Genomic DNA, 72089 nt, shown 5'->3' with positions numbered 1-72089 from the left:
TTCATACCAGGGGTGCAAAAATGAAACTTCCAGACTTTTTTTTTAAATTTATTTTTTCCTTTAAATTCTGATGCACAGCAAGCTCCTTATTCTATCCATTTTTAATTTGTTCCCATTTCACATATGGCTGTTCTCTGCTGTACTGTATATGGGATTTTTCTCAGCGACGAGTTTCATTTCTGTGCCCAGAACTCTCCAAGGAGTTTTCTAGTGAATGTTGTTTCTTTCCAGGCTTTTGAAGAGTCTTCCAGAACCAAGTTTTTGCTCTTGAGGGATAAGACTTGGGAAAGGCTAGCCCATCTGAAGCATTTGGTTAACCACCAGAAGAGTATGGTCCAACAATGTACGCTGGAACCCTGAAGGCTTTCTTTGGTATCTAAACCTGAGATTACAATTCAGATAAACCTGCCTCAGGTAAAGGATGCCCAGAGAGCATGAAGATGACCTGGTTAAGAGATCCTAAACATCTACCAGAAGCATTGCTGCTGGAAATGCAAGCAGGAAGATTTTTGTACAGCATTTCATGATACTCAATATGAACAAATTTTGGCTCTAGGACATGGAGTGTCACAATGACCTAGCCAACAGGAGTTCAGGTTTCAGGTCTGAGGTAATGTGATGCCTATTGTCCTTTACATGTAGGAGAAGAGAGATTAGGTGTGGTTTGATTAGACTTCCCTTTCACTAAATTGTCCTGGGAAAGTGTATCCACCTTACAGAGTCAAAATACTTTCTCTTCTTAATCATTCACAGAGCCAACCTGGACCCGAAATCATTGCTGGGACCTTTGGCCTCACTTGATAATAGGATGAAGACAACTGATAAAAAGGAACATAATTTCCCTCAAGAAACCAAACATTGTACGAAGTTCCTCTTTTCTTTAGCCTCTCCAGGGGCCTTTTCCTGTTTCATTTCCATCTCTGGTTTATTAATGAATCACACCTTCCAGAGATGGGTATCATTCCTTCAGAATGATGAGAATTTGAATTTAACCTCTTAAACCTATTCAATATGTCCTTCACCCAATGGAAGGATGGAAAAAAATTAAAGGAGGCATGGAGCCAGTTTGCTCTTGGTGATGAGACAAAGTGTTTTACAGACAAAGTACAGGAGTATATTGCTTTTTACTGGCCTCTGAAGAATAGTGGAGATTTTGAAGCTGAATGGGTTTAAGGAACACTTAATGATGAAATACCATTGGCTAAAGAGACAAACCAACCAAAATGTAGGTGGTTTTCAAATGACACTTTTAACTATTTAGATAAACACAACATAAATTTGGGTAGACCTTCCATCAAGAAAGAAAAAAAATCATGGCCATTTGTAATCTGGTAGTACACACATTTTTGGTCTCTTTTTCATGAATTGGTAACATGCCATGCTTAATGGAAATAGTGAAAAAAGGGGCAGGACCTTTTAGGAGTACAAAAAGATCAGTATTTATTGCAGGCAGATTTACAGCTAATTTTTGTAGTACTACTGACACATCCTATCAAATTCAGAGGTTTTCAAATATTATATTACTAGATTTTTGAATCTTATTAGAGGGTTTGCATGCATTGCGATATTAAATTTTTTGTTTTCTAATATGATATGAGAAATTGTTATTATATCAATCCTTCCAATAATATCTGCAATTTTAAATCCTTATATCATGCTCCTATTGTATCACAACCAGTAATAAGATATATGTATTATTTTTAGTATTGATTTCTCACTGCAAAATTATCAGGTTCCCACTGTATTTATTCATTTTAATTGTCCCTAAGACTGCACTAAGTTAGTAGGATGTTTATTTTGAAATGCAGAGGGAAGGGGAGGAATATTTTATCAATTTACAGAGAGCTTATAAGACTGGAAATTCTGGAGTCTTCACAACAGCTTAGGGCAAAACCCCACTGTTATGCAATATGGTTGTTGAGGAGGGGGAGTGGAGGGCTGCTGGCAGGAGAACCAGTCCACTTGTGCAGAACTGGGTGGAGAAAACGTTCAGGGAAGGTCCCCAGGGTACGCGCTCTGCGTGCTGCCCAGTGCCCAAGCTGTAGCTGCCGCTGGTCTCAGGGGTGCTGGGTGGAAGGGCTGCAGCTCCCAAAGGAGGCAGCAGCCTGTGGGTTGGATGGAAGGCCCTGCTACATCCCTGCTCTGTGTCCAGCACCCAGATGTACATAGGCTAAGGTATACTAGTGAGAATAGCTTAAGAGACATTTCTTAGTGATTTTATACTATCTTGAACATCTTCTGACCCTGCTGTGTATTTGCTTAGTGCAAATATCCATGGATGGAGATAAATCAATGTTTTAGAAATGAGTTTACGCATTGTCTTTAAATCACATTCAGCTGACTATCCATTTTCTCAGGAGGTACTGTTTATTCCTACAGAAATTTTCTAACTTCCACTTATTTCTATTTTTAATGATCTCATACTACTGTTGCAGTGGGCTGGCCCTGGCTGGATGCCAGACACCCACGAAAGCCTCTCTGTCATTCCCCTGTGCAGCTGGACAGGGGAGACAAAATATAAGAAGTAGATGAGTTGAGATAAGAAGATCACTCCCAAATACTGTCATGGGCAAAATAATGCAAATTAGAGGAATTAATTTAATTTATTACAAACAAAATCAAAGCAGGATAATGAGAAGTAATGTAAGACCTTAAAAACACTTTCTCCCCACCCCTCCCTCCTTCCCTGCTCCCCTCTGGCAGCTCAGGAACTGAGGAATGGGGATTGTGGTCAGTCCAAGATGCATGGTTTCTGCTGCTGCTCAGGGAGAAGAGTCCTTCCCCTGCTCCAACATGGGGTTTCTCCCACAGGAGACAGCTCTCCACAAACTGCTGCAACATGGATCACTCTTCAACAGGGAGCAGTCCTTCAAGCACAGGCTGCTCCAGTGCGGGTCCTCACAGGAAATCTTACCAGGAAACCTGCAGTAATTATGTTGAGACAGACATGACTGGTACCAGCACTAGTCCTTTATTAAAAGTTTCTCGTGCCTTCTCTCAGTGGACCTCTCAGGTAGCGCCACACAGCTCCTTCTCGCTGCAAGTTTCCTTCCTCATGACTGGCTAACCCCAAGCTGTTCCTTACCCAGCCACCTGACCTTGTCTGTCCCTCACACAGCATCTCCTCACCTTATCTGTCCCTTGCACACCCACATGTCCCTTCCTCCTCACAGCACAGCCAGCAGACTCTAGATCTCCAACTCCATTTACAACTATAACTTGCAGCCAGCTAGCCCACTCTTTTATAACACCCAACCTCATTGGGTAGGCACAGATGTTTCCTCAGCAATCAGTACAACTGTAATTCATTGGGAAAGATTGCCTCCTGCACTGTCCTTACAAACCATTCTCCTACACTCACAAACTATTGTCCTACAGAAACCTTCTCCAGTGCAGGCTCCTATCTCCACAAGTCTGCAGGTCAGGCTCAGGAGCCTGCTCCAGCACAGGGCTCCCAGGGGTCACTGCCTGCTCTCAGGCATCCAGCTGCTCCACCATGGGGCTCCTGCAGGGGCTGCTCCAGGATCTTTGCATCCCCACGGACCCCCATGGGCTGCAGGGCACAGCTGGGCTGCACCATGGGCTGCAGGGGAAGCACACTCCAGCACCTACAGCCCTGCCTCCCACCCCTTCTCCGCCGACCTTGGTGTCTGCAGAGCTGTTTCTCTTACATACTCGCACTCTGGTATTGTCTGGCCACAATTACATTTGCTCAATAACTTTTTTAAATTTCTTAAATATGTTATCACAGAGGTGTTAGCACCATTCCTGATGGAACCAGCCCTGGCCAGCAGCACATCTATCCTGGACCCAGCTGGCGTTCGCTCTGCTGAGCATGGGGGATTCTCACAAAAGCCGCTCTTGTAGCCCCCTTGCTTCCAAAAACTTGGCCATGCAAACCCAGTTGTACTAAATGTTTATGTTCTGGGGACTTTAGGTGAGTTTTGACAAATAGCTTTGGACAGTTTCTTTCCTTTCTGCATGACTCTGAGAATATACACTACTGTTCTGATCTAAAAGCACACTGAGAGTAGAACCTGGTGAAGAATCCTGCAGTCTGCAAGGTGAGAGAACTCAAAGTAAATGACGTCCTTATGGGAAGATAGCACTTTACAGAAATTCATCCTTTAAATTACTAAATCGCTTCAAACAGTTTCAAAATGTATGGAAACAATATGATGTGACTCTTGATGTTGGCTTCTACAATTAGTGTGTTATTAATTAAACTCTCAACTAATATAATAACTTGACTGTTGGAACCTCTCTTTGTATTTAAAATAAATGAAGACTGGCTCCAATTATAAATAGACCATGACTCTAAAGGCCTAAAACTAAAAAATAAATTATTCAGAAACAAATTGTTAAATTTAGGCTATATTTCTGAGAAATTATCTTTGTGCATTTTAATTGTATTGCATATACTATATCCAATCATCCTTTTTCACCAGCAGATTTTTTTTGCAGTGTCACATTCATCTCTTGTGTTAACACATGCATGCGCACAGACACATGCTTGCACACTCTTACAATTAAATAAAATTTTCTGAGTAATGATCTCTGTACATGTCTAAGCAGAGGTAGAACTATCTCCTTTTTGAAGAGTTGTTGCACAGAACTCTGATTAGCCACATGACACTGCAGTGGAGATCCAATGCTTCTGCTTTCATTGAATCACCAATAAAATTTCTAAACTCCCAATGGACTTCGCAGAAGGTTGATAGTTTGACAATAAGAAATGCTTTTTAACTCTCAAAAATCAGGTTTTTTTCTTGTATGCATTACATTATGGGAGCCACTGCTCCTTTATCCACGTCCAGTAAAATCAATTTAAGAAAGTGTTTTGCCATACTTACCCTCCACTAATGACCAGACAACATCTGTTATGATCAGCAACAAGATTCCCAGGGACTGAAAAAATGTTTTGTTTAAGACCTCTGTTTAAAGACTTTACATTGTAAAGTAATTTTTCAGTGATCTGGAATCTCTGAAATAAAAGTGACCAAAGAGATTGGTGCTGTCCAGAAACAAGTGATACCGGATTAAAAACTTGGCAGTCTTTTTTGAGAACATTTGTTCAATCAGTTATGAAGTTATGCCAACCAGATCTATATAGAAAAATTTAATACAGAACATTTTGTTAGAAAAAGAGGTTTCAAGGCAAGTGACTTTTTTTTCCCCTCAAAGTGACATGAACATGATTAGGTTTCCTGTAAAATGAGAAAATGTTTAAATAAATTATTTTTAGACTTTAAGGCAGATGCTACTTAGTACTGATTGAAACATTCTGCATCATCCCAAATTTACAAGTTTGCATTTTGGTACAAAAACAATGAACAAATAAAAAGCAATAGAACATTTTAAACAATGCAATATTATAATCTGTCAGCAGATTATGCATGACTATTTTTGGCATGTGTTGATATAATATAAGAAACTACAAAATTAAAATATTATCTTTACAAAAGTAAAAAAAACCAAGCATTTTTTCAAATTTTATTTTTAAGAATAAGAAAAAAATTGAAATATTGTTATTTTCCCATAGGTCAGAAATTTATTATTTTGGCCAAATTAGACATTCTTCCATTTTAATTTTGGATTTTATCTAGTGGAATATTTTCATGCTTGATATTAGAAGCTGCCAGAGAAGAGTTATGAATAAGACTATCCCAATTTACTACTGGTGTCTTATTTCTGTGTCTTCAGTGGGAAAAAAGAAAAAAACAATTCAAAACATATTTTAGAACTGAGGAAATTTTAAAACCCCTCCCTCACTTGAAGGAAAAGAATAAACTAACAGCAAATCTTTATCAAGGTAAGGAACAAGTTTACTGCTAGGAGTTCAAGTGCTGAAACCACTGAAGGAGAGTGTGTTAGCATGTGTGGATATTATTTTTGTGTCTCCACTATCAACAAGATATCTAGTTAACTGGGTTGCCAATACAGAGCCAAGCAGCTATAAACCAGCTGTACACAGCTGTATGCATTCCTCCAGCAGAGCCATCTGCAGATTTTGCCACAAATCCCATGCTGGCTCCAAAGGTTTTGGTGCCCTTGGGGAACTGGGGAATTTCTGTGCCTCCAAGCACAAGTTTACTTATTCAGGCACAAAACACTGTTCTGTCACCAAAATATTTCTGCCCTCCATGACATCCTGTCTTCCAAACATTAACTGATTTTCTTCAGCACCTCACATGTGTTGTTTTGGGCTTTTTTGGCTTTTTTTTGGGTATTATTTGGTTGTGGTTTTTTCGTTTTTTTTTTTTTTGGGGTGGGGGTTGTGGGGGTTGTGGGGTTTTTTTTTTTTTGTTTTGTTTTTTTTTTTTTTTTATGTTTTTTTTTTTTTTCTTGGGTTTTTTGGGTTTTTTTGGTTGAAAAATCCCAAGCCATTAAGTATGCACAACTTCTCCCATTTTTCACCTTTCCAATGCTGCTTATATTTTGGAGAACATGTGTTGTCAGATATAAGAGTTCTGGGTCAAAAACTTTCCACTTCTCATTTCCTTGGAAACGAGCCTGAGGGTCTTACCCATTCATGTTGCTTTTATAATTTTAGACAGACTTTTCAAAAGTGCCCTCTCCTCCAACTTCTTTTGCAGGAGATGCTAATGTGGCTCCTTAAATGTAATAGTTCTGCCTCCTAGGATGACAAATCTTCATCCACCATGAGACATGTTGATAACAATAGCACCCCATTATTTGTATCATATATGTGTACCCTCTCCTGTAAATTGGCCATGGACTTGTCATCTAAGATAGAAGAATCTACTCAACTTCCTTTTGCTATAAGAGCAGCGTCTATGAATTGTATCATCTTATCTCGGAATGGAAGTATGGGAAGGACTTCCAAAGATCACATAGCCTTTCCTCATGTCTCCAGGCAGGATCAGTATTTTGTATGTTATGGATAAAACAGAGATAGGCTCATTAACTTCCATTATTCTTAAACATCTTAAAGGTCTTTTTGTGAACTGCACTGTAGACAGGCAAACCTGCTAAGAATGCTTATAACTCTTAGTTTCAAAAAAAGTTAAAAATTGGATGTAATATTGTTCCATGCTTGTACACAATAAGTTTTACACAAAGAATAACAGAAAATTTAAAGTGTTTTCTCCATGCTTCAGAACTTTTCATTCTAAGCGTTTATAAGGATTAGGCGGTTTTGAGTGCATAGCCTACAAATAATTTTCTGAAGTACATTTAAAAATATTCATAATGATTAGGCCATAAATAGATGTATTACTAACACTCATTGGTCCCTGGATCAACAACTCACCAGGGAAAAGAGCAGAGAAACATGAAAGCTGATTCAAGAAAGTTGCAGGGAGAGAGAAAAAAACCCTTAATGAATATCTAGTGCAGTTGAAGATGTAACAAGGATAAAAATCACCTAATTAAAAGATAATCTCTCTTACTTTGTAGTATTGGAGCAATAAATGACTGCAGAGATTGAGTAATCAACAAAGCTAAAATGGTTTCTTTAAACAATCTTCAAACTTGTTTAGCATGCTTGTGACAGTGCTAGGATGATTACTCCAAACTCTCTGGTGATGTAAATAAAAACAACTCCATTGATCTTGTTTGGAATGGCACCCTGTATGTCAGCACATATTTTAACCTAGTTTTCTTTACTCCCTTGTGAGGGAACTGACTTATTTTGCAATTCCATCTTGGTGATTGCATGCTGGATATTCAAGAGGCAGAGGAGGAACTCAAGTGGTGCAGTTATCAGGTATTGAATGAAATCCTGGCCCCACAACTCCACAGAGAAACTTCAGAGACCAGATTCCTCGCATCAGATGCACAGGATTCATTGGCTTTTTTCTGAGGGGATTGAGTTTGTACCTAAGTGCTTATAGGTACACTTCTAAATTAATAATAAAGGCTTGATACTCCAGCAGGGAGTGTTCACACATCCAATTAAAATCCAAAATATCTATGAAAATTTGAAAAGCATTTATGTCTTTATTTTAAGAAATGTCTTCAAGGAATCCAGAAATCAAAATGTTGACCTCTGCCTTCCTGAGCCAAATGGTAGTTACATACTGGTGGGAAATAATGGGATTATACAGAAAATACCTTCTCTTCTGTGGTAAAAAAGCCCAGAAACCAGTGAGTTTCCATCTTTCATTTCTTAATCGAAGTGAGCATATGCTAAAACATTAAATATCCCTTAAACCAGCCCTCTGAATTCAAAGTTTACAGGTTCAATCTGCCTCTAGTTACCATAGAATTCAGCATTTTTTTTTCTTTTTCTTTCTTTTCCTATTAATCTAGACTTCTTTACTCATCAAGGACTTGAAATCACTTAATGATTCTGTATCTTACTCTGGGTGAAGTCTTATTGTCATTTTACCTGGCATAAGTAGTGCTTCCATTTTTGTTCTATAGATGATTAGAGATTATTCTATCAGATTGCCATATCCTATTTTTAAAAAGGGTCATTTTTAAAGTAATTTGCACTACATAAGGATATAGTCTTTGATTTAAATGCTAAAAAAAATACATTGTTTAAACAAACAAAAAACTGTTGTTGTAAAAAGTTCATAAAGATGAAAGTTCAGAGACTAAAACTCTGTTTGTGAGCCAGAGAGTGGGAAGGAAAAGCTTGTATTCTGTCTCCTGCTCAGTGTGTATTTACTTTAAACCTAACTTCAAGGTAGAAACTAAAGTCTCCTGGAAAGAGTAAAGAAAGTATCTCTGTGTACTGCTTTCAAATTAGGTTTCCTTTAAGCAGGCACTGCTACAGGTGCCAACAGTATGTGTAACTCATGTTGAATAAAGTCTATGTGAGCCTTAGCTGCAATCAGCAAATTCATTGAAGCACTCAGGTTAATATTAAGCTCAGGCATTAATAGAGGGAAATGTACTCCCAGAGACTCATTTCTTTGAACAAACGAGTTATACAAGTAAATAGCATTTCAGCTATTTATATTATTCTATAAATGTCATTTTGGCTACACCTTTTGCATGGAAATGGGAGTACATAAGGAAAGATTTTCCACTGTGTTTTATATTAATTGAACCCTTTCTGGTAATTATAGACATCAGGATGTTCCCATGGAAACAATGGAAGAATCAATATGTTGAAACATGCCATAATAGGGATGTGGAACCATAAATAGGGTAAAAATCACAACCAAGCCCCTTACTTGGTGTCCCTTTATACCAAGTACAGTCTTCAACTTTGTTTGGAGTATTATTTTCACCTGAGATATCTCAGGTTTAATGAGAAGACAGTGTGTTGGAGATAAGCGCTATGAAAAAAGTAAGTTATGCCTTTAAGTTACTTTTGAATTACAGTTTTTCAGAGATACCTTGGTTTGGATTTACTGATCAATACAAATCATTCCTTTGAGGTTCCTAGCACTCATGCTGACTTCTTAAAACATATTCCAAATTCTGAGCACTCTCACAGTAAAAAAAAAAATTACTTGTGCGCATTACTTAAATTTTCTACCGTGATATTCTTAAAGTTCACCCCAAAGAAGCAAGCAGGAAAAAACAAGAGAAAGCACAAGTTCCTGTTGCTTATACTTGCAGGTGAAAAAGGAACAAGAATTCATGGAATTCTTATGCAAATTTTCAATGCAATTCTTATGGAATTCTTATTCTCAGGTGAAAAAGAGGTGACCAGGACACTGAGATTTCCCAAGAAAAATCATTCCAAGAAACTTTAAGTACCCCCACCAGACTTTAAGTTATTTTTGTTATATTTTGGTGGAGGTTCCTATTTATGAGGAAGTTGAAACACCTGATGTTTACACTTATGATTTTTAATTTTTTTTTTTGCTTAAGTTCCCTCAGGTATTAAGAAAATATTAGGCAAGCACAGAATTTTTTTTTGTTTTCCCCTCTAACTTAATGGAGCTGCAACCTAGCTCATTTGAGTTAGATAATCTGAAGAAAAGCCCTGAGATAAGAAACTGAGGCACAGTCAAACCCTAGGAAAAATCTTGAGTTAAACCATATGCTTTCCTTACATTTAAAGTCTCAGTGCAAAAGGGAAGTTCCCATATATAAACACATGGCTTTTAAGCAAGTAAAGAATGGGAGAGCATGTGCACCAAACATCAATTTAATTAAAATTATTCTCTTTAGCATTTTAAAATACAGAAGCAAATTTTTGTAGGGGTACAACTGCCAAAACAAACAAATAAAAGGAACCATAAACCTGGCAATGAATCAATAAAGTATTTCCTGCAAAAATGTGATAATTCTTTTGTTGTGTGCAGAGTTATCTTTAAGGATCAACAACAGTGAATGTTATTACAGATGCAAAAGCTATGCATGGTGGGCTGTCTATGGGAATATGCTCAGATCACAAGGTTGAAGCTAGTCCATACTAATGACATTTATTTAAACTATCTTATGTGAGTTTATTCTTTTAAATTGGCTTTTGAACACAGTCAGATGAAGACTAAAGTTTCTGGTAGAGCCTAATTTTGTTAAGATGAACAGACAAAAAAAAAAGAAAAAACCCAAAAAACCAAAAAAACCAAACCAAAACAAAATTTAAAAAAAATAAAGAAAGACAAAAGGCAAGAAGACTAACCGTTTCCTTTGGAAATTGTGAAATCTGCAAAGCATATGACTGAGAAGCCCAGAAGAATAACTCAGGTATACCTGGCCTTGTGGTCAAGTCGACAAAATGGCCCTGGACATAATCATGTCCCTGTTGGATTCTGTCTCAATATTCCTACTGAGGATAAAAAAGTTATGATTTCACCTTACTTGTAAATGTTAGCTGTCTGGAAATAAACAGCTTTCTGGTATAAGTTTGATGGTTGTTTTTCTTTGAAAGAAACACTATTATTTTTGAATAGCATTAACAAGCACAAGGGCAGTAAGTTTCAGTAGTTTGAAAACTTTGGCTCTTGCTACATATTTTACTTAGAAACACAAACTCCTGCAGACCTTTCCAACAAGTCCTCTAATCCCTCTGCTCCCTCCACTGGCTTCCCACAGAACTCTGTGTTCGTCTGAAGGCCTTTATCCACAAAGCCTCGGATCATATTATTAAAAGATCAGTGAAATAGCAGCCCCTAGACTGCCCTTGGCAACTTGATGCCCCTGGCTGACTGAGTTTCTCCATGAGGTGAATGTGCAGTTGTCATTTGTATAGAGAAGGGAACTTCATACAAAACTAGTGCAAACAGACCCAAATGAGCCTCAATTCATCATCTCCTCTTCCTCATTAACCTCTCCATTTGTAACTCTTGCAGGAACACACACGTACATAGAAATCTTTTCGTGGTTGAAGTGTAGCAAATATAAAACAATGCACTCAACTTTACAAACTCATCTGTCCAGAAGAAGACAGGTAAACAGTGGTACAGGGTAGAGTATTTTCCATTTATACACTTTTGTAAAACACACAGTGGGTATGATGCAAGTTGGTAATAAATATGACATGAGTGCCTGCACAGAAGAAAGTAAAGGAAGACCAGGTGGAAAGAGATCAGTCAGCTGGTCTGTCCTTCTGCTCCAGTGGAAAGTCCAAATAAAGATGAACAAATATTTTTACAGTAGGCCCAATCCTGACCACAGTGAAGCAATTATCTCCAACTCAGCATCCTTCCTGAAAAAATACAGGATGCCTTCATCTTGCAAGATCGTGTACAACAGTCAGTAATGAAGAAAATTCTGTCTGTTATAGAAAAGAGGCTTTAGCAGACAACTCCATACCGAAAAGATTCAGCTTTGTGGGTAAAGATCAGGTTTGCTGTACCAAACAGTAGGCTCATACCCTGGTCAAAAAGAGCATTCAAAGTGTTGACCAGGGTAGATATTCTGCTTTGTCTCAATGAAAACTGGCAGTGCTGTGAGCTTCAGATGCCACTGGTTCCAATCAAGCTTATCTCAACAGTTTCCTTCTCCTTTTCAACATCTGGAAAAAAACAGAATTAATGCCTGAACCCATCTGTACTAGCTCAGTACTGGGAAGAGCAGCTTCCATGAAGCCATGGGATAGACCTTTGGGAGTCTATAACAGACAGTGTGCTGAAGGCAAGACACAGAGACCTGGGGTCAGAAAAGGAGTTGGTTTTGTGGCTACAGGCCTGAATGAAGTCATGTCTTAGCTGAACAGTTTATGTGCAGCCTTGCTGGTTTTGCCATCTCTACTGAAAGTGAAAAGAATTGGTATACTTAATGTATTTTAATAATAGTCATTCTTCACCCTTGGTCCATGCATATATGGCCCAAATCCCATGTAGATTTTGTCATATGCTTGGTTTGGCATGTGTGAAATATCTCATTCAGTTCAAGGGTTTGATTGACAGTGCCTGGAGTTAACAGCATCCGTGCGTCCGTAAGGACTCGGTGTAACACATTCTCAGGACAAGAGCTGCCCCTCCCACCATGCTTGAAATGGAATAAAGGCAATGATGTGAAAGACCAGGAATTGCTCTGAGTTTGCCTTCCAGTAAGAAACTGACCCCATCTCAAGTTCCCAGCATTATCATAGAGCAATGGAATGAGATTATTGTTTCCTCTAATTTGAAAATTGATGGCAAGGCCCAAATGCCCCTACTCAAATTCATTTTGATAGGTACTGCATAGCAAAGAATAATTTTCATTTCTTCTCCAAAGAATTAATCATCACTGTTGGTGGCATAGGCACTAACCACTACCATCAGCTGAAAAGTTTATTATGGATTGCTTCTTGAAATAAAACATAACTTTTATTGGAAGTTTAAAGATAAATAAAAACAGTTGGAGGGAAAATACTATTAAATACTCTGATGAGCCCCATGATGTTCCACTTAAATAAAAAATTCCTCTTGCCTCATTTTAAGGGCTCTTGTCTGCTGTGTTAAAGTTAGCATTTCTTTCATGTGGGACAAGTGAAGCTGAAAAGGGAATTTACTTAAAACTGTGTCTGAAATTGCAGCTTACAGGAGCTTATGGTCAGTGCAGTTCCAAGAATCCTTCAGTCTCTCTGTAATGGATGGTCCTTCAACTTATGCTTCCTCTATTACTTTTATGTAGCTTTCTAATTAGACATTTTAGCTGTTTGCTTTCTGTGGACAGACAGAAAGCCAAATATTCATAGTCCTCTTGTCTTTGAAAGTGACACTGCTCCATTGTGAGGACTAGGTTTAAATTATTAACAGAAGATAAGCTCACATACTCAAATAAAGGTTGGCTGAGACCAGCCATGGGATAAGAGCACAAGAAACAGCTCATGCCAGAATACCCCACATTTTCTGCACCCTGCAATGGGGTCACATTTCTGTCTGCAAGAACAGTTGCTTGGAACTGAGGAATCACCCGGAGAGACCAGAAACAAAGAAACTCGAATATGAAGTTATTTGGCAGGAATACACAGATAGGGAAAGGATTTACAGGGTACAGAGCATATCTCATCACTTTCACGTAACGCATCCAGTGTTACAAAAGGTTCAGTTTTTCTGTTTCTTGAAGTTTCCCTGAAGACCAGTCTTGCCTCTTTATGCAGAGAGCAAGCCCAAGAGATCAGCTTCTGGTGTGGCCAAAGTGCACAGACTGGAGCATCTGTGACCCTGCAGGCTGAATCATCAGCTGTGTCCAAACTGCTGGGGGGTCAGCAGAGGGTGGGATGCAGAGCATGCCACGCTTACAGCTCGCTTGATGTGTCCCTCCAGGAAAAATGTGAACCACCTCTTAGGAAGGGCAACTATACCTCACAGAGAAATGCATTAGAAGCCCAAAGAGTAATGAAGTTGTGCCTCTCCTCACTTCCCACTTAAGGGAAAAGCCCCACCCTGACCCTTGGAAGATGTTCAAATTTCAGAAGCTGCCCTGAATCTCAGAGTAATTAATAGCTTCAACTGGAAGAAAATTGTTTTTATCTCAGAACATTGCCGCTATGCATTTCCTCTATAAAGACAAAATTGAAGTTAGTTTGTTAAAACCAGCATTTCATCTTTTTTTCGATGATGGTGTGTTTAAAAGAACTCAGGTAAATTTCATGTCTGTATGGAACATTTACTGCTTCACAAAGGACTGATTACACTTGTCAATGAGGAGCTAAGGCTCCTTCAGGCTGTCTGGAATTCCCTGGTGAGTAAGTACACTGAAGTTTACACCGATGTCCTGATGAGTGGAAAACACAGCCTGAATCCATGCTGTTTAAGAGGGTTTCCCAGACTAGGGTTGTATTCTTCTCAAAGTAGCTATGCTAATTTTTCACATCTCCTTGATCTCTTTTGGTTCAGGCTGCAGACACTGGGGACTATTGAAGTATCTGACCATAGATTCAGAAATTTAGGTGACAGCTGAGAAACGGGATGGCTGGCTGAAATGCAACTTTCCACCCCAAGCTTTGTGTATTTTGCTGTATTTCTCCAATTTCTATTAGTCTTCTTCTGGGGAGTCCAGCTACATTACCATCCCAGGCAGCATTAACTTGATTTCTTGGGCAGAAATAAGTAGAGAGAACAGAGAGCAAACACTTAAAAAAAACCCCCAACACACAAACACTTCTCCCCCCAAGAAACCAAACAAAAATTAAAAACAAACAAACAAAAAAATCAACCCCAAAATTCCTCCAAAACACACCAATGTTTTTTTTAAATCATTATTACATTGTCAATAATTATTCTGAATTATTCTCTTTATGTTTCCCTTTTTGGATATCAAGGATTTACTGGAAAATTTCTATGAGCTTGTTTATTGTTACTGTAATACCTTGGTTACTGTAAATAATAAGAGATTAAATAATTTTATGCTGAATCCTTTCACCAACTTTTGTTACTCAAAATTCCCTTTTAGGGGAATTCTAAGTTACCACTTTAGCATTTTTTAAAAGAATAAATAAATAAGTGAGTAAAATAGAAAAGAAACAAAACTGTATTAGACAAAACATCAAAATAAAACCAAACAATTCAGGGTTGGATTTTTCTTTAATTTATAGCTCCCATCATGCTGCCAAACAATCTTGTGTCTTTTCTCCTGAACTTTCAGAAAACATATATTTTTCTTATAAACGAAAATTTTTTTTTTATTTCCTGTAAAGTCACTGCAAAATTGAAACATTCAAGTTTTACAAATCTTCACCATTATTCCCCCAAAGCAATAATTTTTACAAATATTTTATGGATCTTACATTACAAGCCTCGGTTTCTTTTTTTTTTTTTTAATGCAGTTTCTTGAAGCTCAGATTTTTAATTTTTTTTAAGGAGCTTCTATCTGTGAATAATAGCAGCAATTTGAAAATTCTTCTGTAGGGATTAAATTTCAAAGCCACTGAAATCATATAGGAAATGCCAATACATTTTGTAGGGAAGTGGGGAGGGGGTTACAATAAAGCTGCTAAGGAACTTGAGTGGAATCCCAGCTTTTTTGTAAAGGATGCAGGCTTTCCTCTGACATTCTAGATTCCAGAATTCTAATCCGCTATCATTGTGCTTTATGTACAAGGAGATGAGTTTAACTGTCTGATAACATTCTCATAATATAAAGGGTTATTTTAAAAGCATATTTGCAAACAGATGTACCTAGGGAGAGTTTGCAAGTTGCCTCTCCTTCTAACTGGGACACCAAGGAACAATAACACTCTCCTCAAAACCCACAAAGATAGTAAGGGAAAGAACAGCATCATGGCAAAAAAAACCTCAAAAAATAAAAATCCAAACTCCCAAAAAATCCAAAACCAAAAAAACCCAAACAACAACAAAAAAACCCAAAAAACCCCACCAAAAAACAAAAAAAACCCCCCCAAAACAGGAAAGAAGAAATGTAAAATGTCTCTGACTAGAATTGAAGATATACTTTTGTTATGCATTGAGAAAGACAGGAGTGAGGCTCCTGGAGGACATTGGCCTCAGACTTTAGTGAGAGTGTGAAGAGCTTGAATAAAGAGTTCAAGACTGGGTGTTGTTCTCTGAAGGGAGAGAGCAGTATAAATGTGTGTCCCCCTTAGATGCACTGTACACAAAGAGAGGAGTAAGAGTTATAAGGGTAGCATGCTCTCCTCCTCTCTCAGCTGTGTGATCAGAGAGGTCAGAGCCTCCCCGTTCGTTGTGAACAATGCCTTGGAGCAGCAGTCAGGAATCTGTCACTCCAGAGCCACATGCTGCTCTTTGGAAGCAAAATCTTTCCAGCCTCTGGCATCAGAGCACTTGGGAAAGAACTGGGGTGGGGGTGGGAGTGGGTGAGCAGGAAAAAAAGAAAAAAAAGAAAAAAAAACAACAAACCCCAACAAACTAAAAAGAAATAAAAAGGCAGAAAGTAAGGGAGAGGAGCAGTCACCATCTTTGGTAGTGATTCATTCCATCTCTTCTTTGGTCCTATCTTCTATAGAAACTGTGAAGTTCTTCAGAACAGAGCTAATAACCAAGTGGAACTGATCACAAACAACATTTTGTTCCTCTGCCTGAAGTGCACATGTTTTCAATTCACTTGATAGCTGTGATTGATGCCACTAAAGAAACATGCTCAGAATACTGTCCTTAAAAAAATAATCACTTGGTAGCAAAACGCATTTTCATAGCTGGTTCTTCAGAACAAGTCAAGTAAATGGTAAGTTTCAACACTGTTTTTAGCTGTGAATCCCTTAAGATCACTGAGACACTCTCAGAAGTTGAGAGAAGAGAATGGACATGAAAAAGGCCAGAGAAAAGGCCAGAGTGAAGTAGCTTTAAGACACCTGAATACCCCTTCATGCCATTCATCACACTGTGACAGAGAGATCCCAGCCAGGTGCTCTTACAACAAGCCCAGTTCTTGCCTTTAGTTCTGAGGGTGTATGGCCTTATTCAATGGATTTATGCAGTTTAAAGAAGAGAGAAATTGCCCCCAAGAGACTGAACAGACCTTTTTGCTAGTGGCAGAGAGCCAGTCCAGTGCACAGAGAGAGGTGTTATTTACCATATTTGAATCCTGACTTGGTTTCCGGCACTCACTTCATCCAAAGTTTGGGGGGTGGTCGGGTGCTAATTGTTGGTGCCAACTGATTTCAAAGAAATTTTCAAAAATGGCTAGACAGACATTTGGCAACAAAGGTCGTTGACTTTCGGCTGCCTTAAAGAATGATGCATCTGCTTTGTTTGACTGCCAATAGATAAGGTGCATATGAAATTCCCCTTGTAAATTAGCAACATAAAAGTGATTCTTGTCTCCTTGGATTGATCCTTTTTCCAGTGTTTTAATCATGTTGAAGGCACACCCCTATTTTGAAGTTGGTGGAGAGCTTATGCTGCCCAGGGGAAAGCCCCAGGAGTAATTCCTACCTCTTCCTTCCTGGGCGAGAGTCCAGGCTGCTCTCTTCTATCTGCTTCCTGCAGTTCTGTCCGTGGAGTATCCGGTAGTCCAAGCAGACAGATAGAAGTTGTTTTTGCATGGCTGGAAATGCAGGGATTTTCATCCTCATCAGGATTCACTTTTTATCATCTTTTACCCCACTAAGACCACTCTCTGCCCCATATCCTAGCGACATGTCAGAACACATTCTGCTCGTAAGACAGCTGAAAGTGTCATTTGTTCAACTAATGTGAGGACTGGAAAGAGAAAATACAATTAATAGTTTCTCTAAGCTGTCAGGAAAAGGAGCATTGCAAAGTGCAGTCTAAAGTGGACAGAGATCTATACACACCATATAAAGCCAAATTTCTCTGAAGATGTCCTTAATTTGCCAACACTATTCATCTTACTTGATTCCAAGCTAAGATGACTACAACTCCCAGTTAAAAAAATTTACTTGCAATTGAAATATGATAAAATATTTTGTTAATGGCAAAGAAAATGGCCTGATAACATTATTTGTTTCAGGTCTGAAGTTTCTCAGAAAAGCAAGAGAGAGAGAGAGAGAGACAAAGAGAGAGAGACAAAGAGAGAAGGAATGAAGGAGGGAAGGAGGGAAAGAGGGAGAGAGAAAGAGTGAGAGAAAGAGGAAAGGAAAGAGAGAAAAACAGAGAAAGAGAGAATGAGAGAAAGAGAGAAAGGAAAAGAGAGGAGGGAAAGAAAGAGAAAGAAAGAAAGAAAGAAAGAAAGAGAAAGAGAGAAAGAAAAGAAGAAAGAAAGAAAAGAAAGAAAGAAAGAAAGAAAGAAAGAAAGAAAGAAGAAAGAAAGAAAGAAAGAAAGAAAGAAAAAAGAAAGAAAGAAAGAAAGAGGAGAGGAGGCGCTTTTTTTTTATGTGTTTGCCTTCACGGCTTTGGAGTGCTCACTAATTCCATCTGTCCACAACAGAGCCATCGGAACGGCGAGAAAAAGCATTTCCATATGTGCAAATTAGCATCCAGCCTCTCTTAATCTGTGCAGTGCTCCTCTGAAGTAGATGGCGCGGATGGCTGCCAAACCCACTAATGGCATTCAAATAAAGGACTTTATTGGCTTTAGCTGCCACTTTTCTTTTTCTTTTCTTTTCTTTTTTTTTCTTTTTTTTTCTTTTTTTTTTTTAAGATAGAGAATGCGTTCCCCCTCTTATTTTATTTTTTTTTCTGATATTATCACTTTGTACTTCAACCATGAAATAAAAAGAAGGCTCTGCTCTCTAATAGGATCCATTTTCTCCTACAGATGCATTCTTTTACTTTCTAATGAAATCTCACCATTATTTATTACACTATAATCAACACCTAAAGTATATTATTCCCACTCTCAGCCAGCTTGTCTTTCCCAAAGAAGTTCTTCCTCTTTTCTCTGCTTTTCACCAGCAGAGACAGGGCTGAGATGAGAGACATTTTGCTTGGGATCCTGCCCGCACTGTGAGTTCATATGAAAAGGAATCTGTTTGTTTGCTTGTTTGCTTGCTCCTCAGATTGTTTTTCAAGGTCTGGCACACACACAGCTGCAGCCACGGACAAGGAGAGGTTCCAGCCGTATCCTATTCAGGGTCACTGTCCCGACGGTTGCCTCTGCACCCTGCGAGGGCTACTATTTGGAGCATGTTTTGAATTTTGAACCTCTTGATTAAGTTAATGGAAAACAAAGGAAATTATTTAATCCTAAGAAAAATGTAGCCCTTATAGCAAAAGTATCCCTCTGAATATACTAAATCTGTCTTTCCTTTCACCCGTCAATATTTGTCCTACTTCTGGCAAGGGTTAGGTAACCACACCTGAGGCCTTGTGATCTCAAATCTTGCTGAAAATACTGTGGTTGCTAATCCTGACTTGACTAGTGGTGCCAGCAATAAAACCACAGTCTCTAGTGTGTAGCAGACTCCATATGTTAGCCCCCTAGTCTGCTAAGTCACCACGCCAGCCTAAATTTGAAACATTTCTAAAGTGTTATACAATGTTGTAATAATGTTTTTACAAAACAAAGACTGAGTTACTGGAAGCCATATTCATCCAATCAGCATCTTATTGAAAGGGGAATCTTGATGGTAGCAGTGGTGACACAAGCTATATAAAATTAAAAAATTAAAAATAAAAAATAAAAAAAAAGAAATTGAGTTGAAGTCTTTAAAAGGGGGCATTGATCTGTTATTGAATGGAAGAAGTACTGCAGAAAAAGAAAGTCTCAGTTGAATGTTATCTCACTTTCCTGAGGAAGAGTGCACCCAAAAAGCCTCAAGCTGAGAACACAGTTGACTTAATTAAAAAGTTCCTAATTGCTAAAATGCTGTTTATAAAAACAGGAATGGACACTGCTAATTGCATACTGAGCAGTGTCTGCCCAAACAGAGAACCTTCATATAAGCAGAACTCTCTCAAAATACTATTGCTGCTGCATGTTGCAGTGTTTCCCATACAGGGGAGAGACAAAAAACAAAACCCACAAACCAATCTGATTACAGATTGACTCTGCACCCTGCAACTTATGTCTACATTATGAATGATAATCAGCGAACAAGAATCTAACTTGTTACAAGGTTTCTGTATGATTGCAAGCCTACAAATATTTCAGTATATATTCAAAACTGGTGATATTTATTCCTTTTAATGATGCTAGTTATGTACTTACATGAGAAGGTGATTGAAAAACAACTCATGTCTTTTATAACTCCTTATATGTTACCTTTTTTTTTAATGTATCCAAATCTTTGGAGCACAAAAATCTTAAGAGTCACAATGCCAGCCATGAGATGAAAAGATTACCATTCTAAGTGCCAAGAAGCTAAATAGAGAATAAAATTTTTAAAGTTCTATATAAATTTTATATACAATACAAATTCTTCTATTAATGAAAGACAAGAATTTTTAACCATGTTTAATATTATTTTGCTGTTTTTCTCCCTGTTTACTCCAAGAATAGGTACTTTGTTCGATAGTCACAGCACTTATTTACAAAAATTGGTGTTCTAGAGGTTTTCTCAAGTACTTCTAGAACACATTCCTTTATATTTATTTTTCAGAAATGTTTGCACCCAAAATTTGATTTTTGTTACTGACTAAAAGAATAATCATTATTTTAAAGAGCCCAGGGCACCATTTCTTTTGGGCATTATGCAGAGATTGGCTAGAACTGAGTTCTTGATTTAGAGGGATTACAGTCTTAAATTTAAAGACAAAGAGCTAACAAGCATCATATAAGGTATGTTCCAGTAATCCGGACAAAGAAAAAAATTCCTTGTGATTTCAGTAGTGATTTCACTACTGAGCAGTTGAGCACACAATGAAAATACTGAGGATCACTTGAAGTAAATGATGCTTAATTGCAGGGGAAAAATTATCAAATTATCTTACTTGTTATGAATCACTCATTAATCTTTATTTGCATTTCTTATGGAAAAGAACCTAAACTACCTGATCTGCATGTGCAAATAATAATTATTATTAAATAGTCAAAGTAGTGCAATTATTAAATAATGCAACAATATCAATCATTATTCTTATTAATAATAAATTATAATAAGTCTCTTAGAACTGTGCATGGTCCCAAGCTGCAATATGCAAACACAGATTTGAAACATCTGCTTAGACTTGGAGTTGGGGTTCATACCATATCAGTCACTGAGTCATACTTCAAAATACAAATTCTTTGGCATTTTGGACTTTAAGCCCTCCTTTGCACTTGTTCTGCCCCTAATCCATTACTAGCTCTGAAATCAAAAACGAGAAACTATTCAGAAATCACAGAGACTCAAATTCACTCTGAGTATTTTTTAATCAGTTTAGCAATGAGTAATTTAGGTGTAATGACCTTCATTTTACAGGATTTTACATTTTTCCTGTAACCTAAGGAAAAGGAGGCTGGGAGAAAAAGCAACAGAAAGTCAGTGACAGAACTGTACTGAGTCTCAGAATCTCTTACTTCTTTCCGTGGTCTTTTTTCTGATGTGTTTCGCTGACAACATAAACCAGCAGAAAAACTTTATCTTTAGAATAGTTACAAGAAAAGTATTTTGTTTCCAGGAAATAAAGAGCATTCTCATGGCAACAAGATATAAATTCTGACATACTTAATCATATATGCTTTGTATGTTATCTTTCTGAAGGATCACAAGATGACATAAAAATTTGGTGTAGCTAGATAATGTCATTAACAAGTTTGACTAAGTCTGTTCTAAAAGCAAAGATCTACACAGGTTTCAAGACTGTAAAAGGACTTTAAAACTATAGGAAATGTACTTGATTTAAACTACTTGAAAATATTTTGAAATTTCCGTCTGGTTTTTAGCTGATTTTGCAAAAACTTATCACATTTGCCTAACTTATCACATAAAGTTGAAGGTTAAGTAGTCTTGTTTGATAGTCTTGTAAGGATTGTGACTATTCAGGGCAAGAGTCAATGAAGGTGAGGATTAGTAAGTTGCAGTACATAACTTCTAATTTTACACATTTAAACATATGTTCTCATGGTACCTTTTCTGCTTTACCAAAACATCCTCTGTTTGACATAACACCCACAAAGTCTGATACAGAGACATTTTCTACAGAGCGCAAGTCAGATGAAAACAAAACTCTTTCAGAATGTCACCTGTGCATGGGTGGAAACACAAGTGGCTTATCCTGTTTGAAATTAAACTTATTTGTCATAACTTTAGCCTTTCTCCCAAGTGAAACTGATGCAAATTTTGTTAGCAATGGTGTTTCTGCAGCATGCACATCCAACTGCACACACATTGACACACTTGGATGGTCATGCACAGATGAACAATGGCAACAAGAGAAGAAAAAGGGGAAAAAAAATTAAAATGCAACTCTCATTTTAAATCCAAGTCTTGGACTCCAGTGGAGCTGGGCTAATTTACACCAGCTGAGAATGCTCTTGTATTTATTTTAGAAAAGATGCAATTTTGTCCTAACAAGCAGTTTGCAAGGCCTACTTGATTGATTTAGTTGACTCTGGCTTTATTACAGCTTAATGTGTTCACATCACTATTGTTAAAGTTGTTTCAGCACTTCTATTATTACTGCCTAGTTTTTGGCATTTGAAAGTTTATAATAATAATAACAACAGTATTTTGTATTTTTATAGCATCTTTCTTCTGAGGAACTCGAAGAGCTTTGCAAACAATAATTACTCCTTACAACCCCATGGTATAACAGATTATATTGTAGCACGTTTTACTGGCAGTTCAGAATCTGATCTTAGTTCACATCAGTGTACATGCAAACTATCTACACTACAAATGTGGTTTAGATTCCTTATAAAATAAAAACAAAAGCAGAAATGCCTTCTTCAAGAGCTACTGCTACCCCAGAACAAAACTTTTCAGTCCTTATGCCTTCTCCCCAGTACTAATTTTTAAAACTCTGGGTTTTCTACAGAGTCCGTGCTCCTCTCTGGCCACTGTAGCAGCAAAGGCTTGAGAAAACTGCCTTAAGCAGGTGACAAGACACCCCTTTTACAAAGAAAATTTATCGTGGCTCTACAGAATCATCTCTTCCTATTTCTACTGGGGTCTGTACTGTAAGCAAAAAAATGCTGTTGAGCAATCTGGAGCAAGATGCTTGTTATTTTTAGCAGAAATAAGAGAGATTCTGAAGCTACTCTTTTACACTAGTGAACAAGCTCGTCCCTATATTTAGTGTTTGGGACCAAGGAATAGACAGTTGAGCAGGCTCCACTTCGGAACAGTCACACAAGAAAATCGGAACCCCCTCTAGTAATACATGAACTGGTAAAAAAATCTGGATTTGGGCTAAATATCTGCATTCCACTTCTTCGAAGACATTTTTAAAAATGAAACAAAGGGAAAAAAAGGGTTTTTTAAAAAGGGCATGCAGAAAGTGCTTAGCACGGATGTTTTTTCATTCACTGATGCAAACCACAACAACCAAATAACAAAAAAAAAATTGAAGCACGGTAAAAGCTTTGAATTTAGCTACCCTGAATGAGAACTGTGAATAAATTAATTTCTTTGAGTTAAGCTGTGAAAATGAACTAGCTAGAAATTATTCTAATTTCAGATCAACCTGAATTTTTAAAAAAAAAATACTGAAACATATGATTCAACTTTGAAAGCTTTTTTTTTGTTTAAAGGTTTTTTTAAATTTTTTTTAATTACTTATTTAGATTCAACTAATGCCAAGTAACATTTTTGGAACAAAAAATGCAAATTTCAAGGAAGAATACTCTTCATTTTGGGAATAGTTCAGGTCCACTGAAAAGTGCATTTTTCTGTTAAGAGTTAATAAAAAATAAGCCTTCTGTTCTGATTAGATTGAGATCTTATCACTTTCATCATTGTAAGAAACATATACACAATTCAAGATGAACTTTCTACTGTTTCACCCCTTATAATAAAAGTATTTACAGAAAGGAAAAAGATTCATTAGATAATTTGTCAGAGCACAGATTTGCCCTGCATGGCCTTGACCAAGCTGTGATAATTGCTGTGGACTCCTCTGCTATTAAAACTGGTACTAGACAAGAACTTCAAGTGCATCAACAATTTTCAATGGCAAGCAAAAAAAAAAGGAAAAAAATGCAAATACTGTCCTGCCCTTTTTTCAGCAATTTGACAGCAGACAATAATTCAATTAACTGTCTTACCACCCCCACTGCCACTGGAAAGAAAACATCTTTGTCAGGCTGGTAAAAAAAAAATGAGGTTTCATGGAGTAAAAGCCACAGCTTTAACACAAGGGAAAGCTTCAGTGCTGAAACCAATGGATATTCTGTCCTTGATTTCAAGAGCTCCTGAATCAGCCATCTTAGAACACAGAACAAAATGTTGGCTCTCGGAAAAGCAAGAAAAAATTTTTCATTTCCATCCAAGAAGTTGCTTCATCTTAGAGAGAAGCACAAGGATGATTCTGTGGTTCTACAGAATTTTGAAGACATATCAAAGCAATCAACATTTGAAAAATCAATCAATATAACGATCTAGGTATTAGACATTGCAAGAACATTTTCTGATCTAGGAAACTGAAATGGACAGTTGATTAGAAACATTGAGGAACATTTGCTAAAACCTGATGACATAGAGCCCTATGAGCAGTGCTGATACCATAATTATAATTCCTTGCAATTTAGTTAAAATTACCTCCTCTGGATATGGCCCACAGAAAAAGACCTGAAACCAGTACTAAAGAAAGTCTTTGGCAATCAATTACTCTTTGGAGTTAAACTTCACAGACAAGTATGTTAAGAAAAGAGAACAAACACAAAACAAAAAGACAAATGGAAAATCCACAAACAAAGAAAAAAATGCAGAGTAAATCTTTTAGATTGATCTATTTTGTACTGCAAGTTCTGATTTAAGTGTTAATATTATCATAATCTGGTAGAAAAAATAATGTAATTGAGGATTCAAAATGTTTGTGTTTACACACTCAAAGAGAGTTGCAGTGCATTCAATTCAGAAAAAACACAGAGCAATCTTAACTCTATCACTTCTGACTGGAGTGCAAAACTCAAATCAATTACTCATAAACATTTGTGATAAGATTAATTTAAATTTTTTTTCTTAAACAAAGAGGATAAATTAAAAGAATCAGCTTATTCCTTCCTACTCTGTAGTGACAAGATTAAAAATTAAATTTATACATATTTCATTTCTACATAATAAAGCCTTTTGCAAAAAGAAAAAAATACCACAGTTCATCTAATTAAATCAAAGAAAATTGCCTGCAGCGATGCTACAGTATTACAATTAGATGTCTGCCAAAACCAGCCGTTTGAATTCTTAAACACCACTCCAGTCTTAAATACAAGACACAGTTTTCATCATTTTCAGTGATATCACCAAAATGAGGGGTTTTTCATCACTATTACGTCAGCCTGGAATGCCTTGCCAGACTCATTACATATTTTCTTCTGCCTCACAGAAATGTTGTGTGAAATAAATGCAGAATACTTTTGCTTTGTTCGCTGTAAGTCTACACATGAATTTTGGTAATAATGTTATGGAAGTGAAATAACATAGTTGAAAAAAAATTCTGCATTAAAAATTCAAGTTTTCTGTAATTAGTGTAATTTATTAATGCTTAAATAGTCTTTGTAACTAGATATGAAAAGAATTAAAACTCCAAACACAACCCCTACAAGTAGTTGAAGATGATTTACAAAAAACTGAGGCTATCGACATGTATTATGCTTGCACAGCCTGATTATTAACTCTAATTAAGTATATATTTCGATACCTCCAGATCCCGAAGGCCCACACACCCAGTGCTCAGCTCATGCCCAAACTTTGTCTATGACCTTGAATAAGTCCCGATATTTTCCCGTTTGTAAAATGGGAGAATAATACTTCCTACCTGACAGGGGTGTTGTCAGGTTAAAATCCACAGAAGAGTATCAGACACTGAGATACTGGATGTAATAAGGGACAGAGAAAGAGACAGGCTGAAAACAGTGAAGACTAGATAAATAAGTTGCTACGCTACAGTAAAGGCAATTCATTTAAGCATCGTTCAGGGAAAGTAGAGTGGAGTTACAAGCTACTGCTGACTGGCAGATGCAAAAATGTACTCCAAAAGCACTAAGCTAAGTTTCAGCAAAATTATTAACCTCCCATTTTTAAAAACACTCACATTTGCAAAGCTTTGTGAAGTATAGGCAGTAAAAATAATGAAGAAAATACATTACTGATTACTAAGTTTGCATGCCTCTAGGACCTTCCCATGCGATGACATTTTACATGTACCTAGGAAAACTACAGCACTGTTTGCCTTGTCATCTTCTGTCTCCCTTGTGTTTTCCAGATTCTTATGCTCCATGAAGTATGTCTGTAATCTCTGCTGAACTCTCCCAGGTCACATACAGGCCTACTCCCTTAGATTCTTCAGTTGACTCAACTGAGCCTCAACCTTTGCATGCTGAAATAAATTGTATCCAGCCCTCCAGGGAAAGTTCCCATTGACCATCTGATGATACCACTTCCACTGGTCTGTGTAGGAGGAAAATGCTCATACTCCAGTTTCATGCTTGCCTGAACAAAAATTGGTGCCATGTACAGGCTCTGAATAATGAGGGTTTTGCAAACCACTTTGTAACAACACACATGTTTCTGAAGTATTTCTCCAGATATGAGACAGATGTTCTGTACTCTGTGTCTTTACCTTCCACTATCTGCCCTATGATCAAGGTGCTTGAGCTGAAAATATCTAAAAAAAAAAAAAAAAACCAAAAAAAAGAGCCCAAAACCAAAACAAAAACCCCCACAAAAACCCAACAAAAACCTAACCAACTAACTGAAATAGTACCCAAATCTCTGGAGAAATTGATTTTATTTTATTTTTTTTCTGAACTAGATGCCACAGGCAAGTGACCAGTAGTACTCTGGTCAAGTGAGTAACTCCTCTTAAATGACTCATCAGTAGAATCCTCTTGCTTCATTTTGTCCCCTGCTGCTACTGTCTCACATGGGATTACATGCACTACAAATGACTGGGTGATCTATACTCAAGCTTAAGAACAGACAGGATGTGCAGGCAGAATGCACAACATTGGGCACACTGTAATAGCATGTTTTAATGAGACCTAGATGCAGATACATGACCTCACAAGTTGTCTCAGGTTGGACAATTAGAGACTAATAATAAGTGATAATATTAAGGTTCCATTATTTAACTCATATTTTTAATGTTTTTTGTTAATATATTTATATTCACATATAATGCAAACACGTGAATTCTTTGACTGTACTAGTGAGAATGTTAGGATTAACTAAAATTCATTATGAATAATTGGATAAATGTTGCCAAATAGCTGAAGACCAATCCTGAGCCTTAGCATGGGATACTAATTGCAGAAAATGTTGATAGCACAAGGAAGAATGGGAGTTGTAGGATGCAGTCCATAATAAAAGTGGACACCTGCATTTCAATTAGTAATCAATAGGACACTTTCAGAAATCCATTACTCTTGACATTGTCATGAAAGCTCATTATCTAATTCACCACCTAAGCCACTCAACCTCTACAAGAGGTGTTTTCCCAGAGGGATTCATCCAGTGGTTTGCTTACAATACAGCCCACAGATCTGACTCTGACCAAAACGTGACTGGAAGGCAATAAAGCTTCCTATTACAATCCCAAAGGACAAATGTTTCAAAGTCAGGTTGAATTCCTTTCTCCGATTCCTGTCTGAGAGTCAATTCCTGACTGCAGTATTTGTACATTTCTGTAGGGCCTCAGATTTCCTCATTCCTGTTGCAATAAACCTTCGCAGTACAAGCTTTCAGCAGTACACCAATATCCAGGAAGGTCAGCTGAACATGCTCAACTTGGACTAAAGGTCCATGTCCCATTTGGTAGGCTGTTTCCTCACACTGTCCTGTTCATCAAATTCCACTCAACAAACAGCAAAAAATTTATACAATACACTTGTGGAGAATTCCGCTGTCTTTTTCACCTAATTATTTTCTGTGCTGCTCCAGTTTTGAGAGAAGCTACCATATAGTACTATTATTCACATCCTCTTTATAATTTATGTAAAAAATGTGAAAGCAAGATTTTACTGTTAGAACAAATATTTTGTAGCTGGCATTTTACTATTACATCGTGCTTGTGGGAAAGTTTGCGAGATTACAGATTTTGAACCATATTATATTTACCAAATTTTGTACTAATTACTGAAACTCAGTAGCTTTTTGAGAACTTAGAGTAGCTTATAGGAGTTTCTAAAAACAGAAAGTGTCTCTGAGTTAGCTGATGGCAATCATTGTGGCTGTCTATTCAGGACCAGAGAATACTTTTTTGCAAATGACATATTTAGAATACACAATGTCATTATGTCACTGAATTCTTCTATTACCTGGAGTGTGGTCAAGGCTGGTCTTGGAATGGGTATCAAAAGAAAGGTCTATTGCCAGAACTTTTGGCACCGGCACAGAAACTTCTCTCTTCTTTTCTGGGCTTCAAATACTTGTTTTTTAGTACAAAAACTCAGATATTACACTAGCAGCCTGTTAGGTCACTAACAAAAATTTTCTAAACTAAATGATGACACATAACAAAAAAACCATTTCCAATGTTTATAAATGAGCTGCATTTCCTTTACCATCTGCGTTACTCTTAAAAGGGTGCCTACTCATGCTGGAGTTCTCTATGCTCATAGAAGAACATTTTATGGAATGAGCAAGTCTTTTCTGATCAATCTTTGTCTTTCAAAGAATTGCCAGTCAAACTGTCAAAAATCTGTTGTATACATTTCTTCTTCTTGTATTTCTGTGCCCTTCCCAGCTTTGTGTGCATAGTTGGAGAGCCCTACCATCCATTGTAGTATACAGTTCCCAGTGGAAAGTCTCTCTTTACCATTCTGACAGAAGGCTGTGTGCTGGTTTTGGCTGGGGTAGAGATAATCTCTGCAGTTGCCAGCTTCAGTTAAACCGCGACAGGTTGTTCAAGAGCAGTACAAGACACGAACAAGATGCACGCTGCAACTTACAAAAGCAGAGCATTTGGGGGTAAGTATAATACTTGGAGAGACTGAACAATAACAAAAGTAAAAGTGAACCATATTGTTATGTAATAAAGCTTAGCCCTTTTCATGAGTTAAGGATTACTACTTACACATTAAAAATAGAGAAGACCACAGAGACCACTAAAGCTGGGATTAGAACGTGTAAAGCCCTGAATCCCAGATCTCGCCTTCAACCACTAAACCACATCTTCTATAGTTAGACCTTTTTTTGAGTCATGGAGCTTCTTATTACTCAACATTCTGCATGAACTCAAGCACCCTGCTGAATCAAGACCACCTCCTGGAGACTAGAGCCTGCAGTTCTTACTTAGGTATTTAGTTTCTGTAATCACACAACTGGAAACTACAGCAAAGCACACCCTTTTTCTGTCCTAGAAAAATAAAGTCATTAGTTCCTCCAGAGTTTATTGCTCTATTTTGTTGTGCATCTCTCCAGTCTTAAGCCCTAATAACTCCACTGCACTCATAATGATTGCATTGAAGAGGTCACAATGTAACAGAATTGGGCCAGTCCAATGGCTCTGCAGCCTTGATGAGAATATCATGCTTTCCTATCATAATCAGCTGTGTTTGTTGTTGCTGTCACCACTCTGCTGCTAACAGAGATCTGTATTGGTACATTTCAGACGTGCAGAATCTTACTGAAAACCTGGCCATGCAGTTCTTTTTTATATGACTCTATTTGATTTGCAAGAAATAATATATTAACTTGCCTTAAATAATTATCCACAAGCTGGTACCTGGTCCTGAGACTTTGATATATGGGTTTCTAGTCATGCTTAGCTGACTATAATTTTTCATCTGGAGAGTATCTTCACTATGCCAGCTTGATGAACAGGTTATTTTATGTTAGATCTCCAATGAATACCCATCACTGGCTTTAAAGCAAAAAAATGAAGAAAATGTATTGGCACATGTAGTCTCTGTCTTCCACACTTCCATTTACTCAAGAGCCATTTGAAGTTCTCTTTGTGTCTTCTGAGGCAAATGCTTGCATTGGGGCAAGACGAGGGATATTTGGTAACCACATGTGTGATGACTTTTGTGAGATCCAGTCACCTGCATGTTCACCTGCATCAGTTTTCTAGCCTTCAGATCTCCTGAGTACTGTCCACAGTATGTATCACACTAAGGCCAGAGTGGTTGTACAGACAATTTTGAACTCTTCTGTCTCTTGATGGTGCAATGGTAGGCAAGTTTAAATTGCATGTTTTTTTCTAGGGTATCCTAGTGTGGGTGAGAGACAGATAAAATTTAATATTAATAGCTGCAGAGACAGTATTTTTCCATTTAATAATTTAACTTGTTCAATGTATTGTCCCAGTATTCAAGGCCAAAATGTGATTGCCAGGTAGCCCATTCTTGTATCATAGACAGAGTTGGACTGAAGCCTATAAGAGAAAAGATGATAGAAAACTTTTATATATTAAGGTTCTTCCAGTTAACTTCCCCCTTACTCTCCCTCTAAGATGCTGTTCTGCCACCTCCTCACTAACCCATTGCAGGTGAAATTTACAGGTAAGCTCAAAATATATACTTCTGAGGACTGTGTAGAAGACCAAAAAGTGTTTGATGAAAAGGTGAAAAGCTTGGAAAAGAGTCAGCATAGATGAAGAGCAATCACTCTAGTATATTCTGTTTTTTCTTAGTTTTGAGCAAGTCTTTCTTTGTTCAGCATCTTTGTTCAAGTTGTTGAGGGAAAGGTAAGCAGCAGACCTCTGAGATAAGTAGATGGATGGAAGGGATATACTTGCTCCAGGTCAATGGCAGATTCACAGTTCTCTGATGTGTGGGACCTTGTCCACTGGCCCCTCATTTGGCCTCCCGTGCCCTAAATCTGGTCTGGCTCTCAGTTACTTTTGAAAGCACAACTATCATGATTAACACTATACTTTGCCATGCAAACTCTTCAGGGAAGGAAATGAGAGGAAAAAAAGGGAAATGCCTCCATCAGGTCTACCTCTTTGGCTACAGCATCCCTGGCTGTAGCTGCCCCTGCAGCCACCATGGCAAGGAGGTGACTGTATGCTACTATGGCCTTGTTTTTAAGCCAGGAAGCTCCCAGTCCCCGCCCCTGCCCTGAGGCAGTATCAGGGTGGTTTCACACTTAGCGCTGTCCATCTGGGGCAAATAAAATCAGAGATAAACACAACAAAAAGTCTAAAAGTCTGGATGAGCTATTGCTTCATTCTCTGCTGAACTTTGAGCTCACAGAAGATTTGCCATTGAATTTTGTGCTTCTAAAGGGAAACAGTCTTGTGCATCCTTGGGCCTGGTAAGTTCTCTCAAGTATCAAAGAAGAAAATCAAGCCCAGGAAGAGAACATCTGAATTTGTCATTTGCCTCACAAAATAAAATGAGGCAGCAGCTGAACTCTTGTAAGATTCTAAACAGGGTGTCATCCTTTTCTAAACACACAATAAATACATGGCACCAACCCCACCCACACAGACAGACACACACTTGATCCGTGAGCAGTTTTTAAAATTTGGGTGGTAAAAACGTTTGTCACACCCACAAGCTATCTCTGAAAGAGGGGAATAGGAGAAAAGCCATCCATTTTGGCTTCATGCAAAATTATCTGCTTCTTGGATTTGTGCCAGCTCAGTCAGCTTATAATAATAACTGGCTCCAGGCCAAGGTTTTTTGAGAGAGAGAGAGAGAGCAAGAGAGAGCACACTGCTTTCTCTTTCCTCAAAAATATTTGTTAATAATCTCTATATTACTCATAATCTGTGTAGCTTAATTAAATAAAAATGCCTATTTTAACTTCTGAAAACTGGAGGAGAGATTGAATTATTGGGAGACTGGAATTGGTCTGGATTTCAAACACAAGACATCATGGGAACATTTTGTACCTGGCTGTCTGGTTAAGGGCCCTGCTACCCCAAGACCTGAACACAAACACTCTCTGATTGTGAATGGTATGAAAACAAGAAAAAGGATGATAATCCACAATGAAAGTCTACTGTTATATTGAGCCATATATTGAACCTTGACCTGTTATTTCTGAAGAGATACCACAGTGTCTCTACATGGCATAGTAAACTTCAAGAGGACTGACTTCATCTGAAGGGCAGAGCTGTGATGATGCCTGATGTGATATCTTCCTAATTTTAGAATGAATCCAGTCAAACTGCATTTTAAATGGTAAAGACTGAAGGAGAAGCAAAAACTCCTCTAATTCAAAGGAGTGTGTAAGAACTGTCAGGTCTCACTTATCTAAATTCCATTTCTTTTGGTCTCTTTGTTGGTTTTATTATTATTAGTATTAAAACTCCTAGAGATGACTTCTATGATTGTATAAAAAGCCCCTCATTCATCTGAGGTGTAACCACAAATAACAGTAGTAAGCACAAAAAAGCAGAAAGCGCATTTCATGCCTTTTGAACATAAGATACAGCAGAAAGGAAAAGAACATAAAATGAAGAGGATTCCCTTAAGTTACAGGAAGAACTCCCAGTGTTAATGCAATGGTAAATAAGCTTGCTCAATATTTTTATTAATGTCTTACAATTTGTTCCTTTTTCAGCTTAGCTAATACTTTGTCTTCCTCCTGCAATGCAAATGATCCTAATAATTGTCCATGTACAAAAGTTCCTCTCCTGGGTTATCGTTACCTATGGTTACAATTTACATTAGATATTAAAGATATTACTGCCCTTTGCTGACCTGCAGTAAACATGAAGAAGTGTGCAGGACATACATCAAGAAGTGGTTGAAGTTGAGTTCATGCTGGACGTGTCCCCAGATCCCTGGATGTTGAACCTTATCAACACTGACCTTTAAACTTTTTTTGTAGCCAAAAGCTGCCTGACTGAGCTACAAACCCTTCAAGAGCAATTTTTTATTTTCAAATTCTAGAATCTCTTTTTTTCTTTCTTTTTTTTACAGTATTTTTAGTCCTTCTACTTTGGGGGCTGTCACTAAGGGGATGATGATATCACAGGAGACATTCAGCACTTCACAAGATTAGGTCTCTGGTCCTTGCCAAAAATTATAAGGAGTTGAAGACTCAGAAAAAGAAAACAAAACTTCCTTCTCTGAAACTCAGATACAGGGGTCAAATACAGAGCAAGCTGAGGTGCAGATGCCATAACACCTTCTTTTATTGTCATTTCATTCTCTTAATTTATTGCTTAAATATTATGGATTCTATCAGACAGTTGTCAAGATCACTGGAATGGAGACTATTTCCTTTGTTATTTGTACAGTGCCTTGCAGACTCAAATTCTGATACCTGGTTAGCATGTAAAAAGCAGTGCACTATAATAATAAAAATATTTTATCATTAATAAAAATAACTTAGAAGCATGAATTGTTTTCCCTTTCAGAAAAGGTCGTGTTCTATTATTGGTCAAATTTATAGAAAGACCTTATTTTAACTGGAGAAAATTAATTCATTTCCAGTGGAGAAATTGAACAAGAGTGTTTGTATTCTTCATATGTAAGAACCAAAAATCATGATGATAATCTTTTAAGATACGACTTGACAAATTTCATTCTGTGTATTTTCTCTGGAAGTCTCAATTATTTTAATCTCTTCTGTCAAAATTTCATCTGAAAGTTAGCCTGAACCACAGAGGATGTGCACTAAGAACTTTCATGCCCAGATGAAACTGGATGCTTCGCTCTGGTGGAAACCTCTCTGATTTAAAGACTGCAGGAGACATCGAAATCTACTTTGTGCAAAAGTTGGAGGATTGATAGGTTCAAATACAAGAACACTTTAGAGACTGGACTGCTGATTTTACAATGCAGTTGATTAGGAGTAGCAAAGAGCAGATTTCTGGTATTCTGAGGTAAAGGTGCACCCAGGGTAGAAAGGCAGAGCCTGTGTGTCAGGCCCTAGCAGCATGAAGTGCAAAGGGTGCCCTGCAGCAACGTGCCTGCCTTAGCAAAAGGCTTGTGCAGGGAGCTTCAGAAAACCTGAGGTACTCCTTGGGATGCTTTCTGGGGGACAGGGACCTTGCCCAGGCCTCCTGGCACAGCTCCCACTGTGGCAAAAGTTAAGAGAACCAGTTCTGAGAGGGAATGAGTGCGCAGGGCTCTCCATGCAGAAACTGAGATTCCAGTGGTGGCTTGTGCTCATTATATAGTGTGAGATCACAATAGAAGTTTTCACACTTGCCCATCTGCCACCAACTGACTCTAAAGAAGCTGGTGAAGCATACACTTAAAAGAGGGCGAATTTTTCCCTGCTGCCATTGGAATGTGTTTTGAAATTAAATATGCACAGTACAAATAGCTGAATAACAAGGTTGGGCTGATCACACCAGTACACTGTGTATAATGCTACAGACATGAGGGTCAGGGTCTAGGCCAAGACCATGGCCCTTAGTCCACGGCATCAATGAAAGCTGATTCTTCCTTCCCCTTGGTGTCCCTTTCCAAGTCTGAAGAGACTATTGAAAGAAAGATTTCTTTGAGAGGAGCCAGGGGAAAGAAAAAGGGGGGAGGGGGGAGAGAAGTTTAACTAACATAAATATGGTGAAAAAATATTATTTTTGTGCTTGCATATGGTACTTTTTTTAATCTATCTATCTGCATACATTTTTCCATTTGCTATTTTGTAATTGTGGTTTTGGCTTTACAGTGTATTCATCAGTGACACTGTGATCCTTTTGTTCTGCTGCATATTAAAATGGTTCAGAAGATAGATTCAAAAGGTCTCAGGTTCCCAAGAAGGAACATAATAGGGGTAATGCATGGCAAGAACAGTTTCTGCTTTCTGCAAAACAGGAATAAATAAGGGAGCTATTGCATTACACTTTGTGTACAGTACTGTACTCTTTGTCAAAGTGTTAGACAGATTCTTATCCATTGCAAATCCTAGTTCTTATCCTGATTTACATCTTGAAATAATTTTTAATTTTCCCTGTGCTTACAATGGAAGGATTTATAGAAGCATTATAAGCACATTATTTTGTGAAGTGTAATATTAACATGATCATTTTGGTCATTCAAGAAAAAAAAAAAAAGAGAAAAAGGACCAAAGAATGTTTTTGTTTTTCATTCCCACTTAAAAAGCAAGTTTTCTTTGGGTGTGACTAATCTACATGAAGTATAACTGTATCCATTACCCATTGTAGGTTTGTGCAGTATGTGACAGCTGTTTGACCCCATCACTAAAGTCCCCCTTGCCATGGAAAAGAGACAGGAGTATGTGAAGATAAAACACCCTTTATTCAGACAACTAGACAGAAACAGACTCCTTGGTTCTCTGGCTGCCTGAGAGGTCATGTATCTCATACATCTGTATGCCATCACAAAAACCTTTCCAACACATGACCTGCATAGCACAGCTGTGGATGGAACTGAGCAGGCTAAAGATGTCTGATCTCAGCTGCCCCAGGACTCAGCTTTGCCTCAGACATGCTACCTGCCTCCCTGGAAACATGACTCCAGCGTCCAGGCTTAAAAAGAAAGTTAGATTCAACCACATGGCAAATGAGAAGGCAACTATGAACACAGTTGAATGAATACCTCTGAATGCTTGTGGTTCAACATCATTATGAGTCACAAAACTCTTATCCATGGCTACAACTTCCTTGAATGCTTTTTATCAACCTACATAGGACTTTTCTTTGATTTGTCCTATGACTTCTTCAGAAGAATTTCACATTAGAAATAATTTTCCATACTGCTACACTGATAGATTTTGAGTAGATATATGTGTTCTAGTGTTGAGCAATCTTTGCTGTAAATCAGTTGAAGCCATTCCAAGAACAGATAGGTGAGAACAAGAGGTACAATAAAAGCTTTCTAATGCCTATAAAAGATGTTCCTCTCAAATGAGGCATTTCATAACTTTCCTAGATGGAAATAAAGATCTTGGGAAAGTATTGCCATAAGTACAACAGAGGAAACTTTTGTTTCCTCTGATCCTCTATTGCTAAGTCAAACTTTCCCTTTATGGGGACCAAGATGGTCCACAGTCATTTGAGCATTTTGGGGTCTCCAGAAGGCCCTTAAAGAGAAGCAGAGAATTAAAAACTGTGGGGCAAAATTCATGCCTATTTAACACTTGGTATGTATAATAGCAAGCTACCACAGCAAAGGGGAATCTATATGATTCAGTGGAACAAAGAAAGATATGGAAGTGGTTCTCTCCGTGTCAATGTTAAAGACTGCAGAGTAATGAAGGGGGAAAGAAACAGAAATGCAACAGTGCAGCATGCAGAACATACAGCTGCCCCTGTTTAACCTTCTTGCATTTTGAATCTGGTCATCCTAGTGTCTACGGAATTTGGAAATATTAAGCACTAGAAAATGTAAAATATTCATAGAATCGTGAATGTTGCCTAAAGAAACTGTTGTGAAGGTTTTCTCATTACTGATACTTGGAGAGGTTAGTGATAGAAATGACTGTGGGATGAGTAATAGGTAAAATATCCTCTCAGACTGATTCAAACCAATATGAATTATGCCTGAGTCAATAATGAGTGTGGACTTGATTTTCCTCTGGCTTACAACATTGAAGATTAAAATTAATTCAAGAGACTACATACCACTATTAAATGTGGAAACACCTGCTTCCAGTTTGTAAGATCTGTACTGAAGGAGAAACTCTGTTGTGTAGTTGAGTTCAGAAAAATGGGTTGAAATCCCAAAATTTGTCTCAAGCCGAAAATTTCTGTGCTCAGTCACAATCCTTTTAATTTATATTCAAAAGTTGTAGAGATCAAAAGCACTCAAAATAGGGACTTTTCTTGCTTAAAATCGGCTAAGAGTACCCAAATATTCTGCACCAGGAGCTACAAATGTGGAATATATATGTTTAGTGAGAATGAATCCAGAGTCTTGAGGAAGATAGTGGAATGAGCTTGAGTGCTCAATACGTATATCACCTGGTTCAGTGCTTCTTGAATGAAACATGTATAAGACTTTGGCTTTGTATCATATTTTGGACCTATCAACCTTTTATTTACTTTTGCTTTTGTTATTTCACTGCAAATAAAGAGATCTTTGTTTCCCCATAGTCTCTGACACTACATGGTACTATGATGTAAAGCATCATAAAGGGATAAGCTAGAATGGCACATTACCAGCCACAGCTGGCACAGATTTAAAAAAAAAAAATGAGGAAGATAGAAACTTTTTTTTATTGTATTACAAAAAAAGAGAAATCCTCAAAAAACTTACATTATGGCTTTTAAAGATATTCTGTTGGTTTGGTTTGGATCAGTTTGGTTTTTTCCTCACTTATTCAAATATATGCTGTTTATTGCAAAAAAGCAATTCCTTTTCATGTACTTTTAAAGTATTTTCCCCCCTGCATATTATCTCCTTAAGCTTTGTAAAAAAATTACAAATTTTAAAGTGCATGGATTGTCTGGGTTTTTAAGTTGAAAAGCAATTAAACTTTTATGTGATTTTTGATGAACTCCCATGATAAGGTTGCTTACCGCCCAAACCCCTCTCTTGTTATAAAATTTGACACAATTATCTTCCTGTCCATTCTAGTGGTCAGTTCCAGAGAGAAACTCAGCAACCGTCTCAAATTCTGTGCAGTAAAACAAAGGAACAAGAGGGACTAAAGGATGGTGTGCTATTCCTGGGTCACCACTCTATTCCTTCCTAAGCTTCACTCTTCCTGTGCGACCTTGCACCTTATCCCACTTCTTGTTACTCTGTAAAATAGAGGTAGAAATACTTGAAATTGCACAGAGAGCGATAAACATCAAAGTCTGGGAGGTGCTCAAACACTACAGAGAGTGAGACAAGGTAAGTACTGTACATAGAAAAAAACTCCATTATGTGACTGAAAATGCCAAACAGCAAGGCTTTAATCTTTAGATTTACAGTTTAAATGAAGCCTTGTCACTTCCCATTGTGTAGTTTCCATGAATGTTTATTTCAATAGCCCTGTTGCAGTGACCATCTGGAATCATTTGGTTGTACACTACTTCTCTAGGTACTAATTAGTTTCCTAAATCCTCAGAGCAAGGGCCCAAACCTCACCAAAATCTGATCAACATAAGACCTGAAGGATCAGATCAGCTTAGCTGATGTCAGGCTCAGCCAGGAGCTGATTTGGTGTCAAATTGCCGTGGCTTAAGAAGTTACTAGGCTCTAGAGCTCCTGCTCACATATGCACTTTACTCATGGAAAAGACAAGGTGATATGACCTATCTTAGCTGACTTTCAGTGCAGGGCTAAAGCACATATGCACTGTTGAATCTTAAACATTTCACGTGGAAAGATACCAATAATTAAACAGGTATCATTTTGTGTGTACAAAAGCTTTTTAATTCCACCCCAACACAGCTGCTCAGCAAGAATTAGTCAGCATTTCTCACTCTTTTCCTGCTGCTGGAAAATAGGCTCATATGTTCGTTCTCCTCTTCTCTGACTCACTCTTGTCTCCAGAAGCTCAGAATGATAGGGAAGGATCAGGCCCTTTAGGCCATTAGGTCACTGGTCCCTCATGTTAAGCTGGGATCATGTTAAACTGGGATCAAGCCTCTAGTTTCCTCAAACCCTTTTTTTAGGTTCCAGGATCTCTGCCTCAGGACAGAAACTCTGCTGCTGTGAAGAGTATGGTACCATATGAAAATCACAGTAGAAAGAAGGGATAGTAGAAGGTGAATGTTTGCTGCAGTAGCATTCTTTGCTTCAGACACAGCCGTGTTTGGTGAGGAATTCAGGGGGGTTTCATGAACTCAAATGGCAATAAAGCCCAATAATTACTTCAAATATAGACAGTGAAATGCATCTATGGTGTAATGAAATAGCCGATGTAAATAAACATCATTTGAGCTAAAATGGCTGATCAAAGTTACATTCTCCTGAACTGAAAATAAAAAAATAAAAATAAAGCAGTGTGACTTTAAAATGACAAAGACATCCACACATTGCTGCACCGATGAAACACTTTAGAACAAATCTGATTGGAGGCTGGTCAGTTTGTGCCTGATGCCTAATCGAGAGCTTATATTTACCACAGTCCCTAGGGCACTGCTTTATCTTCAAAGCTTGAGCCAAGAAAATTTGCTTGTTCAAGTTGTCTGCAGGCTGTTTTTCTTTCTTTCTCCCTTTCTTTTTTTTTTTTTTTTCTTTTTCCTCCCCTCTCTCTCCCTCTCCGGATCTCCATCCTGACTCAGTTAACAAACCTATTAATCCCTAGTCAAGTGCATACATGCAAAACTCCAATGAAAGAAAGCAAATGTGGAAGAAAAGAAACAACTTTACTGATCAACAGCAGCACTACCATTTTCCTTCTTTTATCTCTGTATTTAGCAAAATTTTATGCATGCGTGTATTTTCCAGCAATGTGGCGAGATGTAGCTTTGATACATCAACTTCACTGTGAATTTGGGCCAATACCTATCTCATATCAGTGGCCCCTACTTTATTCAAGAGATGGCATCAAATGATAGGGCTGTTTCAGGAGCAAACTTTCAAGATTACAGTGGTGTGCTATTAACATAAATTCTGTTGTGACTCAATAGGTTTTGGGCACTTAATTCCCATTTATGTTTTTGAAAGATTTTTTAAAACTGGCTATCAGTCTTTCAGTAATGTATTAGGGAAGGAAATAGATACCAGAAATACTGTTTAAAAAAATACCTCTGCAACTTCAGCTATAAATTAACCAATTAAATATGTAAGATCTATGGTTAGACACCTACAGACTCAATTGAATAAACAACAGTCAAATAGGGTCAATTAAATCTACACAACTGTAGTACTCATAACAGCATGTGAGACTGAAGATACCCATCAGTATATCCTATTACTTGAATGTGCTAGTGTTTTGAAAATTTTACTCCCTGTGTGTTTATGGCTATTTATCCCTTCTCTTCCTCCCACCCACCCGTGAATTATTTAATTCCTCTGGAATGTGATTTAGCATGGAATATTGAATCTCTTCATTTCAGGGCATGCACAGTGTTTACCTGTAGCTCGTGTGCTACTGTATCTTAATGGGATCTTGAAGGAGGGTTCAAGGTTATTTAGTTTCCATGTTTAATTCATTCTTGAAAAGCTTTAAATAGAGACTGACAGCATGCTAATATTTGATAATCATTACCATCAGCCAAGGGGAGAATCAATGATCACCTAATACTTCTGTTGGTTTTAGAAATGGATCCCGTGACTGAAAAGTCAAAGTCATTAATCAGCCCCTAGAATGATCCACATAAGACAAAGTACATTCTCTCAGCACATAAAGCATGTTGTCTCCTGTTCATGCAGGTTATCTTTCAATTTACATTTTATGCAGATTTGCCTAGCTCTATGATCTACAATCAATTTTCTGGCTTACAAGGATGTTTTAAACACTTCCAGTCCCTTTACAGATTTCACCATTTTCATCTGCAGCAGAAAATGCTGCTGGCTGAAGCTGCAGCTAGGAGTTGGCATGTTCTGAGTGGAGGGAAATCCCTGTCTATGTGATAAAAAGAACAGCCATTTGCTTGGAGAAATTCTGTTCAGGAATAGCTGTTAATGACAATCAACTTACTAGGAGTACTGTTTATATAACTTTATATTGTTCATATTACTTTTTATACTGTTTACATTAATTAAGGGTATATGTAAACAACAAATAATGGAACTATTATTTGTTCTATTATAGTATCAGTCTCAGTTGTGCCTACAATTTTTTCATACTTGAACTGCATAATTTCAGACCCAAATTCCAGTTTCTGTCCTGAAGTGATAGTAACTGAATACAACACCGGATATCCAGACAGTTCAACAAAATACAGATACATATTTCAAGACATACCTGTGGCAGACAGCACTGTTAGTACCATTGAGTAAAGAGACAAAAGTGATCTTGAATAGAAATTTTTGTAGGTTTCCAATAATCTGAGGTCTAGAATTATGCCATTTTCTTACATCTGAACAATTACTTTCTCAGAACTATTTCCTTTATATCACTTCAGCCAACAGCCTGTGTTTCTGGTAGTTAAGGTCTTGAGACTACTCTCAAGTGGCAAATGATGATGTATGTACACACAGTTCAGTACTTTTCTCTTGGAATTCACTAGGAAATGCTATGGCCATCAGAAATCAGACTGTTGTTTTTGGTTTTGGTACTAGAGAAGAGAGGCATCCTGCTTTAATTTGAGACTTTAACATTTGGTTTGGAAGTATTTTCTGACTTTCACAAGCCCAGAGAAGACAAGTCTCTTGACATGCACCTTGTGCTTTAATCACAAGAACATCCTTAATTAGAGGTAAATTTTCACACTGAGCTAAACAGATCACTTTTGGAATAAGGTAGTCCTCAGTGAGAGTGACAGTGGCAACATTTGGTCCTTGATAAGTGAAAGACAATGCTGAGTACCTCCCTAGGAATTTGATGAGAATGCACAGACTTTACTGAAAGTCTGAAACTTTCCTGCCCTTCTTTATGAATGCAAAAGAATTTTAAATATGTTCTATTATTATTTCCTTTAAAATCATAGCAAACTATTCAATTGCTTTTTATTCTTATTTGAATCAAAAAAGTATTCATATTTTTGCTATTAATTGGTTCAGATTTGCAAAACTGCAGAATTACTGAAGGAGTGGGATTGAAAATCATTCATTCATTCATTCATTCATTCAATCATTCATTCAATCATTCATTCATTCATTCACATGGCACTATCATTGCAATTCTTCCAAAAACTTCTTTTCTTATCTATAGGTCTGAATTATGTTGCCTTCTGTGTTATAACACCACCTCTGTCTAAAAGAGATGACTGCTGTTCTCTTCTCAGCTTTAATGCATTTTGTGTTTATTTGTTTCCCAATATCCGCTTACCATATTTCTTTTTACCATTGAAACAAACTTCTGGCAATAGGCCTGATTCTTTTGTCAGTATACTGGATTTACTAAATCACTGTGCATCCCAAGTATTGCTAAGATGTTATATAATTCCTGCAAGGTCCAGTGGAATGTCATTTGTTTTCTGTGGTTTTAATCGCAGCACACTGGTTCAGAGTTAAAATAGGGTAAATATTTTCTAGAAAAGTAAATAAGCCCATTTATCACTGATAAATTTCAAAATTCAACATGCTTCAACTTGCTCAGATCTATGGTTAATAATATCCATCTCTTCTGCTGAGGCACTCACTGCAGATAACCCAGAAGCTCATAACTCTCCAGCCGCAAGCTGAAAATTTATCCAGTGTATGGATTGTATGTCACCGATGAGCATTCTGGTCACTTGTAAAATCTGGTGCTCTAACCTTAACAATTGCATAAGCTCTGCATGGGTCTTCTGGCTTGTGAGGTATTTTCTTACAAGCAGTAGAAGTTGTCAAGACCACACAAAAAAAGATATTGCAGTGATCTTTCATGCACTGGGAATAAATGCTTCCTCTGGAGTGGAAAGAAGGCATAAGGGGCCAAAATTGTAATAAAGACATGAAGCTATAACAGGAATAAATTTAGCTCCATGAGTTTAGATGAGCAGCCTGGACAAAATGGTACGTGACAGCTCTTCAGAGACAGGTTTTCCTCTGAGTCTGTACTGCCACTTTAGCACTACATGTTTTTCTTAGCCCTAATCATATGCAGTGCAAGAAAAGAAAAGAAACTCAGCTGCTTCTAAGTGCTGAAAAAGACACCAGCTTTAGAGTTTCAGATGAATGGGTAAATGGGTAGATGGACAGACAGTAGAACTCCACCAAATAAAATAATCACAATATGGGGTTGCCAATTTTCTGGTTATTTTCCTCGATGGGTAAAAGAGAAGCACATGGTTTTAATATCTGGAAAAAGTCAGGTTCCATATCATGATGTTCTGATATTGACCACATCTCTTATACAGGACAGCTAAGTTTCTCCATTTTATGGAAAAAGGCAGTAAAGAAAAGTTTCTTCTTTTTCCATTCTGCCAAGACTCCAAAATAAAGTGAATGACAGATCAGATCATCTTAGTTAACCAATATATTGTGCTATTATCATTCTAAAAACTTTTGATGAAGGGTTAGAGAAATCATGAAGAAAACAAAAACTATTTTCAAATATAGATACATTGTTTAAAACAAATATCATTGAATGAACTAATTAGCTCACTCTATTAGAATTCTGGACTGACAGTAAAATAATATTTTAAAATCTTCTAAAATTCTATTTTAAAAAATTATGTAATCACTCAACTAATAACAGAACCACAGTCATTAAATTTAAGAAATTGTAACAATGAGTAGGTCATCAGAGGTTTTCTTTGTGCAAGCAACTTTCCACTAACAATTTTATGAGGCATTTCAGTTTTAAGCAGCAAATTTCTACCTTTGGATATTCTTTCAATAATCAAAAGCCAGTAGTATGGCAAAATTATTCAGATTTTTCTAATGTGCCTTTTGGGTTTTTTTCTGCAGGTGTTTGCATGTACAGTTCACTGTAGAAATTTAGATAATTCTCCTCTAAATATTGGAAATTGGTGCAAATAAAAGGGTAGAGAAACAACTACATTCATTTACCCTTATATTTCTGGTCACAAAAATATTGCTATTTTTTAATATATACAAATTGTATGAACATGGACTACTAGCCTGAATCCTTTGAAAAATTCCTTCTTAATCTGCTAGACAGCCTTGGTCATGTATTTGGATAAAGCAGAAAAATTATTGGATGAAGAAAAAGTGTCACATGTAAGGTATTTGAATTTTAGAAAAATATTTTATACAGTGTCTGACAAAGCCTTACTTGAAAACTTAATTGAAGTTAGCTTAGAGAAGAACAGTCTTATGTGGATTGAAAACAAACATTAATGGATAAATAGGTAAACAATACTGAAATGAAAGGGTAATGACAAACCACAATGTAATAATTGAGGGGAGGTGCCTACCAGGGCACCAGAGGGAACAGTCTTTGGTCCACCATAACATCTTCATTAACAAACTCAAATACAGAATAAGAAACATACTGAAAAAGTTAGTGGATGATGCTAAATGTGCAGGAGATGTAAAAGAGATGAATCAAGATTTAGATTTAATTATAACAGCATGAATAAAGAGTAGTTAAAAGAAATTTCCAGTCACTTCAATGTACAGTACAACAGATCGATACAAGAAATACAGCAGAGAAATAATCTGAGTGATATAAAGTATTCTGAGGAATGATCTAGAAGTAGTAGTGATAGTAATATGAGCTCTACATATAACATAGAAGCAAACAAGGACCATGTCAAATGTGGACCAAAGACAAAAAAATAATTTCATGGAATATCATATAATGAAGTTATAATGTTTTCTTACATAACTGTGGTCTTCCACAATAATGGAATTATTGGTTTTGGTCCTGAAAAATAGGTAAGTATGTCATCTGGAGCCACAAATAAATAAATAAATGATCAGAAGGGAGCTACGTAGGAAAATATTGAGAAAAGCTAAGTATGGTTGATGTTTCAGAATACACATATGGAAATCACAATACTTCACAGAGTTAATAACTTAAAATTACTTAAAAAAAAAATTCTGTGACCAACAGCTTAAGACTGCATAGTGTCCTTTCAGGACAGACAGAAAGAAGCATGCCAGTTGAAGGACAATATTCTTTATTTATATTAAGTATGCCTTGCAGAATTGTTGGCATAGAGAAATGATGGAGCAAACATGCACTGGTGGTTTTAACACTCAAAGTCTCCTTTGAGGTGGCACATGTCCCCACACCTGATATATCTGGCCTAAACTTCCAATAGGGTTGAAACCTCCACATATGGTAAGCTAAATGATTTAGAACATATGCATGCAAGGGGCCTGTCTTCTCTAAGGATTTGCTTATTCATACAAAAACTGGGATGGAAAAAACAGAAAGGAAGGTCAGCAGCATCTGGAAATTGGCTATCCTATAGGGAGATCATGCGGCTCAAATGCCCCGAGTTTGGTTTGGAAATATGATTTATGTTTTCCTGTGCCAGCTTTGATGAATTTGGTGCCACATTACATTGCAAAGGGTGTCTGGGAAATTCTCTGACTATCATGTGAGGTGTCAACATGTATGTAGAGGTGTTATGTAAAGTCTAGTACGACTATGGTAATCAGACGTATCAAGTGACAAGCTGCTCACAAAGTCTTGGAACCCGGGAGCTTTGCACATGGGGATGCACCTGGATTAAGAAGCAGACAGTCTCTGCACAAGGTCAGAGGAGACAGGAATTGGGCTCCTCAAGCAGGTGCTGCCCCAGTCTACAGGCTGTTCCATGGGCCAGTGCTTCTTGCAGAATCAGCTATGGTACATTGACTGAGACTGTGGGCAGTTTGACCAAACTGGTGTGGCAAGTGTTTTGGGAGGCATGGTGGACCAGAAAGCCAAAATGACTCTTCACATGTAGGAGAAGCTGGAAGACATAAAAAGCAAAAGAAGATTCAGTGCCACTTATCTGACAACAGCTTTTCTTGGGAGGGAATTGTATATTTCTTTCCACATTTCAATAGAAAGGCCCACGTGCTTGTGCATGCTAGGCTGTGGGCGCTCCTGCTGCATCTCTGGGACTTTGGGGCCAAAGGGAGATTGGTGTTATGATAATTTTCAGCAAAAGTGATTTCTTTACTGTGAGGAAAAAAGTTCAGTTCTGTACTGTCACCATATGGCATTAGCCTTGTTAGTACAAACTGGTAAGAGGTCACCTTAGATACAGAATGGCACTTATTTTCTGCCTCTACCTGGGATCTCTTTTGAAGTCATATTTGCTCCTTGTACTGATGCATAGGGGTTCCAGACCACAGAATGTGAACATATCTTGTACCATTCCAGAAGCATAAGGGTCCACCAGAAAATCAACATTAAAAGCATCCAGAAGTTGTGCAAGTACTACATGAGCAACACATGATTTTTGTACAGTTCTTCTTTCTTCCCTTAGTGTCCTAGAGCATTTTATTCCCTCATCTGACACTGAAATGCAGCCACCTCTGGGGTGGAAGCCAGCAGCTATTCAGCATCAGGGACAGTGCCATATTTAAGCAAGATAAATGCACAGAAGAAAGACCATCTGTTAGCATGCCAGTCAATTTGTAGATACAAGTAGATCCATAGCAAGTTGTGACAAATCCATGTGCCAGAGCCCCCTCCAATATTTCTAGCAGAGTACAGACAAGCATAAGGAAGTCATTTGTGCATGCCCTAATGGTGCTGTCAGCCTGCCTGGGTGGACTCTGCTCTCTGTGATATCACTGTTCCCCTCTGGGACAAGGGACAGAGCACAGTCGATGTTATCAGTCAATGGCTCCCCTATATAAGGACATGAAGGTAGGCATGACAACTTTTTTGCTCAGCTCTAGCCGGTGGCTTTTGCCAAAGCCTTGAGCCAAAGCTCCTCCGGACGAGTGCCCAGAAACATTTGGCTCTAAAACCAAGCTGAGGGATCTCTAAGAGCCAAGTTGTAGAAGCCTCATGGAGTCTCTGTGGCCAAAACCATGGAAAAGGAAATTAGCTTTGAATAGAGCCCTTATAGATCAAACATCCAGAGTAGACTAAACATCTTTGACAATGAGTCTAATATTTCATGGCAGGGCAATTTTGCTCAGTAATTTGTTCAGATCTAAATGCTTTTAGTTCTCTAAGTTCATTTCTCACTAAATTATTTTCTCAGGACAGTTTGTTTGAACATAATAAGGAATCCAAGCCTCAGCTACAGCAGGACCTTTGCAATACAAGTGCATGTGTTATAATACCTTATTTTCCATCATGGGGATTTAATCAAATTCACTCAAATGATGGCCTATAGCAGAGATTTTACAATAATGTATGTTAAAAAGGTTATTATGTAATCATTTATAAGCAGGGAGTTAAAAGATGGTAGTGCGTTTCAGCATACAATATGCTATAAAGGATTAGCTAAACTATTGGGAGCCCACACAGGTCTCCACTACCCTCAGTGCTTGTGAGTCATTGTGGTCTTGTTTGTTTCTCTGATAAATTCAGTAAACTGGGGTGTAGTATATCACGCAGCAGTGCCATATATCATTCCATTCTCTAATAGGAACATAAAACAACCATTGATTGCAAACAGGCTCTTTTAAAGATTCACTACGCTGTTTGGCATTTTCAAATGTTTTTATGTTGGCAAGCTATTATAATAACTCATATGGGATCAAAATGTATATAACTTATTCCAAAGTATTCCACATGCTAATTAGGTAAACAGAAATGCACTTGTCTCTACCTCCTCCATCAAAAACAAGCATGCTTATTCTCCACAACACTATTTCACTTCAACTTCTCCTCTTTATGTATCATTCCAAACCTTCTTCCCCCACCTCCAGCATTCATATTCCTGTTCACTGAGTCTCTTGTTACTGTCTCTGTCTTTTCATATATCTAAAATATTAAAGTAAAGCAAGGCAATGAGTCACTTTTTATCTCTCCAAGGAGGAGAGAGGAAGATGACACATTGTGCACTGATCTTACTAAGAAAAATACAGTAAATGTGGAGAATTTTTTTCTGTTGTTTTTATTTAATCTTTATCAAAACTGCATTGCACAAGTCATCTTCATTTCTGAAAAAAACAAACAAGAGAGAGCAAAGCAAATACAGGTGGAAGAAGCACTAAGAATTATACCAATTACGATATTTTTTCAGTTCAGTTCAGAGTTCTGGGTACTTGACTTCAGCTTGAAGAGAGTCATATTAAAAAAAATGTTTGACATTTATTAATTTCAAGCAAAATAAGCTTCCCCTCAATGTCCATATGTGTAAATTCCATTTGTATTACTCATCTGCATAAACCAAGAGAAGAACCAACCTCTTAGGGTCAATTGCATTTTCACATTCGAAGCCAGAACTACAGTCTTCCATTAGTATGTTTATGGTTTATATGGTTTTTTTTGGAGAGCAGGCACCACTAACACCTTCACTCAGCATGGGTGGGGTGATCCCTGAGCTGACATTTTGGGATCCACATTATGCAGAAGGCAGAGGGGGAATGTCTGTCCCTCTGAGTCTTCCTCCCTGCAGAGCTTGGGGGGCCTTTTCAAAAGGCTCTCACTCTGAATATGTTACTTGCTTTCTGAATAGTTACTGACTTAAGCACTGGTGGGGCTTTGGACCTCTGTCCAAGAAGGAAAATGGAGTGGGATGGGAGGACAAGCAGTGGAGTCTGGCACAAGTGGAGTACTGGAGTTTGGACCAGGAAATTGCTCCCACTAAGGAATTTTCAAAGGAGTTCACCTGGGTGAAAATGAGGTACAAATGGTTCACACCCCAACTTGTGGCTATAATCAGTTGTGCCAGAGGAACAGCCAAAACCAGCTGCTCCACGATGTCTCATTAGATCTGCCATTTTACACACAGCAGCCAAAAACAAAACAGGCAGTTGCTTGGCAGAAGCCTGAGGCTGCTTGGCACCACAGCACAAGCATGCTCTTAGCTCTGGCTGTGGCCAACCCCAGGCACAGAGAGAAGGAGAAAGAGAGGAGGAGGAGGAGGAGGCGGCGCCAACAGGCAGTGCCAAGCTTCATTATTGCAACAAGATTTACAGGTTGTGGGTTAGCTTTCTAAGCAGGTAACAATGCCTGAAATGATAGAGAAGGACACACAGCATATCTGAACCTCTCAAGAATGCTGTGAGGTCTGGAGAGCCATAAGCAAAGGGAATTGTGTCATATCCAGGCTACTCTCAAGTCTGGGCTCCCATCCCTTGGTGTTCCTGTGAAAACAGAGGCCTGGCAAGCCAGCCTTTCAGTGCTTCATAGCACAGAGAGGGATTTTGAGTGCTATAATTGAAAGATTACCTACAATCACCCCAAGCTCCAGTTCAGATTCAGACACCCACAATGACTGAGTTCTATAGTAGCTGTACATTTCCATTTACTCTCACTCTATCAAAATGCATTTATGTAAAATAACCATTGTAGAGGAAGCTGGCAGTTTAAGAGGGAGACCCTATTATTTTATGGATAGTCTTTCTCTTGCAGTGAATGTTTCAAATAAGAATTTGAAATGGATCTTGCACTTTGAGATGAAGGTTCCAACTTGCTGATACACCCTAACTTTAGCAGTCTCTTAATTTATCTATGCTGAAGAAGACAATACTAATCAATTCAAAATAATATCTCAGAACTCTCATTGCAGATCCCAGTGGTCCCTCACAGTGTAGTCACAAAAACATAGATTCTGGTAAAATAATTAATTTATTTCATTAAATAAAGTGAAGTTTATGGATTTTTTTTCTCTTTGCTGCCTTGGCATCTTGTTTTCCCAAGACTGTTGTTAATGGTCCTAAGATCACTCAACTTCTGGACATTCTGGACAGTCTCCACCTGCACTAGAGTGTAGAGTACAAACATTTGTATTTGGAAGCCTCAAACTTATCTTCCTCCCCTGAGACTTTTGCTTGGTTATTGGGCTCTCCATTGTGGCAAATGTCTCAGCAGCTCTGACATGAAGGAGCAGACTGATTTGTGCAGTAGAGTTGTTTGAGTCAGGATGGTGAGGCTGCATGCCAGATAATTCCACCAGGAACAGCATGCCTCGTTCAGTCCCTTTGCCTAAACAGAGAACAATTAAATTCTCAAATCCACCCATTGCTTGCCCAGTTAGTTCACTTTTTCCAATGAAGATTTTTTAAGGGTGATACTCAACTGCATGTTTCATACTGGGAACTGCATTCTCAGTCACCCTTGGACATTAAGAGATCTTGGATCATCATCACCACCTAAGCCTCACCTTCAGACCTACAGGGTGAAGCATTTCTGCAGGCTTCAGGAGTAGTCCTTTGACCAAACTCAGCTGAGAAAACCCTGCAAGTAAACATTCAATTCTCATCTGTGCTTTAGGAAAAATCCCGTGGAAAATCTGCCCCACAACTGTCTGGGACAAACTGCAGAATGCCTACACTGTATCCTGAAACGTCTGAGAGGAAAATACAGACCTCTGAGCACTTTGCCAAATAAGTGGTGGCTGTGCTTGTAGAGGACATGTTTATACAAGAAATTATGAAAAGTGTACAATAATGTCTAAAAGAAATAAGCCCTCAAGGGTGCAGCTCTTCTTACAGGAGAAAAGCTGAAAAAGAATTGTAATTTGCAGTGTGTATCCTTAATTTTATGCTTTACCTTTGAATGTGTTGAGGTTTTGGAAGTTCCTCAATCTTACATGAAAATATATTCAAAATTTATGCCTCTTAAGGTATTTATTTTTCTTTCCAGTTCTGGGCAAGAAAAAATAAAACAAACCAAAACAAAAACAAAACACCAAAGAAAAAGAAATACATTAATGTCTAAACCATAATCCTTCCAGTGAAAGTAAATTGGGGACTCTCCAAAAATGCCAAGTATGAAGAAGCGAAGATGGTTTCCTCCCTGCTAATGTTTGAAGGTCTTTTTCCCCCTCACAATATTAAACTAAGTCTTACAACTAATCTGACAGGATTTCAGACTGAAGCAGCACACTCCAAGCACCTCAGGAGCAGTGATGGAAATCTGCATAACCCTTACAGGTACAGAAAGTGGCACCATCCCTTCAGAGAGCATGTAAGCCATACATCATGAAGCTGAACTCCAGAGCATGTGTTCTGTATGGAGAGGGAGGATGGAGAGGAAGTGAACGCACTTTCAGGGTAGTGTAACACAACCCTCTCCTCTGCTGTTCCCTTCTCCTGGCATCAGGGTGGATGTAATTCTTCTCATGCATTATTGATAGGCCCAAAAGCCTGCCAAGCTTGCCTGCTTTTTTTGTGACAGACAAAGGAGGGTACACGGATGGCACCTCTCACTGCTCGGGGCTCTGCTTTCATTAAGAACATTTTCTGCCTGTTCTCCAAGGGCACCCTCTGTCAGAGACTGCCACGCAATAAAGAAAATATGGCTTTGAAGTCCAGTGAATAGAAACAAAATGAATTAGCGTTCAGGTGTTCGTGCAACCTGATTACAAAGGCCCAATTCAGTGGCGTCCTTCACACCTTTTCACTTGTCCCTGCATAATCTCTACACATCTTCTAGGCTCTCTGCCTTTCTAGTCCCCCTCCTCCCTGTTCCCCCCATCCCTTTATTTCCTAATGCTTGCAGGTCCTCCAGGAAGACACAAGCACTTACAGTTGTTGAGTGATTAAATATTTATAATCAGGGCAATGAGTGAGGTGTTGAATAATAAATGCTAAGGTTGAGGCGGCCTTAGATAATTTCTGCAGATTTCTGCATCCACAGACTCTTTGATTCTAAGGCAAAATTCTTTTAATTAACAATAACTTTTCTTTTCTTTTTTCTTTTCTTTTCTTTTCTTTTCTTTTCTTTTCTTTTCTTTTCTTTTCTTTTTTTTCTTTTCTTTTCTTTTCTTTTCTTTTCTTTTCTTTTCTTTTCTTTTCTTTTCTTTTCTTTTCTTTCTTTTCTTTTCTTTTCTTTTCTTTTTCTTTTCTTCTTTTCCTTTTTTTTTTCTTTTCTTTTCCTTCTCTTCTTTCTCTCTCTCTCTCTTTTTTGTTTTAATTCTTTTTTTAGCAGCTATGGCAGGCAATAATCCTTTATCACTGTTTCTTTCATGAACCTTAACACTGTGAAAGTGCTAGAGCTGCTATTATAACCTTAGATAGACATGCATAAAATTTACCTTGGTTGTTGTTCACTCACATTTGGCTTTTATATCATGATGTGACTCTTGGGGATGTCCTGACCAGGACTAGGAGTTGGAATCAGTTCTTGTGGGTGCCTTACAATTCAGCCTGTTCTGTGATTTTGTTATAAATAAAAAATATTCAAAATTATATATATTTATATCTATTTAATTTATATATATATGCTCAAATATATTACATTTACCTAAATGAATTCAAACTCCTCTACATAAGCTAGTATTCACTTAAGAAATGAAAGTCTTTATTTTTTTTTGATTTGAACTAGGAATTAATTTAGTGTTTAAGGTATTTCTTTCCTGTCCTTAACTTCCCTAACCAGCAGCATTGGAGTTTGGGCTTTTTTGCATTTTATTTCCTTAGAATATATACTTTAAAAACAAAAAACCGCTGTTTGCCAGAGTCAGGTGATAATTTCAGTTTGAGGGAAATTAAGTTCTTCTTCCTTAGGAAATTTTTCAAACATTTGTGGTATGCAGAAAAAGGCTGTAAAAGTTATATCTCATGAGATTAGAAGTCCTGTAGCAAGTAAGAGGTTTTTTGCTTCCCTTCTCTCCTTCCAGTTACACTCATTCTCATGGCTATGCAGCAGACAGATTCGTCATTTCTGAATGCTAGATTTCATGGGAAACTGCTGGTATAGCACAGACAAAGCAAAATATAAAGCAATGACTCCTGTGATCCAGGGTTCACAGAGGCTAAACGGGAAATGACCAAAAGTAGGAAAAATGCATTCAGCAATAGGATTTGGAAAAATAGCAAAAAGATATCTGACAGTTAGGAGCTTTGAAGCATTTCAGTGTCAAAGAGGACTTAACCTGGAGCATAAAACTAACAAAGAAGCATTAGGAACCCCACGGCCTGTCTCAAATCATGTCACTTTGAGGGCTATGTCACTTAACTCCTCTCGAAATGAATGTCACTATTTCTACATGCAATGACACTGTTTTGAAACTTGGTAAACAAATGTTCTATATTATTCTAAGATCTTCAAATTACAAAGGAACTGGGAAACATTCAAAGGGCAAGGCAATATAAACGTTTCTGTCTGATTCTCCTTCCCTCTCACATTCTTCCCCTTGCTCCAAGGTGCAATCTTTTCCACAAGTCACAGCTCCTTCAGGAAACACCCACCTGCCTTGCCATAATCCTCCCCACAGGCTGCAGTGTGGCTGTCTCCTCCACCACGGAGTACCTACATGGAGTATCTTTGCTCTTTTCCCCCTCCTCCTGACATTGGTGTTCCCTCTGCTTATTAACACTCTTTTTGTTCTGTGCCCTTCCTTCCTCTGGGCAGCACTTGCTGCCCCTAAATGTGCTTTCCCAGAGCACAGATTTGGCTGATGGGTGTACCTGTGTCCTGTGATGGGGCTGTTGCAACCAGCTCTTTGGGAGAGGGCAACCCCAGCCTCTTCTCAGAAAGGCCACCTTGCAAATCCCTGGTGCCAGCACAGACACCCAAAATAAGATAAAAAAATTAACACAAAATTAATTTTTCTGAATGTGTAATCTAACACGCTGTAGCTGGATGTTTATGAGGAATATTTCCACTGATGCATTCTGTTGTTTGACTTTTCAGCTATAAATACATATAAAGAGAAATTAAGCTGTCCAGTTAAGCTCACTCATTGAAATACAAAAGGGAATAGAGTTTGAGTTTAAAAACATCAAAACATCTTCACACTGGTGATTCACTCTATAATGCAAACAATACAGCTGCTCCGGTCATATTATCTCATATTATCATATTATTTATCATTATATCAAGCAATTTAAAATAGCATGACATCCAAAAGAAAGCAGAAGTTGGCGCTGATATTTCAAGGAGGAAAATGGGGATACCCTGGCAGACTAAAAAGGTCACCAGGAATGAAAATATTCGCTGTATTTACATGTGCAGCTTCAAACACAGGTACAGTGCAACAACAGAAGCAGTAAACTGAGCTTTCTGGAGGACTTTTTCCCTGTTGCTTTTTCTGAACACTGCTCACGTTGTAATTCTATCCTCCTACCCAGCTTCATGATGCATGGCTACTTCATCCTCCTGTTGCACCTCACCAGGCTTCATGAACTCAGTTTTTAATAAATTCATGTGTTTACTTATGTTTGTGGACCATTTATATCCAGAAAGATGAGAATATATGGATCCTGTATGAAGAAATTTCCAGAAACTTATTTGGACTGTAAACTCTCCAGAGCATGCATGGTGACAGTTCTTGGTGGTGTTCTCTACAGCTTCTGTTCTCTACAACTTCTCATCTCTTCATATGTTGACAGTAGATGCCACAAAACTAATTTCTTCAAACTAATTTGATTTCTTACTTTTTTTTTTTTGGTATTTACAAAGGGGGTAAAAAACATCCACAAGTCAATTCTCTTAGGTGAACTCAAGCTTTTAACCTTTGCTTTCTTGGAGTTTTCGATTCACTTCTCATAGCATTTTCTGTTTCCAGAACTGGGTGCTTTACTAGAGATACTGTGTCAACTTTAGTTGTAAAATACTGCAAACCCACCAGTTTCAGAAGAGTTGCTTGTGATTTTCACTGATCAATAGAGATGAAAAGTGAGTATGAAGAATTCTCATTTACACCACCTGTTCTTACCTTGGTATGTATAAGGCATTACAGGTTAGGCTGTGTTACCATGGTAGAAAGAAAGAAGGAGGCCTCAAGGTGCACAAGATTTATTCCTCCCTCAAAATATAGTTTTTTGCCTCAAGTGACCTATTACTCTTACAGTTGAGCCCAGTTTTGAAACAGATAAAATGCTTACAAGTATTTTTTTCTCCTGAAAAGGACCATTTAGACTGTGTATGTTGGATAGCATCCTGTGCACAGAGTTAGTAATGGGAAAGGTTTCATCGAGGTGTTTGGGCTTGTAAGGAGACAGCACAGAACAGACAGGCCTTGTAACTAGACAAGATCGTAGCCCTCTGCCTCATTCAGCCATTGATTTAACAGAAAAGTAAACTACTTCTTCCCTTTCCCCTACACTCATAGGTTTCTGAGGTAGGAGCTGACACTTCATGTGCATCTCCTACCTGCAAGGGTCCAATATCAGTTAGGGCTTCTTGATGATATCATAATACAAAAATATAATGATGAGGATGGTAATAATAATGGTAATGGTAAGAGACAAGAAAATGTAATTCAGAGCTCTGTTTTCAACATCTCAAAGTCAAGAGCAATCTTCAGATTTAAAAACAAACCTCACTTTATTGAGAGAAAATTTTACCATGTGAATAACTAAGTTATGTCAGTGTCTCAACACAAAATCTGCATAAATATTTGACTCCTAATAGTGTTCATTCATGTGGCACTTCATGCTCCTCAGTTTCCCTTTGTCAGGTTCATCCTTATATAAGCTTTCAGACACCCTGAGATGGTGCATTACCGAGTTAGCAGAAGTGTGCATGCCACAACTAGAGCTGTGGATGGGAAAAGGTTGCCTAGAATTGCCTCCTAATTTCGTTTCCTCTCCCCACCAAGGGGTAATTGCTAAACCACCAACAGCTAAATAGATCCATCAACAGAGGAATGCCAAGGCTGCTGCAAGGTTTCAGTCATGTCTTTCCCAGTAGGGGCCACTACAGAGCATCAAATAGGAAGGAAGACTGGAAGAGAAAATGAATACAGTGTAGCAGAAGGAACCAGGTAAATATGAAAAATGCTTCACTGGAAGATTAATCCTTCCTGTAGTCCATCGTTAAAGTAATAAAAGGTTTATGATTCATTTCTTACATTATAATGGAGGAGGCAATTAGTAATTACTGGATTTATAGTATTTGTTGTGTTAACTCAGCCAATAAAATACACAGCAAAACTGTTTTTCTGAAGCACATTCATTGCAAAGTAATGTTCTTGAAGCATTAAAAATGCAATCTAGTGCACTGCACTTCAGGTATTATTACAGAAAGAAGGATGGTTCTCCAACATACACTGAGGTATTAAGAACTCAAATATTTTCATTTTTTTTCCTATGCAATTTTTTTCCCCAAAGGAAGTTTAAACAAGCTAAGTAATCTCGAATAATAAGATACAGCACAAAACCGTACATGTGGTAAATGTCTATTGTTAAAAAACAAGCATCCTTTCTCAAACTTCCATATCTTTCCCCCAACTGTACAATCAAGTTTGTATCTTTGCATCATATGGGAAAATGGCCAGACTCACACAATCTTCACGGGTACTGGAATTTCCTTTGTATCTGCCCTAACAATACTTTTTACTTCCACTAAAGTATTTCATTAAAGTAGTATTTGTTCATTCAGTAGCATTTTTATCCTGCTGTGAATCGGAATTCCATTATTATACATTGGTCAGTTATACATAAAGATTTACATTCTGGAACTGCAACAAAGTAAATTTTATATTAAAACAGCTTTTAATATATAGCAAAAATTTAGACTGAATTTTTTAAAAAATTAAAGTACTATTTCTGTTATATTCTTGTATCTCACCTACATGTGCCTTGGAGCTCAAGATCTTGGAGAGTGATTGCTTTGTAATGTATCCATGTTCAGCTATTGGGCTTCTATCCATGAGCTAAATTAAACACGTAGAATAATAGAAAACACATGAATTTCCATCCAAAAAACACAATCATCTTTCACTTTTCCCAAAGGAAAGTACACAATAAACACTACTCATCTACAGGGACCCTACAGCCAGGGAAGGGAAAGAGAATGGCCAGAGGTGAGGTTTGAGGAAACCCCTCCAACTCAAGCAAGGCATTTTTCTAAATCATGAATAAAAGGGTCATGAAATTCAGGATTGCCAATTCCCCGGCTAATACATTTTCCTATAAATTCCCTAACTGTTTTCATTTGCAAAAATAGGACTGACTTTCCCTCCACTGAAAAAAACCTAGCCACATAATCCTCGATCATCAAGGCAGGAACAGCCCTGTAATGAAATTTCCTTTTAAAAGTTCTTAAAACTAAATTCAGAGTTAAACTGTCATGCGTAGCACTCCTCAGGGGTTCCTGGAAAACCATTTCCCCATCTGAGTATGCAGCTCTGTGAAACCAAAAAGGGAAGCAGTCAATCTTTTCAGCTGTTTCTAGTCAAAAGTTTTTTGACAGCAGAGTTATAATTCTTAGAAATAAATTTCTGCTATGGAATTAAGTTCACCAGAGTAAAAGCTGTTGGAAATTTCAAAATTGTCAACATTATTGAAATAAAATTTCTTTTTTCACCTGAACAATTTTTAACTCCATTGTTTCCAGAAATTTCATCCATAGTACTTATTTTCAGATTCTTTGTGAGAAAAAGCAAACTGTAATCTGAACTTTATGAGGAAGACAATAAAAATTTACATCCTCCAACAGCAGTGACAGACCTACTGCAAATGCATTATTTGCTTCGTTGGAGAAAATCTTATATAAGCAATATGTAAAAAACACAAAATAATAATATGCTATCTAGCACACTCTTTATCACTGCTGCCTTAATATGGCTTCAAACCCAAAAAAGTCTGTGTGCCTTAAAGCTTGTTGTTTTTTAACCAACCATATCAGTTGATCTAATAAAAGATAATGACTTTACAAACCTTCTCTTTTAAAAACATTTCACACAGTCTAGCTAGAGACAGAGAGGGGAAAATTAAGTTCACAAGCCTTGCTTGTGAAGTCCCATTGAAAGGCCTATGAATTTGTCTGGATGCAATATGTAATAAACAACCCTGTGAAAAAAAAAGGCAGAAGCTTGCGCAGCATCTGCTTTGCAAACTTAAATAACTTGGCCATTTAAGTTGTTTTGTTTGGTCTATTACATATGGCAAAATGATCCAATTGATGCACTCAGTACCATCAGTATTTCATTTTAAAAAACGAATCTGTTCTTCTTCCTTCCCCTCCCCATGTTGAAGGAGGATCAGTTTAATATCTGGATTGCTGGCAGTGCACTTGAGTGCTGGTGAGTCAGATAGATGGGAATGCTCCCTCTGAGTCAGTGTGGAGCCAGCCTCCCAGCATGGTGCTTGGGGACACTCTGGTGCTTGAGCTGCAATCATTTAGATCAGAGAAAACCAAAGCCCTGAACAGTTGCGGTCACTTGAAATCAGATGGAAAAAACAGAGATATTATGCCACTATCCTCAGCAAACTCAAAAGAAGACAATAATTGCACGAGGCCAGATCTGCTCACACTCTGCCAAGAACCTTGATGAGATAAAGATAGTCCTCTTTGTTTTCTGCCATTAAATATTCAAGCTCATTATTTTTATTTTTGAAAAAGTTGCTGTATTACACACAAGAAGTGGCTGTACTTCAGTGCTGCACAAAGTGATTCTGTTACATGTAAGCTATAGGTTTGCACATGACAAGGAATAAACCAGTCCTAGATGTGCTTTTGCATACACTTCAATGGAGTTTAGAGTTGTTGTAGACTTTTTAAATGATCTATAATACATCTGAGAGAAAGCAAAAGGAATTTAATCACAAATGAATTCTTACAGAAAAAAAAGAACAAAACAAAAACTGCACTACCCTTTCTTCCCCTGGTCTGTAAGCCCTTTGCAAGCAGGACCCAGATTCTTATTTTGTGTTCACCCAGTGCATAGCACAGTCAGCTCCTCTGGGTTTTTGAATGATGTCTCTCAACAAAGCTATCACAACAGCGATAACCCCGATGACAATGATGTCCATGATAATAAATTCAACACTTTTCAGTGAATAACACATATAATTATTACACTCCATTTCTGTTTATTATTCAAGTATTTTTAGTTTCCCTTAGCAAAAGTTCATGTCACTGACAATGCATCCAATTAAATACACAAAAATGAACATCTGCAAAATTTCAAGCTACCAAGAAAGCGCTGATACTTCCTTGCTTCAAAAAAGAAAGAGGACAGACTGACAGGGAAGTTTTTCTCTTTTCATTCTGAAACATTACAACTCTTATAACCACCATCCCCCTCATTCACATAGTTGCATAGTTAGTTGGCAATTTACTAAGAAATCATCATGTGCACAGAAAACCGTCTGAGAAACAAAATCAATTCAGTGAAAGGGAGAATAACACATTTCAAAGTGAGCTGAGCTGCACAGGTCAGGGAAAAAAGATTATGGCATTCACAGTGAAACAAATAAACATTTACTTTTGCACTTTTTCAAAATGGAAAAGCATGTTTCCTGATATGTGAAGTTCAAATGAAATTCTCCATAAAGTATATGTTGAGATCCTGACCTGAGAACTCAAGTGGCAGGATAGACCTCAATACAAAATTAAAAGGAATGAGTTCTCCACCCACCAACTTCAGCAGCGCTGCTAGGCACCATCATAATTAATTGAGCCTTGATATTTCATCAGCCGTTGATTACAGAGTGGAGCTGAGTGGAACATTTCACACAGAAAGTGAGGCAATGTTTCAACAAAGTCAGAGGGGGAAAAAATCACTTTTCACACACATTGTTTTGTGAATTTTGACATTTGATTTCACTTAGTTGAATGAAGAATTGAGTGAGAGAAGGTGAGCATGCCAGAATGAGAGGGAGAGACAAGGCTCAGGCAATTCACATGTTTAATAGCTGAAGACATGAGAACAGATTCTCCATTTGACCAAAAATTTGTTGTATGCAAAGGAGAGACCTTTTGGGGAAGCAACCAGCACTCCCAGATGTTTTGACCAGACTCAAGACACTGACTCCCAACCAACAGCAGTAGGAAGACTGTTCCACATCTCTCAGGTTGGTCAAGGCTCCCCAGTGAAATGTTGAACAGCTTAGCATAGGTGAAACAGACACTGAAATATAGCCCTTGACATCCAGTGACTTGTTTTGGAGAGAAAGTCTTGCCCAAGGGCAGCTGCACCAGGATGTGGTGCCAAGCTCTCTCTGCTATGGGCATTTGTGTGGCAGCTCAGAAGCCAGAAGAGAGCTGGTTTACAAAGGGAGTTGAGAAATGAGTGCTCATTTTTATGACTGCCAACTTTCACCTCAGCACTGCTCAAGCCCCTCAGTATCTCACAGCTTTCCAGGAGCAATCCCTCTTCTGGTTGAAAAGTTTTGACATTGTTTTTCCCATAAGCTTTAAGGAGTTTTGGAGGGTGTTGCATGAAGGGTTTCTTTTGCCCAGGCACTCAGTTTAGGAAATCTCTGTTCCTCAACAGCATAATACTTTAGGGGTATGTGTGTGGGGGGGTGTGTGTGTGTGTTGGAATTTCAGAGAATCACAGAATATTCTGAGTTAGAAGGGACCTACAAGGATCATTAAGTCAAATCCTTAAGTGGGGGTCAAGCCCACCACCTCGGCATTATTAGCAACAGGGTCTAACCAACTTTGTTTAAATTTAAGTATCACGGGGAAAAGCAAACATCCATGTTTTAGCTATCTTTGATTGTGTAAATTCTGTATGTACAAATGCAGTGAAATGTATTATCCTCATATAGCAAACTTTTTATTCAACAACATGATGTAAACAGCTATTTTTGTTCGTTTTGCTAGGACTAGGAGTGCTTTGGATGAAAGAAGGTGGGGGGAGGAAATACTGGCATGTGTGAAATGTAGGAGAGGAAATGTAAGAAGAGAGAAATCAGAACATGACACATAATAGGGCTACAGAAAGAGCAGCTGATAAAAAAAGATAAGCACTGAAGAGGAAATTAAAAGACAACAAGTTATCCACTTGGAATTGATCAAGAAACAAGAGCATGTATGCCTGTAGTAACATCTCCATCTCCCATTGGCAGTTCCTCCAAGATCCAGGGTGTTCCCTGAGTCTGGCTGACATCCAGCTTGGGTAATTATATTCTACTTACATAAAATTCCCCTTGCAGTTTCAATTGGACACCACTTTGCATCCCAAACTGTTCTGCAGTGTGGTTATGCCTGCTTCACAGCAGAGATGGCTGCATTTCAGCAGGGAGCAAAGTTATCTTTTTATATAGTTCATATACTCTGTTATAAAGCACCTGGGACCCTTCTGTATCAAACGTGCTGTACACATTACGTTATCAGTAGTATTCAAATTATTAGGAGAAACAGTATACAGTCATCATTTATCTACTGAGACAATAAATTCTCTGTTAAGTAGGGTCTAAGCTAAATCACAGTGCCATAGTAGTGCTCAGATGGAATTGAATGGCAGAGTTATAAAAGTAATTGAACAAGCCAGTATGGCTACAGCTGGGGAAAGTAAATCAAAGGGCTAGATCCTCAGCTTAAGTAAAATAGATTCACAGAAGCTCAGCTATTTACATCAGTGGGGAATTTGCCTCAAAAAAACAGGCTGGCAAAGAGAGACTGACCATCCTTCCCGAAGTTTTAATGCTTTTCCACCCAGCAGGAGCAAGCAGGCAAGTGCTGATGAACTGTGTTTAAGCAGCAGTTGCAAACTTAAGGGATGTTCTGAAACCAACAAATTAGAGAAAGGGGATAAATGCACGTGCACACAACACAAGGGAAGAGCCAGTGAAAGAGAAAACAGAGATTTAGAATGTAACTAGGATTGCAAAAATGACCCACAACAGTCAGCTGACACAGGTGAAGAAGCCAGAAGGGTGGAATTGTGCTGTTGCCCAGTAGCTTTAAAAGAAATGTGACTGCTTATTTGTTTGGTTTTTTGTCGTGTTTGTTTTGGGGTTTTTTATGTTTAGATCAAAAGGGCATTAAGTAATTCAATCCATGTGTTTACACAGAGAACAGTATTAGCATGGGGATGCATGGAACCCACATGGGAATATCTGCTAAATGAGACTACACTGAAAACAGCCATTCAGCAGTCTTGCAAAACCCATTGTATGGAAGAGAGTTGACCACTGCATAATTCAGCTAAGTGAAAGACAAAGCCATTGAGTGACTGAATGCAGCAGTTTGTGAGGCACAGACAGGTTTGCTGTGCAACTGGTCTAACCTGTTACTTTTACAATCATTTCCACATCCAGAGTTAGGAGATGGAGTGTGATAGGTTCCACAGTGAAGAGTGTGACAGAAAATGTAACCAATGAGTGTGAAAGGTAATCAATGTAGAAAAACCAGATCATTCAGCTTCTAGAATTTCAGAGAAGTGTATTTCAAATATATTTTAAAATAGAGTTCAAATAAATTTTTGCTATTTTTTTTCTTGTGTGCTGCTGAAGAACCACTGGGACTCCCATTTACTATTGTGTTATTGTAAAATGTAACATGAAAAGGACTGTAAAATGAGAGACAAACATTTTTCAGGGCATGATTTTTCTGCTAACGAAAGCTCATTTGGACCAGCAAAGTCAACATATGAGAGGAACCAAAAACCTTTCATCTTTAGTAAAGTTAGAGATAAGGAATTTTGAGGCACAGCATCAGCAGCCAGTCAAGGTAGGTGATTGTCCTGCTGTGCTCTGCACTGGAGCATCCTCACCCTGAATATTGTCTCCCCAGACTCACCAGGGCAGTGGTCAAAGCCCCAAGCCTGACAGAGTTCAAGCAGCATTTGGACAACACTCTCAGGCCCATGGTGTAAGTCTTGGGATGCCCTATGTAGGGCCAGGAGTTGGACTTTGATGATCCTAATGGGTCCCTTCCAACTCAGCATATTCTATGATTCCGTGAGGCTCTGTGGAATACATTATTATGGACACTGATTCAAAAACATTGTCAAGGTGCAGGTAAAAAATCTATTTTGTGCCAGTATTTGGCACATGTTAAAGGAGAAGGAAGGGCAGTTGAGAACAGGATGAGTTTAGCTCCTACTGTTTTTTAAATGACCAGCCAGGCCTGTTAGAAACTTCAGAAGATAGCAAGATCATAAACAAATCAGTTGAAATAAGATCCAAACAATTAAAATTGGAGTCCAGAGAACATACTGAGTATCCAGAGAACATACTGAGTACAGTCAAAAAGTGATAGATTTAAATGGGAAATAATGCTAGATAACATAATTTCTTTCAAAATAGTAGAAACTTTAAAGTACAACAACAACAGCTACTTCATACCTGGAAAAAAAATATTTTTTTCAGAAACACCTAAAGAAAATTGGGAATAAAACTTAAGAAAATGGGTCAAGGAATATTTTATTATTATTTTGTACATACTGTGAAGTATTTTGTTGAATTACAGAACCACATATCTCAAAATCTTACTGAAGCATCAGAGACAAAGCTTAATTCTTTATTGTGGGGCTGCTAAGGCTCTTCAGAATTAAGTTAAATTACTGTGTCTTTCAAGACTCATATTTTTGACAAATGTCTAAGACTTCTTGATCTTTGCCATGTATTTCACACTGGTTCACAAGCTAACTTTTAAAAAAATTAGCTTTTGATTTTGCGCCTTGCATTTTGTCAACTGGATTCTTGTGAGCTTTGGGTTAGCAACTTAAGCCTCTGCTTCACAGAGGCTAATTAAATTAAATCAACTGAGTGAAAAGGCAGCCTCTCAGGTCTGCAGCAGAGCAGGAGCCAATCCCAGAGGGATGAGGAAGGGTAAGGCAGCAGCATGCAAGCTTTTCCCCTTCCCCCTTCCTCTTTGTGGAAGCTCTCCTAGGCACTGTCCAGGAGGCTGTCAGCTGAAACTGGCGGCTGCCATCAGCTAACACTGGGCACATGAAAATGAGCCAAAAAGACAACAGAAGGAGAATGGAAGTGCCAATGTCCTCAAAATTCTGGCACTGAATGGAAATAAAATCTCCTTTATCTACCTCACTAATTTGTTTGATTAAGGGGATGTGACTTATCCCCATCCATTGGGGACTGGTGCGAAGCGACTGCTGGGAGATGGCTTTTGAAATCATGTGTGCCATTGATTGCAGCTCCCAGTCTGTGGGCAGCAACTACTGTATTATACCCTGATTAGTAGAATGGCCTCACTTTAGGAAAGTCTGTGAAGCTGAGAAAGCTTAGGGTAATTTCTATTCATATGTGCCACAAGGTTGCAATCAGCTGACATAATTTGGGGTCATAGTTATCATGTCAGGTACCGGTGGAAGTTTAGAAAACTCACCTTCACAGGACTGTTTTTCCATACTGCAATACGAAGCCATGGGTTAAAGGTTTAAGTGTCCAAGTTAGCATTCACAATTGAAACTGGAAATTATTTTGCCGTATGCATAAATATGGCAGTAACCTTTCATCTTTGAATGTGATGCAGTCTTGTGCTAAGTGGCTGAAAACCGGGATGCATTGAACTCAAAGAAGGAGATAGGTCTTCAGGGAGAAGTAATGTGTGTTAATAAGCTGGTTATTAACATAAAGAGAGAGGGGCATTTCAAAAAACATAAGTGCTTTCAAGCACACAAGCTCTTCTTCAGGACTAAGTTTCATGTTCTTACACTCCTTAAACTCAATGGGAGATTTAGCATGAGCTCATTCATCTCTCACATTTAAATTGCAAATAGAGAGGATATAAGATTCATCCTAAAGGAAATGAAATTACCTACCATTAAAGAAATGATGGGGTTGTTCTAAATAAAGCCTCGAGTGCTGGAGCATCTTGACCCAAAGTGGGTGTAGAGTTCAGAGAAGGCAAGTCAGAACACTTTTTAGCATTGGTTTACCCACCTGCTAAACGGGTCTAACAGTCAACCTCAGGAAAACAGAGAGGATTAATTAACATATCTGATGTTCTCTGAGATTCAAGAGAAGAGAAAGAATAGAGTGCAAAATACTATTCTTATTTTTGTCATTTTGGTGATCCATCATCCCGCAGCTCTGTGGGGACAGGAACTACTGTCTGATTCAGCAGGCAAACACATGCAAAAGCCACTGAGATTTCCCTTTGTTGTGGGCTGTCAAATGTGTTTTTATTTTTATTTAATTATTGGCCTTTATTGGGAGTGAGTTCCGATTCTGAGTGCTTTCATGGGACATCATATGATGAGGTGGTACCAAGGGAAGTGCTGCAAAGTAGGTCAGGTACCACAAATGTAACCAGACAAGTCACTCAGGGGAAGTTCAGCTGTTTCAAATAAGTCAGAGACTACAGCCTGGAAGACAGTGATTAAAGCTTAGAAGCCTTTACTGAAGCCACAGCATGATAGGCCTGAATCACTCCAGCAGTCGGATAAAGTCGTGCCACTATCAGTTTTCAGCCATCATGGTAAAATTCTGATCCTGCCAACCTTACTCACATCAGGGACTATCCCTTGCCTGGCAAGGAGATCCATTTGCTGTGTTCACACATCATAATTGAGGTCTGAGCCTAAAATAAATAAAGGCATATGAAAGACACTCAGTGCTGCCTACATTGGATAAACTTTGCCTAGACATTTGAATTTTTATCCAAATTGAGCTTGTTCATTTGAATCTATTGTGGTTCTTACACAGGTAGGACTTAAAGTATTGTCAACCACCTTACGTAATTAAATGAGTGTTTGTAATTAAATACCCTCAATATTTGTTGAATTTGAGCTAGCTTCCCTCATTCACAAAAGAAAAAGAAATCTGGAAGAGATACTATGATATATATATAATTTAACTAAAACTGAATTTTTAAGAGATACCTCATACACACCTGTTCACATCTGCCTAATTTGACAGTTAATTATAATATTAAATTCCCAATCCAGCCTTTTCAATCTATGTAATCATTGTTCTCCTTTAGCAACACATTTTCTTAAAAGGGGTAGTGTTTGGTGTTACACTGATCTGAAAAGACCTACATTTCACCAATTTCCTTACCTTACTGCTGACCTTTGCTAGCTTCAGGTTTTGCCTGTGCATATATTTTTATAACATGTTTTCTTTTCCCTGGAATAGAAAGCAGAGAAGAAGTCTGGGGTTTTTTTGGTAATGATTGGTTGGGTTATTTTTTTCCTTAATATACATTTTGATTTATATATCAAATTGGTTCTAATGGTGATTTTTGACAAAATTAATTGTACCAGCAGTGCCCTATCCTGCAGTGCTTTCCCCTTGACATCTTGGGCTGTTACATGTTCCTGGGCAGGCAAGCCTGACAAGGATTCTGTTACACAGCTCTTGTTTAGTGTTTAGATCTTTAATATTTAGATCTTTAAAGTGTTTTGTGTCTACTTCTAGCAGGCTTTGTGCCAGTTCCCCAACAATGTAGCTGAATCAGTAACTTGGAGCCAATTCCATGATAGTGGGTCCAGCAGTCTGCTCTGGGTATGTATCTTGTGAGTCCTGCAGCCTGCATGCCTCTTTGCCAAACAATGATATAATCAATAAGCTGCCAACTCTTGGATCAAGGATGTATCCAAGATATTTTAGGCTTATCCAATTACTGAATAATTGTGTTTGCAATAACTAGCTCGTGTTCAGCACATTTGGTTATTAGAAGAAAGTTGATTGCTGCTGACTCTTTCAGTGCCAGTACAGGCAGAAAAGCTCTACTTTATTATGTCTCCAGTAAGCTTAGAAAAGTTATCTCTGAGTGTTTTCCTATTTTTGGTGTCATATAATGACACGCAGCTTATTCACATTGCTGTCTTCCAGTGGGGTTAGTGTAAAGGCTTTAAAGATATTGGCAGTATGCCTCCAATTTCCTCTTCTCCCCCTTACACAATTATAGAGCTTTAAATGATAGTTCCTAAATTCACAATCGACTCCTGAAGCCACCCAGTGAGACAGCAGGATGTGGAGCTATTCCCAGCACCGAGGAGCACTGAGTGCTGTGCTCCCTGAGTCCCCTCTCCCCGTACCTGACAGCAAATCAGTACAACCCACCCTGCAGGTAAGGGTTCTCTTTGTTATGCAAACTGGTGTTTCTCAAGGCTTTTTACTCTGCGGACAAAGAAATAACCTATAGACATTTTGAAAAGCTAAAACCAAAGAATTCTAGCCATTCAGAAACAATCCTGCTTCAGTGATTTCTTTGACTACAATAACTGCCCAAACATAATAAAAAATGTTAATATATTTTCATGGTCATTCTTTTGGAGATTTTGCACTTCCAAGGAGATTCCAGGATGCAAAAACTTTATAGCATGATTTGGTCCCATGTTGATTTTCAGTCCACAAATTCAATAGAACTCCTTTGAGAAATTCCAGGAAAATTTTCTTTAGAAAACATATTTCAAATAGATTGTTCCATTCATGCACTTAGTAGGTAAGCATAAATATGTTGCAAATGAAGCTGCATGGATTGAGTTTTTAAAATGTTTTTGTAACTTTCAGTTTTCCTAGAAGGACTTTAGTCTTGAAATTTGAGGAGGATATCTAAAAAATCACACTGAATATGCTGGACCAATAAAAATATGTTTACATATTTCATAGCAATATACATTCATTGTGAAAGGGTGATGAGAGCAGAAGCAAATATCCATGGATCAACAAGTGAGTTTCAGTTTGTATCCAGGGATGTGCTCCTTTATATAGCACTTAACACGCGCTCCCAGGAAACCAGAAGGTGAACTCTGAGCATATCACAGATGTGAGGGTTTTCAGTGGCACTGTTTGTGGTTCAAAGAAGATACAGATGCCTTTCAGTCAACAGCCAAAGGGAACCACATTCCCTCTTTCCTGGAAACAGATAAGGTGCTGGGATAGTAGCAGCTCATTATGCAGAAGCAAATAAAGGAAAGGATTTAAAAAAAAAAAACCCAAAAAAACAAACCAAACAAAGGCAGTTTAAAACAAGTGGCAACAACACTTTTAATTTCTTTTTTTTTTTTTTTTGTACTGACAGTTTTAAAAATCACTTAAAATCCACATTAAAGTACAGTATGTGGGATTCAAATAAACACAAGTGGCCTACTAATGCACTAACGTGTGTGTAATTATTTTAAAATCTGGTTGCACAACAATGAACTCTGCTTTTCATCTTAATCTCATGGAGGAGAAGAGATTTCTGTGGTCTTGGTAAAATGCAATCCACGCCAGGCTTGGACTAGTCTGGCCACCCAGGTTTGCCTTTTCATATATCTGATAGATGTGTTTTGACAAGTTATATTAAGTACAAAGCAGGCCACCAGAGCAGCATGTGGAGTTGATATAGACAGAGACAGAAAGGCAAATAACAGTATGAACACACTTTTGTAGGCAGTATTTGCCATAACCAAGTATCCCCCCATACATCATATTACCACACTTCATGAAGGAAAAAAAAGCCAGTGTAAGAAACAGGGTTTAAAGGCTTTCAAAAGGCAATATTTTATGTAGGATTTACAGTTTTTGCATCTCCCTTATCTGTGTCAGCTTTGTTTTATTTCTTTTTTTTTTAAGATCTGAATTGTTAGCCTTGGTGCACCTTTCATTTTACACTGGTTCAGTTAAGGGGAATGTCAGAATTTCCATTCCCACTCCATCCTTCACTTTCTATTAATACCAGTGTATGTTTCATTTAGTCACCCCTCTGAAAACTGGTGCAGAAACTTCATAAGGGGAAAAAAAATGCTGGTACATGCACACCTGAATTGATTGCCCTTTTTTTTTCACAACCATCTTGAGTACATCACCGTCATCCTCCAGAGCACTCCTAAACAAGTTTTGGCAAAAGCAAAAACAAACACTATTTTACAACATCTTTGGATGCACTTCCAAAATGCAAAACTAATTAATCAGTAGTCTCTGAGAGACTCAGCTAAATGTGCCTGCCTCTTTGACACTGATCTCAGCTTTGATGTGAATATAAGAAAGCATGTGAGCAAACCCCCTAAAAGAGGTAATGGGTTTCAATTATTTATTTGTTTGGAAGACGGGGGAGTAGAAGGTTAGCAATAAGTACACAGCTAATCCTGCTTAGGCCCTCCTAACCACGAGGGTTTTTAACTCCCTGCTTCCTTACACTGCACAGGATGCAGCAGGATGCCTTTCTTGGGCTGTCATTGTGCCAAGTTCCTTACAAAGCAGGATATACTTAAAGGACATGTATACTGTCAAGCCACATATAAAGACTGTTATTTTTAATTATTCATTAGCAACACTAGAGAGCTGCTAGCTCAACATATAGGCCTTTCCCCTTGCTTCGTTTAACTGTCATTGGTTTTCAAGTCAAGAGTGTATATTCTAAGTGTTAGCTAGTCATTAGCATCATATTCTCCAGACACAATATAATCATCCTAATAATTGATTGTAGTGAAGGTAGTCACTTGTATCCCATACAATTCTCAGCCATGAACTTTGTCCTCTGCAGTTTATTATGCACAGAGAAACATCTTGATGTTATAATCTATCTTCCTCACAAATTTACATCAAAGGGCAACAAGCTACATATTGCTCCTTCAAAACACACCACTTGTATGATGCTGTAAAAGCACCTGCTTTTTCTGAAAAGCATGTTATTAGCAAATGTGAAATTAAAAAAAAAAAAAAAAACTAAGCGAAAGCCCTCCTCACAGAGATTAAGAATGTATGGAGAGAGAAAGTACACACAAGATTTTTCTTTGGAAATAAAACCTATTAAAATAAAGTAGACTGACTTTTGTGTCACAAACAAGGGGGCTATATTGATACTCGACTGATTAAGAGAAACTGCCTGTAGAAGTAAGAGTAATCTACAATACTTATGTGATAAATACCTTGGGGAAAATGCCTGCTTTCCTTGTTGACTGGATCAATTTAAAATCATTTCATGTTCTTAAATAATTTATAAGTTCTACTGTTTTTCTTTCCCCTTACACAAACCTGTCTAATGCAATATATAGATAGTGAAACTTGGAAGTTTTCAAGATGCCTATTTATAAAAGTTTTAAATCTGATTTGCCACACAAATTCTCTAAGCCTAAATATAGTCCTCAAAAGGTGCAAATGAAAAGGGACAAAAAGAAGACACTGAAATATTTATGAAGACGAGGAGAAAAAAAAATCTGTGGTAAACAGTAGCTAATTGTAACCCCAATTTCATCCTCTGCTGCCTCCAACTCAAAATCAATATGATAACTGACCTCTGGAAGATAAAATGGGAATATTCTGTATTTACTTGATAGATTAGATTCATACACAGAACTCTTATTACAACAGTGATTAGGCACCTATTTATATACAATGAATAAGTATCTTAAAAATCCGGGAAGCTTACTCATCTGTACTACACAGACACATTTTTCACCATCTTTAAGAAAAGGGATTGCAGGAGTGTTGGACTGGAAATATTTCAAAGAGGGGAACTATCTTCTTGGAAATTTATTCAGCTCTTATTACAAGACGTAAACATGATGAAAATCTTCAGAAACCAATCAGGTCACATGATGTCTACAAGCAGAATGAAGAGGATTTAATAAGTCACTGTTGCCAGCTCAGTGTAATTCTAAAACCAGGATCTCAATGTGATGGACACTGAGGTATGAAAGATGGGATAGTCATGGCTGAGCCAGATAAACAACTTTACTATAGAATAGAAGACTAGTCAGGAAAATTGGTAATGTTTTCTCTGACAGAATGGAAGTAAATTTGAAATACTGATAACATCACAAGTATTATTTTACTATGTGTTTCAAATTACATCCTTAACTGGTAACTCAAAGATCACTCCAGCTTCTGCACATGCGCAAAGTTTTAACAAATTTATAAGCTGTATAATTTCTGAGTTAATCACCAGACACTCCTTACACAGAAAGCATTGTTTTCTCCTGAGGACACCCAGCAGTAGCAGCTATTTTTTGAAGTTGTCATTCAAATCACATCCCATTAAACAAACCTATTCATAACTATTTCAAATCTTTTTTTCCAGATGTAATGACTTTGTTCTTGCAGAAGGATAAATGCTTCTATTAGTTGTTGCACACAACAATAAGGCTTTAAAAGAGAAGTGGGAAGGCCAGTGAACTCAATGAGTAGGAACATTCTTTTTTACTGTAGTTTTTGCGGTTGAAGGTTCATGTGTCTTCCAATTAATAAAATATATACAAAAAATAGTAAATAAATAAATCAGCATTTTGCAGATAATGTAACTTTGGGCCTACTATGGTATTAATTTGCAGTACCGATCTTAAAACACTAGGGTTATTATTCTGTCTGAGGCATTCTGAATTATCTTGTACATTTTCCTCTTAGTAAACTTCTGGAAATGTGATCAACTGACATTATGCAAGAGCCTAGTCTCCATCTCTATTTCATTAGCTCTTACACAGATAGATGGAATCTTTGACAGTTCTTTAGCCCTTGGTCACTGAACACCTGTAACACAGTCAATTTTCTAGACCTGACAAGAGAACTAACTTCTACATCTTCTTCTATACCCTTACAGTCTCCTTGCTCCTGGGGGAGTTTCATATTAGAAAGTACATTTCCAAATTCCATTTCAAGGATCTGTTTCAATTCTTTCTCAGTGAACATCTTGTCAGCTTTACCAATTCACCGATCCATGTTACTCATGCAAACCTCGAAAACACATGCAGCACACTGTACATTCCCCTATGTGACCATGGTTGGGCTTTGTTAACTGGTAAGTAGGTTATTATTTACATCTGATGAATGATTAAGCACTCTGTAACAATGTAAAGAAATTTGGCCTGTGTGGTCCAGCTGCTAGCTGAATTCAATTGCTTCTACTTGTGCTTGGTATGTGGAATATTTAGTAGTCTTCAGCATAAAAATCTTTGCTCAGGCAGGAAATGTAAATATTTTCTTATTCCTTAGAAGAAGAAAAGGTCAAGTTTTACTAAATTGCCCATATCATATTTCTCAATATTATAAATTTTATCAAAAGCTCAAAATTTTGTTGTAATAGAAATATTCATTTATGCACAATAAATATATTTAGTAAGTGACTGTCTAGCATAATAATCCTCTTGCTTTTTACTTTTGTCACAGTGTATAGTGTTTCACAGTATGAACAGCAATAATGGTCATGTGTTCATAAGAGTAGATTCATTTTGGCAAGTCTTGTTAGTTGACAGGTATGTAATACACTTGCCTTGCGGCTTTGAGACCAGGTTTCAAATACAGCCTTCACTGAAGTGACTGAAAATCATTCAGATCTCATAACTGTATCAAGTGACAAGCAACGTGAATTCAGTCAGTATGTGTATGGGACCTGATGTACACTAGCCAGCCAAAAGTGCTTCCCTTTATTCAGTGCACTGCCATCTCTGACCATCAGAAGACACTTAAGGCAAGGGATTAAGGCCAGCAACACATATCTATCTTTCTAAATATATTCATATCTTTCCAACAAGACATTTATGTGCCCAGCAGCTGTTTCTGTAGCTTTTGTACTCAGTGTCCACTAAAGGAACTCAAGTCCCTCACATATACAATAAGGGCACTGTACTAATTGTCAACATTAACTGCCAAAAGCAGCAATTCTATCAAGTTGATGTTGAGTCAGACATGGACTTGTCCTGATTGGGTTACTTTTTAACGCTGCTGGACACCTCTCACTGTAATGCTTTCACTGCTCACCAAAGAGTGCCAAACGTTGGCATCTCATTCATGCTTGTCATTGCCATGATATCACACATTAGGCTCTAAGAGGAAACAAAATCTCACCTTATTATATCACATACAAGGAACATGACAGTCATATAAACTCATGGTCAGAAAAGAAAAATGGAGTTTATGTCCAACAGCTAGTGATCCTGCAGGCTTTAGATAAGGTATTTAATCCCTCTTTTTGTCCCATCTTTATCCACTACAAAATAAAATATTATTAGGAATAACACTATGTGTGCTAGACACTTTGAGATGTACAGCTGGTTTACAATATTTCTTATCCATGGGCACAGTGTACAGCATGTGCAGGTATGTTTATTATAAGCATCTCAATACCCATTTTATTCCTCCAAATATTTTCTTTTAAGGAAAAAAAAGATCATGAAAATGGAATGTCTTCCAACTCAGAAGAGAGTTTTTACTTTGTGGCATGGTGAGTAGCTAGATGAAGCATATTGCTCCTAGTTGTAACGTGGTCATACCAACAGTGGTAGAGGATACTGAAGTGCCTGGAGGGAGAGCTCTCATTGCACCAGCAAAGAAGAAGGAAGTCATAGGAAAGGAAGAAGGTGGAATTTGATTGTTCT

The sequence above is a fragment of the Catharus ustulatus genome, chromosome 6, assembly GCF_009819885.2.
Source record: "Catharus ustulatus isolate bCatUst1 chromosome 6, bCatUst1.pri.v2, whole genome shotgun sequence".
Classification (NCBI taxonomy): Eukaryota; Metazoa; Chordata; class Aves; order Passeriformes; family Turdidae; genus Catharus; species Catharus ustulatus.
This window is presented reverse-complemented; position numbering follows the sequence as displayed.